This window comes from Nothobranchius furzeri, chromosome 13 (assembly GCF_043380555.1).
Source record: "Nothobranchius furzeri strain GRZ-AD chromosome 13, NfurGRZ-RIMD1, whole genome shotgun sequence".
Lineage (NCBI taxonomy): Eukaryota > Metazoa > Chordata > Actinopteri > Cyprinodontiformes > Nothobranchiidae > Nothobranchius > Nothobranchius furzeri.
In genome coordinates, this window is record NC_091753.1 from 65,436,734 (window position 1) to 65,508,822 (window position 72,089).

At 44.9% G+C, this 72,089-nt stretch overlaps 1 protein-coding gene and 1 long non-coding RNA gene across 3 annotated transcripts; both read left to right on the forward strand.

Moving 5' to 3' along the window:
• Nucleotides 1-7,281: 7,281 nt before the first annotated feature.
• On the forward strand, nt 7,282-50,324 carry LOC107396344 (gap junction delta-2 protein). Its single transcript, XM_015976013.3, has 2 exons — nt 7,282-8,336; nt 42,665-50,324. The coding sequence occupies exons 1-2, from the start codon at nt 8,266-8,268 to the stop codon at nt 43,512-43,514; spliced, it is 921 nt and encodes a 306-aa protein (XP_015831499.1). The 5' UTR covers nt 7,282-8,265; the 3' UTR covers nt 43,515-50,324.
• An 8,481-nt stretch (nt 50,325-58,805) lies between these two features.
• Nucleotides 58,806-60,332, forward strand: LOC107396342 (uncharacterized). Of its 2 annotated transcripts, XR_011515981.1 has the most exons (6): nt 58,806-59,067; nt 59,207-59,355; nt 59,601-59,690; nt 59,768-59,869; nt 59,962-60,031; nt 60,150-60,332. It is a non-coding gene; the product is annotated as an uncharacterized lncRNA (long non-coding RNA). The 2 variants fall into 2 exon arrangements; XR_011515980.1 differs by having other exon boundaries at nt 59,962-60,332.
• Nucleotides 60,333-72,089: the final 11,757 nt, after the last annotated feature.

Consider the following 72,089-nt stretch of genomic DNA (forward strand, 5'->3'; position numbering starts at 1 on the left):
CAACTGCTCCATAGCGGTGATGTATTTCTGCATGTTAACAATGAGGCAAGTCCTAGAATACGTGCGCTCCGGGGACTGGTTCACGTCAATAGACCTGAAAGACGCATACTTCCACATCCCAGTAACTCCCAAACACCGGAAGTTCCTGCGCTTTTCATTCAAGGGAGTTCAATTCCAGTTCAAGCGTCTCCCTTTCGGCTACTCGCTAGCCCCGCACACCTTCTCCAAATGTCTGGAGACCGCTTTGCAACCATTGCACACGGCGGTAATGAGGGTTTTATTTTACCTGGACGATCTGCTCCTATGCGCCCGGTCCAAGGACGAGGCGCCAGAGCAAACCAGGAAGTTAATAGAGCATCTGTCAACCCTGGGGGTTGCCATAAACTGGGAAAAGAGCTCCATCCTTCCATCCCAGTCGATTGTGTTTCTCGGGGTGGAGCTGAACGCCTGCCTAATGAGAGCACGTTTGTCTCCGGCGAGAGCGGCAGATCTCACCACGGTGATCTCCTGCGTGCAACCCCGCAAGATCGTGAGAGCCCTGTTGGTCATGAAACTTCTGGGCATGATGGCTGCAGCCCACGCTGTGGTGCCGTTAGGCTTGCTGCACATGAGACGCCTACAGCGTTGGTTCATCTGCCTCTGGGTACACGCGATACGTCAGAAGAGACGTATGTTGAGGGTTCCCCCTTCAGTTGGCAGGGACCTCGCTCACTGGGGGAATCCCTGCATCCTCTCACACGGGGTCCCCATCGGACGTCCTACGTCACACGTATCTGTGTTTACGGATGCGTCACTGTTGGGATGGGGGGGGGGGCACGTGCTTGTCCCATACGGTGGCAGATTGCTGGCCCTCCCACATGCACGAGCACATAAATGTGTTGGAGTAACAGTGAGGAATGTGATCAGACCCTTCGCCGCCCTTCTCGGGGGCTGTCATGTCGAAGTTCACACAGACAACTAGGTTGCGGCAACCTACATAAATCGCCAAGGGGGAGTTCGATCCCTCCCACTATTGCGCGTAGCCACAGATTTACTGTGTTGGGCACATGTCCACCTGCTGTCCATCAAAGCCACCTACATTCCGGGGTTCCTGAATGTGGCAGCAGACATCCTGTCGAGAGGGGGACCCCGCGACTCTGACTGGCGTCTGCATCCCACACTGATATCACAGATATGGATCAAGTTCGGGGAACCCTCTGTGTATCTTTTCGCGGCTCGCGAAAACGCTCAGTGTCGCCTGTGGTTTTACCTGAGTCCCCGGGACCACCCCCCACTCGGAGCGGACGCCTTCTCACACCAGCCCTGGCCTCAGACGCTCCTGTATGCGTTTCCACCAGTCCCACTGATTCCCCGTCTTCTGGACCGAGTTCGGTCGGAACAGCTCTCGGTAATTCTGGTGGCTCCCATATGCTTGTCTGCGTCATGGTTTACAGACCTGCAAGCGCTAGTGTCCAGCTCCCCGTGGAGGGCGGACGCCCTTCTCCAGGCGGATGGGATCCACCTGGAGAAGGAGGAACATCCTCCAGAAATAGGCCAACGGCTGTGGGTCTAGCCGCTGAGCGGTCACGCTTAGAGGCTTCTGGGCTGCCTCATGATGTGGTCGCCACGATTCAGAGTGCGCGGGCGCCTTCTACCGTCACATCTTATGCTGCTAAATGGGCAGCTTTCCAGAAATGGTGCACAGAGCGGAATGTTCAAGTGCTCTCCTGCCAGCTGGCGGATGTCCTATCATTTCTGCAGATGCTGATGGACAGGGCCCTCACATTCAGCACTATTAAAACAAATGCTGCAGCTATCTCATCCTGTCACTAGGGTTTTGGAGATAGATCTGTTTTCAATCATCCCCTCACAAAACGTTTTCTAAAAGGTGTCAGAAGGAACAGACCTGTGTCCCGCCCGCTGTTTCCCCAGTGGGACCTAACGGTGGTTCTGCACGGCTTATCTGAAGCCACATTTGAGCCCTTGGACCAGGTCTCACTCAAGTTCCTGTCACTTAAAACTGCATTGCTGCTGGCGCTGGCATCAGTCAAGAGAGTGAGCGACCTAACCACCCTCTCAGTGGCTCCCGCATGCCTCAGGATCCGGGAAGATTGCGGGTCTGCTGTTTTATGCCCCAACCCAGCCTTTGTGCCCGAAAACATTAATACTTCCTTCAAATCCAGGTCAGTTTCATTGGCTGGACTTTTTCCTCCTCCCCATAATTCTGATGAGGAGGCGGCTTCCCACCTTCTCTGCCTGGTGCGTGCGCTCGCACGATATGTGTCACGCACTTCAGGGATTCGCCGCTCACAAAGCCGGTTTTGCACTACAGCGATTCTTCCCTTGGGCAAGCTCTGTCGACCCAGCATCTTTCACACTGGCTATGTGATGCCATTTCACTCGCTTACACTTCATCAGGGCGGGATCCTCCTGAGCCGCTCAGGGCTCACTTAGCCAGAGGGATTTCCTCTTCCATGGCGCTTCACAGTGGTGTGTCGATGGAAGACATTTGTCAGGCTGCTTCATGGGCTTCACCCTGTCCCTTTACTCGTTATTTTTTTACGAGATGTGTCTTCAGGATCCATCACTCGTTCAGTGCTTGGACCTCAGCAGACTGAGTGAAAGCATTATGGCTCCACATCAGCCCTACTTGAATGAATTTCTTTCTCTTGTGGATTGTATTTTTAGTGGGGGCCCTACTCTTCTCTCTGGCTGCCTCAGCCTTTTAAGCCCTGGGCTGAGGCTGAGCGACCCTCGCTAAAAGGAGACATGTTGGGTGTGTCCATTGGTTGAGCTAACTAGTGTGGCGTAAACCCATCCAGCTGCACATTATTCCAATAGCAACTAGCTTAAGGGCTAAGACTAGACTAAATAGAACGTTGGTTACGCATTGTAACCCCAGATTCTATGAGTCTAGTCGCAGCCCTTAAGCCAATGGCCCCACTGGTTCTGTTAGAACTAAGAGCCATCTGAGGCGAACAGTGAAGTCGCTCCACTTATATACACACGGGTGCCCACCATTGCTGGGCGTACATTTAAGCTCTTCATGATTGGCTGATGCTGAGATCATCCTTCCAATAGCAGCTAGCTTAAGGGCTGCGACTAGACTCATAGAATCTGGGGTTACAATATGTAACCAACGTTCCAAAGCCAAATTATTGCGACAAGTGTCATTGCTGACTAACGAGCCACAGCTACAAATATGGTCCCTCATGAAGTTACTGCCTTGCACCAGAAGATAGTGAAGATGTGTAACTTCAGGCTGAGCAACACTCATGGGTGTGCTTATTTTGATGGTGTCTTGAGTTTTTCGTCGGAGGGCGAATATTAGAGGGATAAAACTTACAATTGTCGGTAGATCTGGTTTATATTGACTGATCTTTTGTCTGGTCATGTCCGACTCCGATTATAAAGTAGAATATTGAAACTGATGACCAAATTCACTCATCCAGCCAGAAAGATTGATGCTGCTGCAGCAACAGACAGCTGGTGCTGCGCGACAGTAAGGTGCATGTTGGGTTTGAAGTTTGTTTCACCATCTCTGGGTCATGGTGGATGCAGAAATGATGGTAAAACACCGCTAATGTGACAGACGTGGTGCCAAGGTAAAAAAAAAACAGCAGATGTGTTATGTATGGAAGTCAGTGTGGCACATAATCATAAAAATATTCTTTCCCTTGGATCAAGTGATCATTACATTCAGTGGAAGGACATCCCTGCAGCTGTACAAGCCCAAAGAATCCTGACAAATATGGCTAAAAAGCATTTTTCCTGAGTGAGGCCAATATATCAAATAATACAATGTAAAAGATATGTAATTAACATTTTTTTAATGAGCTTTACATATGTAAATAAATTGATAAATACAAAAATTCACAACTGTTAAACACTCATAAACTAGCCTGCACATCCAAGGATGTCGAGGCTTCTATTTTTAGAAAGGAGCACCTGAAAGTACTCGTCCCAGCCAGGCTGGGTTGTGGACATCTGAGCCACTGCTGCTCGTCATCAGAGAAGTGGCTCAGCTAAGATTCAGCCGATTTTTGTTTAAACAATCATTGCACACCTCCTGCAAGTCCATAAACTCAATTTCACTCCTCAAACATCAGTGTGTCTCCAATATGATATATAACTAATTTTTATCATAACCAACCATTAATAGAGGAAAATCATGCAGATTTAGCTCAGTGGATGAGACCAAGTTCTTACTTTGCAGATATTTATTTAGTCTGGCTTGCCAGGCTAGACCTGGGGAACATCACCAGTGACATCCTATTCAGGCGTGGACACATACTTCAGTAGGCATTTATAAAAGATCTTTTTATTTCTGTTTCTCTCTCTCTCACACACACACACACACACAGATACACATCTCTTCAGAGACAGATTGCAGCTGGGCTGTCTGTGTTTACTTCCTCTCCTCACGTGTGAGATGTGGTTCCGCCAGATTGTCTTGACACGAGCTAGGCCGGCTTATGTGTGTGTGCAGTCGCTCATTACAGAATAGATTACCACCGCTCTGGTCTGAGGAGCTGGCAGAGCAGCTCTCCGCTCTGCAGCACAGAGCTGTAAGATCTCAGGCTTGTTTCCTGGAAAGGACCAATCTTCAGATCGAACCGTGTCCTTCCTCCCTTACCTTCCTTCTCACACAGACATGGACTGGCAGAGCGAGGAACACGTGAGCACAACAAGCAGTGTGCTGCAGGATAACGGGAGATCAGAACCCCAGAATTATCCATCGGGGGTGAAACATTAAGTTGTTTCTAAATGGTCGAAATAACCAAGAAATTAGCCTGTGTGTGTGTGTGTGTGTGTGTGTGTGTGTTGAAGGTAGATGCTGCAGCCACCAGATCTTACAAATCACAGCAATGGCAACAGTTGAGTCGGTCTGATATCTGTTGGACAAGTGCTTGCTGAGGGAGAAGCTAAGTGTCATCATCAAGCCCTGCCCACTCCACCCATCAGTCTTGTGCAACTGTTAGTCCAATCTGTTGGTCAAATATCTGGTGAGCTGCTGAAACCTGAGAGTAGTGCTCCCTTGAGACGAGCTCATCAAAGATGGCGGCTACAGCAAGCTGCTTCAGACCACACTAGAACAAGTACGTTTCGTCATGGGTGTGATGTAGAGGGCCCACAGAGCGGGCTGGCCGGATCTGTCTGAAGGAGCCAAGTTTTTACGTTTAAAAGAAAAACAACATTATGTAGAAGTGTTCTGTATCGCACTGATTTTGGGGTAGGACGGAGTGCTAGGGCTGTAATCTTCTTGCATTCCTTAGCCAATCAGAGCAGGCCTCCTGGTGTGTGTCGTGGTCCAACACATTCTCACACCCTAAGCGTCGGAAACAAGTGCTTGGTACGCCACCCTCCACGTCAGACCCCAGACGCCAAAAGTGCCCTTTTTCGTTACTTATGTGCGAAAAGGGGGTTTTCCCTTTTGTAACTGCAGATCCCAATGCAGCGTAAAACTGACGTGATGAGATATCCGCTGATGCGGCACCGAACCAGCTCATTTAACCGCACCTAAACCTTAACGTTTCACTATTTCTAACCTTCCCCTCTCCCTCATCCTAACCTTAACCCTCTTGCTACCTAAAACGTTACTCTCACTGTGATCAAGCGTTTGTTTCCCATATATTCTGACTCTGACAGTCAGAGTCTGACTGTGAATTTTCATATTTGCCGCCCAAGGGGAACGTTAGAACATACCATCTGGCAGGGGGAGGTTACAAATACCCTCTACTTTTAACCTCCACCGTGGTAGTTGAAACCTCCCCCTCGCGTTGGCTCGGTCCAAACTCGACCAATGACGAGGCGGCTCCCGCCGTTCACTTCATAGAGCCGGCGTTTAGAGCGATCGACACATCACCAACGTGTTCGCTAGCAAGATGGTTAAGATTAGGATAGGGGTGAGGGGAAGGTTAAATAAGAGGATAAGGTTTGGGTGAGGTACAATGAGCTTGTTTGGTGCCCTGGCTGCGGACATCCCATCGCGTCAGTGTAACGCTGCATTGGGATCTGCAGTCAAATGAGGGAAAAAACCCCTTTTCGCACATAAGTAACGAAAAATGGCACTTTTGGTGTCAGGGGTTTGAGGTGGAGGGTGGCTGACCAAGTGTTTGTTTTTGACGCGATGGGAGTGAGAATGTGTTGCGTGGTGAGATTCTGTGCTGTAACTCATCCTGGTTAGATGCCTTTACTCTGCTTAAAGAGGTAGTAGAACATAGGTAACACTTTACAATAAGGTCCCTTTATTAACGCTACTTAGTGCATTATTAAACATTAATAAACTAAGTATTAACAACTGCTTATTAAGTAATGCACCCCTCCCTGGCTCTTTGTCTAACCTCAGGGATATTCAATAGTTAACATCTGGATTGTTCATGAAGGAAGCCTTTGTTTATTAATGCTTAACAATGCACTAAGTAACATTAATAAAGGGACCCTTATTGTAAAGTGTTACTAAACATAAAGCCACATTTGCGTTGTTTGTGAATGAAGGCAGCTTGGGTGGTGTAATGTCTCAACGAGCCAGAGCTGTTTCTGTGGGACACGGTTGGGTCAAGCCACACCTGCTTACGTCTGCTTGTTCCAACCCACGTGTCAGCAATGTGTAAACACTGGTCACAGCTAATGCTAACTAGTACTACTGGTAACGCTATCCTGAGCTACTGCAGTGTTGGAGGAGAGGAGAAACCCTTATGCTCCAGGATGTGATTGCCAGATATACCCCCCCCCCCCCCCCCCCAATAATAATAATAATAACATTTGTCAGGCAGACACTAGCTCTCTCACTCATGCACCCCCACCCACCATCACAACCCACCCGGAATGGTAAATAGCCTGTATTTGATATAGTGCCTTCTACAGTCATACAACCCCCCAAGGCGCTATACAACACAGTCATTCCTGGTGGCTATGAGCTGCATTGTAGCCACACTAGTACTCATACTTCCTGCTTCAACCCCCCCTCCCCAACATTAGTGACATTTAGCACCTGAACAACTGGCCGAGTCACTAGCGGAGACGTTTTGAGATCATGTCAATATGATTTCTAGTCAGGCGACTTTCCAGCATGATTATTGGACGGTGGCTGAACCGAGCCATGGCGGGTTCTGAGGAAACGGCTTTAAATTTTAATAACAGCCACTAATCCAGTCTTCACTTCAAACACACGCACACGCACGCACGCACACACACACACACACACACACACAGATTTCATCATGTTCCAACACTCACACACTCCCCTGTGTAAGCTCAGTATCTTTGCTTAGCCTTGATGTTGCTCTGCCTCTTTCAGTTCTGTGTGAATGAAATTGTGTGTGTGTGTGTGTGTGTGTGTGTGTGTGTATGTGACTGTGTGAGGGGGATAAACATGGTGATGAAGAGTGAGTGTAAGAAGGAGCGAGAGGGGGAGGAGCAGAGGGATGATTCCTCACTAATCCTCTAGACACACGCTCGGTCTGGCTGCCTTCTCTGAGAGGGACGCAGAGAGAGAGGGTAGACGAGGCAGGTGGAGGCAAACGGAGAGAAGCAATGAGGGAAACAAAGATGAAGGAAAAGAGAAGAAAGGAACAACGCCTGCCGTAAAGCACACAGACTCACACAGCGTGAGGTAGGAGACTGAGGAGGAGCGCCATGCATCGGTCCAGATCCTCCTGAACTACAGCAGGAGAGTTGGGAGGAGCAACAGAGGGTCAGGGGGATCTGTGGAAACATCAGAAAGAGGAAACGGGAGAAAGGGAATCCTGAAGAAAGAGAAATGAAGAGGAAGGAGGAGAGAAGGTCGAGCAGAGAATCAGCCCAGGTTCCTCTGGCTCACATCAGCGCGTCTGAACCTGAGTTACTATGAGATGCTGTCAAAGAACGAGCGTGAAAGGGCGGATTGTTAGTGCTCAGGTGATGGACGTGTGTTTGCACAAACTAGCTGCTTCCTAAAACTCCCCAGCTTTAGACGAAAGCTTGGTCTCATTCAGACCGGCTGTGTGTGAGAACATATGGCAGTCCAGCTGTTTAGGAGGTAAAGGAGACTCCAGAGGTGGGAAACCCAAAGGAGAGGAGGAGGACGGGCTGAGAATACCGGATCTCTGGACCGTAAGCGTGCAGAGATCACGAGCCAGCCATCTGAAAGTTGCAGAACGAAGTTGAGACACAACCTCAGAGAAGATGGGATCACTGTGAAGTGTCACTGAGCATCTCCACCTGAAGACACTACCTCACTTCAACACAAGTGGGCCTGAACACCTCAGCCTTCCAGAGGAGCCCAGAGGGATTCTAGCTCCAGCCATGGGAGAATGGACCATCCTGGAGCGCCTCCTGGAGGCTGCCGTGCAGCAGCACTCCACTATGATAGGAAGGTGAGTGACTGGCCCAGATTCTCATCAGGATGTGTTTCTGCTGGGTGTTTGTAACTGAACGTCAGTAACATGCATGCTGAAGATAAATCCTCTGCTGCCAGTCAGTGACTCCTGATGGGGGGGGGGGGCTTTAGCCGCTCTAATCCTCCTGAATGACATGATGGGATGGTTGCGCAGCCATGAGGGATGTCATTAGTCCTCACAAAGGCTCTGGCCACCAGGAGCATCTTTAAGACATCTACTGCGTCCACAGTATGGCTGTCTGGTTTTTTTATTTATTATTTTTTTATTATCTTTATTTCATTCCAAAAAAAAAACACAACAGATACTAAACAATATTCATGAAAACACAATATATATTTGAATGAAAGGGAGCAGATAGAAGAAAAATCTTATTATTTCTGCCCCCTTTTTAAACTTAAATATCAATTTATATTTGTGCAGTCCCTCACCAGTTCTTTCAGTCCTGTAACTGTTCACATTTGTTAATTATTACGTCCACATCAATTGTCCGTTGTCATATCCACTCAACACACGTGATTTAATGTGTGGACTGAACACTTTTAGAGTCCTTGACTCTTTCCATTCTCTGTCCAGGCAATTCCACAACTTCACACCATTCACAGATATGCTCATTTCCTTCATTCTTGTTCTAAATCTAGGTTTTTTGAAGATTTCAAATCCCTTCGACGAATAACTGCTATCTCTCTTTTCAAATATATGCTGAATATTCTTTGGCAATGTACCTTTATTTGCTTTATACATTATATGCAATATTCTCCAGTTGACCAAATCATGAAATTTAATTACTTTATATTTTATAAATAATGGGTTAGATGGAGCTGTACTATGAGTGTTGTCTATAATTCTCATTGCTCTTTTCTGCAAAACAAACAAAGGTTGTGTATACGTTCTATATGCAGTTCCCCAGATTTCTACACAGTAATTTAAGTATGGCAGAATCAGTGCATTGTATAGTAATAACAATCCTTCACTATTAAGTTGAAACTTTACACTATATAATACTGCAATGGCTTTGGCCACTTTACCTTTTATATAGCCTATATGTGATTTCCAGCTTAGAGCTTCATCAATCATTACTCCCAAAAATTTGATTTCTTTTACCCTTTGAAATTCCATGTTATCTATTTCTAATATTACGTCTATATTTTCTTTTTCATTAAATAGAATGAAATGAGTTTTTTTAAGATTAAGTGTTAATTTATTTATATCAAACCAGTTTTCAACTTTTATCAGTTCAGTATTTATCACATGAGTTACTTCACGGCTGCCAACCCTAACCACCAAACATAAACGCAATGATGACTGATGCTTCATGAGTCCCGTGCCTCCTTATGGGAAGTTCTCTGTGTAGAATTAAACAGAGGACGAGTCTGGCATCGCCCTTCATCCAGAACGGTCTCACAGTCGAGTTTGTGTGACTGGGTGAAGATGAAGCATCCGGTCTGTGAACGGCTTTAGAGATGTTTTAAATCACAACGCCGTTGCAGACAGTTTCTCCAGGCAGTGCTGAGGTTCAGCAGCTTGTAGCTTAAACCTGGGTCAGATGATCAGACCACAGCCACAGCTGTGTCCTTCAGTCTTGTGATAAATGCACTGGCCAGCTTTTGCTTGCACTTATTCATGGCACACTTCAAATGTGCCGTTGCTCATCAGCCTGGCTAGTCATCTTGGCTGCAGGGTCTCTATGAGAGTGAGAAAGAGAAGAGACAGAAAGAGGGCTGCCAAGGATAAAACCACCAAAGAAGAATGACGTCTGCAGAGATAGAACAGAAGCAGAATGGAGCCACGAGAGAAGGTTCAGGTAAAAGGTCAGCAGGAGATCAGCACGGACCGTGGCGATGTGGAAGCAGGAAGGAGCGTGCACGCCTCTGTCTGCAGGGCTGCGTTGGTGGAGGATGTAAGGTCTGGGTGCAAACAGCTGATTCTGCTGCTGGGTTATCGGGCCAGAACCAGAACATGTTGGGTTAGAAACTAACCAGTTTGCATTTGTCTAAAATGTTCTGGATCATTTATAAAGCTGTAAACACGCAGAGACACCTGGATCTGCCCAATCAGGTCTGAAGGAAGGTCTCATTCAGACATGGGGGGGGGGGCACTTCCTCTGTAGCAGGGGTGGGGAGTCCTGGTCCCTGGAAGATTGCTGCATGTTTTCATGGTTTCCCTGCTTCAACTCCCCTGATTTTATCAGGCTTCCGCAGGGCTTGATGAGCTCCAGGTGATTTAACCACTGAATCAGGTGTGTTGGAGCAGGGAAACAACTTAAACATGCAGGATAGCATCCGTCCAGGACCGGGGTCCCCACCCCTGCTCTTTAGGCCTCCTCATACCTGGACATCATGTCTGACATCACCCAGCAGCTACGTATGTGGGACTTTTCTCTTCTGGTTCAGATGCAGCTGATTCTGTAACCGCTTCCTCGTAAACCTGCTGGTTGTCTTTGGTCCTCTGGTGAAGAGTTCAAGTACTGCATAGGCAAGAGTCAAATACCATTTTTGGCTTCATTATTTTGCTGTTAGATCATCATGTAATGAGCATTTATATCTCTTTAGACAATGATCCCATCATTAGTTGAGGTTCCTGTTCAGCTTCTCCAGACCCTAACCCCAAACTAGGTAACACATCTAATCTGAGCATTCATGGCTGACAGAACCCATAAAAACGCCCGAGGTCTCTGTCTCTGAGGCGGATACCAGCGTGTGCTCTCACACGCCCCACATGGTAACAGCCGGCGTGTCCGAGTCATCTCACACGTGTGACTCACAAACACATCGGGGTGATTGTGACTCCTTTGTGTGAGATTACAGCGGCCTGTAGAGATTCCCTTCTTCAGGCATATCCCATTCAGGTGTGTGTTTGTGTGTGTGTGTGTGTGTGCGTGCGCGTGTGTTTGCATGCACGAGTGTGTGTGCGTACGTGTGTATGTGTGCGTGCGTGCGCGTGTGTGTGACATGTGTGTTTGCATGCGTATGTGTGCGCGCATGTGTGACATATGTTTGCATGCGCGAGTGTGTGTGTGCGTGCGTGCGTGTGTTTGCATGAGCTTGTGTGTGTGTGAGCGTGTGTTTGCATGTGCGAGTGTGTGTATGTATGTGTGTGTGTGTGTGCGTGCGTGATGTGTGACATATGTGTTTGCATGCGTGAGTGCGTGTGTGCATGCACGTGCGTGACGTGTGTTTGCATGAGCGTGTGTGTGTGTGTTTGCATGTGCAAGTGTGTATGTATGTGTGTGTGTGTGCACGTGCGTGTGACATATGTGTTTGCATGCATGAGTGTGCGTGTGTGTGTGTGCGTGCGGGCATGTGTGTGTGACATGTGTGTTTGCATGAGTGAGTGTGTGTGTGTGCATGTGTGACGTGTGTTTGCATGAGCGTGCGTGTGTGTACGTACGTGTGTATGTGTGCATGCGTGTGTGTGACTTTCTAATGGGCCATGGCACTGCTGAGCCCGTTGGCATACACACACTCACACCTTTGGCTGATGATGAAGACCTCTTCACCTGAGAGGCCACATTCTGATTTGTGAGCTGCTTTGGGTCAGACTGGGTCAGACTGGGTCAGACTGGGTCAGACTGGGTCAGATGAACATGCAGGTCCTCCCACTCCTTCCTACTGATCTCCAGTAATGGAGCAGAGAGCTAATGAGCCAGGCTTTTATCACAGATGGACTCATGGCTCACTCTTGTGAATGTTAGACTTCTGCTGGTGAAGGTTCACAGCCGTCCAGGTCATGGTGATCCAAAGGGTTCAGATGAAGGCATCTGGCCTTCTTTGGTTTCTTGAAGAAGTTTTTCTTCTCATCCGATGAGTTTTGTCAGTTCTAGCTGGAAAATGGGAGAGCCAAGCTTCTAAGCTGTAGCTGCCTGCTGTTACCTAACGAGCAGAAACTACTGTGGGTACCCCGCCTCCATCCCCTGATGAGTGGTTAGCCTCTATAGATTAGATGCTGGAAGGTGTTGGTCTTGTGATTAAAGCTCCAAGCCTCTCATTGACTTCTTTAGTTGGTAAAATCCACCCGTTCTCACTCTGTCTTCCATGTTTAAACACACATGCTCAAACACGCCTGGGTCATCTCAGGCGTGTTTGAGCAACCAGAAGTCCATCTAAAAGAAGTTTCCCAGTTTCACCAGTAAGTCAATGGGTCCTCACCAACCCCATTCAAGATGGCCACTGCAAACCGCTCTTGACCGTTTAAAAGACCTGCAGGAGTCACCGATGCGGCCCGTCTGATGGGTTCTGTTCCAGGCTCCAACCGGCACCCTGTTTGGCGCGTGTAGTCTTGCGACAGCTCTAGTTCCTGACGTGCTTTTAAAACAGTTCACAGAATCCCCTAAATAGAACAAATGGAGCGGCTTCTTGTTCACCTATTTTTGTATCTGTGCGTCTGTCAGCAGATCTGCAGGATGATCAAAGCTGGGAACACTTCCTAGAAAGCTCTTGGTCACGATTCTGTCTTACAGAAACACACGTCTGAGTTTTCTGGTGCCTGTATTTGGTCGCAGGTTTTCATCACAGAACCTTTTAGCTTGTCGCGCCTTCACCCCCCCCCACCCCCCCACCCCCATACGTGACATGCTGAATCAGTTTAAACAGCTTTATCTATTGGAGAAGAAGAAAAGCGTCACGTCTTTGCTGGCGGCAGATTCCCAGGTGAGATTGTTAAAGACGCATTTTTACTGACGACCAAACGACCTCCAACCCCTCCACCCCCCACCCCCACCCCACCCCCCATATGTAACAGCTGGCCGTAGGGAGACGAAGAATCACCAGGGAGGGCCGGATGCCTGCTAACAACTCTCCATTCACAGACGGCATCTGGAAAAATCAGTGCAGTATCAAAGACGAGTAGCTCCCTGAACACGCTCCAGTGTTCGTCAGGCTGGGACTGGTGTGCTACAAAGATCCAGGAAACGAGGAAAAGAGTCCCAGGAGCAGGAAGGAGGTGCTGCGTAGCCTTTCATGACTGGAGTCATGCAGCCATCCTCCTCAGGGACCGCTGCAGCTTAAGCTCACGCTTCCTGACTGAGGACACAAGCAGCCATAGTTGTGTCTGTCCTGTGGTTCATGAACCGGATGTAAATGTGGGGTGGAAGGGGTTAAGGATGTCTGGACTTGAGCAGGCAAAGGGGTCAGAGTTCAGACAAGTTAGCTTTTCTGGAGTCTATAGTCTATAAATGGCTTCCTGAAGAGCCTCAGGATGGAGAAGCAGAGATTACCTCCACTAGCACTGATGAGCTAACTGCTAGTTTGACCAGGGTTCACTGTTGCCATCGTGAAACAGCTCCATTTTCCTAAAGTTCACAGCATGAAGGACCTTTTCACTCTTACTCTTGAATGATTTCGAAAGAGGAGCTGGTGAATGTTATAAACTGTGGTTACAGGACGAGTTCCTAAATTCATCACGTGTAACTTTTCAGTCACTTTAGAACACATCCAAACCCAAACTTTACTCTCCAAACTGTGTTTAGAGTTTGTTACATTTTCAGGTGGTTCCCTATACCCAAAAGATGTGTCCACCTGGATTTAACGAAGCAGACAGGTACATGATGGCACCAAACATCAGCCTGTCTGCTGTTTCACCAGATTTATTTCAGGAAATCAATTCTTCTGAGCAGTTTTGTGTTAGGAAAGGTTCCCATAGCATGGTGATGTCACTTCCCGGTGTCTTTACAGGAATGTTAGTGTTTGCTTGATTTAATGTTTGCTTCAGTAGAACATTTATAACTTGCTAGGAGAAGGTGGTTGATAATCTTTTTGCTTGTGTTTGTTAGCAAAAGAGCTCATGAACCACTGGACTAACTTTAGTAAAATCCTTATTAAATGTATTTCTGCAACAGATTTATTTTTGGAGTTTGCCTCATTTAAGATGGCTGCTACAGCTGGTTGAGACTTAAACACACTTTAAGAGATTTACTCAGTTTTACAGATATTAGGCCTAGTACTAATCACAAATGGAACACTATCTCTGAGCGAAGTACTAATCAGAAATGGAACGCTGTCTCTGAGCGAAGTACTAATCAGAAATGGAACGCTATCTCTGAGCGAAGTACTAATCAGAAATGGAACGCTATCTCTGAGCGAAGTACTAATCAGAACTAGAACGTTGAATCTGAGCGAAGTACTAATCAGAAATGGAACGCTATCTCTGTGCGAAGTACTAATCAGAACTAGAACGCTGAATCTGAGCGAAGTACTAATCAGCAATAAAACGTTGAATCTGAGCGAAGTACTAATCAGAAATGGAACGCTATCTCTGAGCGAAGTACTAATAAGAACTAGAATGTTGAATCTGAGCGAAGTACTAATCAGAAATGGAACACTATCTCTGAGTGAAGTACTAATCAGAAATGGAACGCTGAATCTGAGCGAAGTACTAATCAGAAATGGAACGCTATCTCTGAGCGAAGTACTAATAAGAAATGGAACACTATCTCTGAGCGAAGTACTAATCAGAAATGGAACGCTATCTCTGAGCGAAGTACTAATCAGAACTAGAACGTTGAATCTGAGCGAAGTACTAATCAGAAATGGAACGCTATCTCTGTGCGAAGTACTAATCAGAAATGGAACGTTGAATCTGAGCGAAGTACTAATCAGCAATAAAACATTGAATCTGAGCGAAGTACTAATCAGAAATGGAACACTATCTCTGAGCGAAGTACTAATCAGAAATGGAACACTATCTCTGAGCGAAGTACTAATTAGAAATGGAACGTTGAGTCTGAGCGAAGTACTAATCAGAAATGGAACACTATCTCTGGGCGAAGTACTAACCAGAAATGGAACGCTGAATCTGAGCGAAGTACTAATCAGAAATGGAACGTTGAATCTGAGCGAAGTACTAATCAGAAATGGAACGCTATCTCTGAGCGAAGTACTAACCAGAAATGGAACGCTGTCTCTGAGCGAAGTACTAATCAGAAATGGAACGCTGAATCTGAGTGAAGTACTAATCAGAAATGGAACACTATCTCTGAGCGAAGTACTAACCAGAAATGGAACGCTGTCTCTGAGCGAAGTACTAATCAGAAATGGAACGCTGAATCTGAGTGAAGTACTAATCAGAAATGGAACACTATCTCTGAGCGAAGTACTAATCAGAAATGGAACGTTGAATCTGAGAGAAGTACTAATCAGCAATAAAACGTTGAATCTGAGCGAAGTACTAATCAGAAATGGAACACTATCTCTGAGCGAAGTACTAATCAGAAATGGAACGCTATCTCTGAGCGAAGTACTAATCAGAACTAGAACATTGAATCTGAGCGAAGTACTAATCAGAAATGGAACACCATCTCTGAGCGAAGTACTAATCAGAAATGGAACGCTATCTCTGAGCGAAGTACTAATCAGAACTAGAACGTTGAATCTGAGCGAAGTACTAATCAGAAATGGAACGCTATCTCTGAGCGAAGTACTAATCAGAAATGGAACACTATCTCTGAGCGAAGTACTAATCAGAAATGGAACGCTGTCTCTGAGCGAAGTACTAATCAGAAATGGAACGCTGAATCTGAGCGAAGTACTAATCAGAAATGGAACGCTGAATCTGATCGAAGTACTAACCAGAAATGGAACGCTGTCTCTGAGCGATCACTGTCTCTGAGTGAAGTACTAATCAGAAATGAAACACCATCTCTGAGCGAAGTACTAACCAGAAATGGAACGTTGAATCTGAGCGAAGTACTAATCAGAAATGGAATGTTGAATCTGAGCGAAGTACTAATCAGAAATGGGACGCCGAATCTGAGCAAAGTACTAATCAGAAATGGAACGCAGAATCTGAGCAACGTACTAATCAGAAATGGAACGCTATCTCTGGTCAGTGAATTGCTGGAGCCAGCCTGAACGCACAGAGCATTGCATCTGGTTGTTTTATCGTTTTTCCTTTTGTGGCGCTGCTACGGTTGATAAGATCAGCGTTCGGAGTTCCAGAGGTGATTTTATGAGGAGAGACGTTCAGGCAGCCTACCTTGGTAAATTAGTGCAGGTGAAATCAAAGTAAGACACCTAAATCTTACCTCCTCGCATTATTAGAGTAACACATTTTAAAGTATTGGTGGTATGATGTCATTTCCTGTCCTCCTTACATATTTTAATGCCCTCTATACAGATTTGTTCACTTTATTAATACAGAGAGACACAATTTTTTAAACAGTCAGTGTTCAAAACTAAAATTCAAAAAGGATTTTAGTCAAAAGAATATTTCTTGTCAAAAGTAATACTGGTCAGAAATGGAACACTGTCTCAGAGCGAGATCAGACCAGAGTACCGATCCATAAAACATGTCAGGAACCATCAGTGAGATCTTGAGAAAGTATTTTTCAGATGTACATCTGCAGCCTGATGGCCACCACAGTGGAGCCAACTCAGAAATGACCTGAACCTGTTTCATGTGGCTGATGCTGAGCTGTTAGCTGAGAATAGTTCAAACCCACAGACTCTGAGCACAAACCAAACACGCATCACGTTATTTAAACCTAAACATCTCCATCATTCCCTAACACAAACACGACCTTAGCTAAGAAAGTATGTCACCGTCCGTTTCCTTCAGTTTAGCTTCTGCTTCATCTAACTGCTCTGTACATCTAACTTCTTTAGGCTGGCAGTTACGTCCATAATTGTAATATCTGAACATGAGAATCTGTTCAAAACGTCCCGCGGGGCTGAGCTAGAGCTAACTCCGAACACACAAATATAAGCGCTGCAACAAAACACAGTCAGGCTACAGTTTAACGATGAGAACTCAAGCTGGGCTGAGTGTTAAAAGTAAACTATTAATAATAAATTACTTTAAATATAAAGTCAAAAACAAGCTTTTGATCTGTCTTTGGCAGAAAGGCAAAGTTCCATCTTTTGAAGTTTTCCTGATTTATTTGTGTGCGCTGATGGGGAAGAGTTTTATTTAGACGATCTGCTTTTATTACGGATGACTCAGAGCCGTTTTGTCCAGGCGTCATAAAGCTCTCCTTTAGTTTGACTGATCACCGTGTGAGTCTGCTGATGAAAACGCTTCTCTCCACCACGCTCCTTTGTGTCTTATCTCACTGGCTGCAAACTTCCTCCTCCTCCATCTTTCACCGTGAAGATAGAGGAGCAGGCTACTCGCTGCTGATTCCCCCCCCCCCCCCCCCCCCCCCCGCCCCAGCACTTAGCTGAGGTGTAATGAAGGAGGGAGGAGTGTGAGGCTAATGTTTTCTGTGGTTCTCTGCTCCTCAGAGTAGGATTGACTCAACATAAATAGCAAATCAACACACACACACACACACACACACACTCGTGACCAGATGGTCGTCCAAATTTGCAACTGTGCGTAAGCATGGTTACTATATTTACACACATCTCAGGGGCAGGAACACACACACATGCTCACACATATGTATATATGTTTCCAAAACTGTCAAAGCGACCAGAAACGAGTGTGACAATGCATTTACACTTCACCACACACACAGTCGCACGTTCTTCAATTAGGCAGCAACGCCAAGTAGCCGGGAACACACTTGCTCCCAGCAATATGCTGCAATCACACCACTCTCACTGCCAATTAGTAAAAAAAAAACCTTCTTGGTAGACAGCACTGGCTACCACATGAAGCTATGTGAGGGACTACCGGGGTATGGTCTTCTTTTCAGGATCCTACCAGTTTATTACAGGGGTTCACAATGAGATCATTAATGATTTAACCAGCTAGTTTGAAATCTAGTTAGTCTGAGCTAGTACATAATAATGAGGTCAAAAGGGAGAGTGGCCAAATCAGAAGATATGTGTGTGGTTTTGTTAGGGGTCATCAGGAGTGCCTCAGACTTAGAATCATTCAGCTTAAGGAAATTATTGGCAAGCCAAGCGCTCACTTCAGCCAAACATTGGTCCAGAAGAGAGAGGGAGCCTGGTTTGTACAAAGCCAGGTAGATCTGGCAATCATCTGCATAAATATGATAGCCCAGGCCATATTTCCTCAGGATGAAACCCAGGGGGAGGATGCAAATTGAAAACAGGAGAGGCCCAAGCACAGATCCCTGCGGGACTCCCCTTGGAAGTGGGAGGAATGCAGAGGAACAATTACCCAACTGAACCTTGAAAACTCTGTTTGACAGGTATGAGCAGAACCACTGAAGTGAGGTACCCCTAAGCCCTACCCATGACTCAAGACTATCCAACAAAATATCGTGGTCAACGGTATAAAATGCTGCAGAAAGATCTAATAGTAGGAGCAAAACAGGCGACCCAGAGTCAGAAGCCACCAGGATGTCATTGGTCACGCGAAGAAGGGCTGATTCGGTACTGTGAAGTGGCCTAAACCCGGACTGGAACACATCAACCAGAGAAAGGCTATTCATGTGTGCTGTAATCTGTGAATAAACAATCTTTTCAAGGACCTTAGACAAAAACGGTAATTTGGAGATTGGCCGAAAGTTTGCAAGGTAAACTGTAAAAGTTTAAGCTGAGAGGAATATTTGGAATAGATGTCGGTGAGAAGCACTAATGAGAAACAACACGTTTGTGAACAAGATACAGAGAATTTGATAGTAAACAGGTAAAAAAATTACACACTGGGGCTTTAAAGTAACTTTTCAGAGTTTTCTCCTTTCAGAAAGCATGTATGATTTTTCAGAAATCCATAAAAGTGATTGTCTCATCATGCACTGTGATGTAATGTAAGCAATACATCTTTTTATGTTTGCTAAGCACGCCCCTGCCCCGCAGAGCTCTGTGCAATAGAAAACTGAGCGCCGACCAGAACTAACCAAGACCACCACTTACATGCTTCAAACTTAAAGAGCAAGTCACCCCCAAATCAACATTTTTTCTGATAAACTATATAAATGTGTGTCTAATCGTGCTGCAGACACGTGTAGTCAATAGTTTTGCACTTAAGTACATTTTAGTTAAAATTTTAATTTTCTGCCTAAAACTGTCAGTGTTGTGCCGTTGTCAGGTAAAAATTCTGCACTGCATTTGAATTTAGATCTGCCATCGCTATTGGCTAAGAGGTACCCTAGAACGTTAGCTGGTACCATATGATGTCACAATGTCGTTGTGAGCCTGTGTGTGTGTATTTGTTAGTGGCTCCGCCCTCTCGGTCTGCCAGGCAACAACATTTGATGCATTTTTCAAACAGGAAGTGGGATTGGAGTAAGAATCTGGTAGGGGGTGACTTGTTCTTTAACCCTCCCACTGTCTTTATGGGTGAACCCGCGAGGAAAGTTGACCATTGGGCAGGATTGATGGTTTATCCCTTGAGGTCCACGTGGCAGGGGTGAGGTGGTGCTCACTCCTCATCCCTGCCACATGGACCCAAGGGATAAACCATCAATCCTGCCCAATGGTCAACTTTCCTCACAGGGTCACACCCAGTAGGAATGTGGGAGGTTTAAGGAATACCTCGGCTGATGCAGAGTTGATGAACTTTTCACGGACAAGAAAGTCTTTCTAGCTGACATGGTCCCTCTAACCCTCGTCCTCTAGAATTCCGATCCAACATGTTTTAGTTGTTTCACTGCTCCAACACACCTGATTCAGTGTTTTGATCAGGTGCGACATTGGCAGTGGCAGAAGAGTTAAGTGCCCACCCTGTAAGTGAACGGTTGCAGGTTTGTGTCCCACTCAATCGGTCACAGCCGTTGTGTCCTTGAGCAAGACATTTCACCCTCCTTACCCTGTTAGACTTAGTGCAACCGGTGGTGTGTGCGACAGCCTCTCCTCTGTCAGTGCACCTCGGGCAGCTGTGGCTACAATATAGCTTCTCACCACCAGGGTGGGAAGGAATGTGTGTGTGGTAACACTCCTGAAAGGCGCTACATTACAGTTTTTCGCAATTGCTAAAACACTCAAATCCGTTGACTGAAGAAAGTTCTCAGTTGCTTGAACTCATTAAGCTAACTGTTGAGCCTGTTGTCAAAACCTTAAACCATTTCACACGGTTTAGCAGAACTCTGAACACATTCTCATTCTTAAACACATTCTGCACTCTAATGTACATGTCGTCCATAACGGTAAACACAAGTGGCACATTTACCCGTAACAAGAGCACAAATGTCATTGATTGAACACAATCAGTCAAAACAGATTTCACTTGTTTCAAATGATGTGAAAACCAATAAAAGCAAGTTCAGAGAGCAAACAGGTTGTTGAAGGTGGGAATGAGAAAGTGTGACAATGGATAGAAGAATTAATGTGAGAGGACGAGGACGGGGGCGTGTGCGAGGTGGGGGACGAGGAGGAGGGCAAGAAAGACAAAGAGGAGGATGAAGAGGAAGAGCAAGACAAAGAGTGGAAATATCCAATGAAATCTGAGCAACAATCATAGACCATGTTGTTGTCCGTGGGCTGACAACGAGGGAAGCAGGACGCAGAGAGCAACCCAATTTGAGCCTCAGGAGGGAAAATATTGCAAGTGATGTTGATGAAGAGCTGTGGCCTGACCCAGCCCACAGACAAGACGAGGCCCATTAATAACATGTTTAGTCCTTTGATGTTTTTCATCGTATGTTTTTATTTCATGGTCATTGTACACTGTAGCACACGGACTGCAGGCTGCATATGGTGCAATAAACAAATTGTATGGCCCTGAACTTTGTGCTTTCTATTTATTGGTGTATTGTTTACTGACTGCTTGATGGTGTATGTAATTGTGAGTAATCTGTTTATGATTTGAGAGAAGTGTTTGATTTTGAGCACAGCTAAAACCGTTTTGAGGTGAAAGTTTGATTTTGCAAGAGGAATGAGAGGTTGTGTAAATCGTGCTTGGAGCTGAGGTTTTGTGTTTAATGTTTTGAGAAAAGGGAGCGAGGTTTCAGGAATTGTGCTTTAGCAACTGAGAAAATCTGTAATACGGGCCTTGCACAATTTTCTTTGGGGGAGTGTGTCCGGGATGCTCCCTGTGTGTGATTAGTATGTCATGGAAGCTCCCTGCATGTGCCAGAGACGCTGATTGTGATTGGAGCTTGGCACTGGAACACCATGGTGGGCGGGGGGAGCTGGCAAGGGGCTGCCAGCCCAAGCTCAGGATTGTCCAAAACCTCCAGATTAAATCCGGATTATGGCCATCATTTCTCTCTCTGTGTGTGTCTGTTTTTGTATTCCCCTCCAATGACCCCTCATCTTTCCTTCCTTCTGCTGCTCACCTCTTCATCACAATCCTACAATCTCCTGAAACCTCCAGTTTCTCCCGCAGGCGGGTCTGTTCCCAAGGCAATTTCTGTAGCATCTTTTATTCACACACGAAAAACACAACAACGCAAAATAGTTTTAAGAAAGTCTATTTTTGACTTCATATATCCCACTTCACTCTTCCGTGGGTTCCTAATATGTTGCCAGGGTACTAACCACTGCTGCAGTCGTCATGGAGATCCTAGCACATCACACATGGAGAAGCGAACAGGAAGAAAATCAAAGCTACGGTTGCTTTTCTGCATTTCTCCCCTGACCTCACCAAGACATTTGTGTTCACACAGATCCTGCTCACTGTAAACCATAGAGATGGTTGTGGGTCCAAATCCCAGGGGACTGGCCTATCTGACACAGCTACTACTGAACATTTAGCTGGACTTCATATAATCCATTAGAATTTACTTAATCCTAAAACATTCATGGATTCGTTCAATCCTTACCACTCATTCCTCAGTAGGGTCTCAGGGAGAAAGTAACTGATGCCAGCAGTCACCTGGTAAGGGACGGGGACACCTTGGACAGGTCGCTAGTCCATCATAGGGTCACAGAGACAAACTACCAGTCACATGCACACTAACACCTAGGGATAATTCAATTCAAGTTTATTTATAAAGCGCCAAATCATGACGAGTTGTCTCAAGGACCTTCACACAGTAAACATTCCAATACAGGTCAGTTCATTAAGCCAATCAGTAAAAAGTTTCCTATATAAGGAACCCAGCAGGTTGCATCGAGTCACTGACTAGTGTCAGAATCTTTATAGCAATCCTCATACTAAGCAAGCATGCAGCGACAGTGGAGAGGAAAACTCCCTTTTAACAGGAAGAAGCCTCCAGAGAATCCTGGCTCAGTATAAGCAGCCGTCCTCCACGACTCACTGGGGATGGAGAAGACACACGCACGCACACACACACACACCACATATCAAACAGTATTCTATGGCTACATTGTGTTAGTTTAGAGTCTCCAGTTAACCTGATGTAGCGTTATGAATCATATAATGGTCTGCCCTTAACAGCTGCCCCTTCACACAGAGACACCGCCAAGGTCGGACGCTTGGTTCAGTATGTTTACATTCCAGAAGAAGAGAAGAAGAACGCTTTTCATTAATTAATCAAAGTACTTTATTTGTGATAAGCTAATCAAAGCATATGTTGATCATTAATAATCAGGTGAATGATCTGTGAAATAAAGATGTCATGAGTTATGTGTTTAATGAATAAACAGGACTGCACCAGACAGACTGATCTATATTACCATGGAAACGCATGACACATTGTTTTCAACCAATCAGAACTTTCGTCTGTCGTAGAGAGAATCTGGGATGTTTACTTAATGTGTCCAATCTGGTTTACTAAGATTGGTAAACAATTAGGGGATATAAAACAAGGCAACGCCATTTTATACGCTGTTCCACGTTAACCTCAGTTCCGTTCATGTGGAGGTCCTAAGGATTTCCATCGTCATCATTAAGGAAGTTACAGGCTGGCCAGCTGTACTTTCTACTTTAAGCTGAGAACTGTCAAGCTGGAGATTTCCGTCGTTTGAACCAACTAGACGACGTTCCTTCAAAATAAGAGTGAACTTGTTGACGCCTGCCGATGCTACCTGAGTCGACCCTTCAGACAGGCTTTGTGTGCTGTGACCGCTGTTTCAACCAGCTCCAGTACATCTGAAGGTCCGAGGACCTGGCAATTCCTGATCTACACGGGAGGCTCCCCCTGGGTACGTAAATACGGCAAAAATGGCGGCTCATGTCATCAGCTTCTGAAGCCTCGTGGTAGCCTAGTCATAACAACCAGATTCGCTACGTCAGCCTAGAGATTCTGAACAACCACACACACACACACACACCAACACGAAACATCCAAATCCATATGCATTCATCATTGAGATAGTCCTGGTAGATTGTAAGAATTTATAATTATAGAAATTAAAGATTCTTAAACGATCCCAACTCTCTCTTTTCTTGTCTCTCAGTCAATACAGAGTGTTTAAGTAAACTCCCTGATGATAAAAACAGCCACTTCTGATTAATTACTTAGATCTAATTACAGTGTATAAATATACAACTTCAGATCATTACATTGCATGCATGTTTTAGTCCAGGAGTCACCAACTCCGGTCCTGGAGGGCTAGAATCCTGCACATGTTAGCTGTTTCTTTGCTCCTCCCACACACCTGATGCCTGTGCAGAGTTAAGGAGATGATTAAATTACTCCATTCTGGTGTGGTAGAGCAGGAAACAGAAAACTAGCAGGATTGTAGCCTTCGAGGACCAGAGTTGGTGACACCTGTTTTAGTCTGTGTGAGAAAACTGGAGAAAAAAAAAACATGCTTGCATGGGGAGAACACATCAACTCCATGCGCAAAGGATGCAGCTGGGATTGGAAGCTGCGACCTTCTCATTGTGTGGCACCAGTGCTTCCATCTGCACCACTATGCAGCCCTCATACATAAAAAATGTTTAGTATTTAATGCATTTGCATCTTCAGTCCCTGGCTGGGCTTTTCAGAGACAACCAGAGTCTGGGTTCTGGTCAGAGCTGCAGAGGCTTGAGAACTCTGAGAACTTCACATCATTAATCTGGGACCTCTTTATAGATCTCTGTGCTGCTGAGCAGAAGCTAAACTTTTCACAGTTTCTTGCAAACAATAAGTTAAATGATGTTGCTGCATGCAGATAGTGTTAGCTAAATGATGGCTAGTTAATCCTTGTCAACATATCATGTTAAGCTAGTTAACTGTTGTTTCTGTTACATCTCTCGCTAGTTCATGCTGGGATTAATCTCAACTATCGTCCATTTCTGTGCAAAACTTCTGCTCTCTGTGGCTTTCTGCATGTTTGAAAGAAATATTTATGCAACTACAGACGGAGAAGTGAGAGTGGACTGCAGCAGGAACGATGAGGTTCAGGGGGAAGGAGCGATTTGAACTCGCTGAGAAGTAGGGTTCAATTGTTCAGAAAAACAAGGCAGGCATCAGAAAGAAAGAGAAGAATGGAAGGATTTTTATTATATAGCATCTGAAAATAAAAAACAAGAGGAAAATTTAAGATTAAAAATGAATAAAATAGTTATAATAATATTTACATGGGAGCCTGAAGAATATATATATATATGTATATATGAGGAGCTTGACCAAGTAGAGCCCTGAAATTTATAGTCAAGATTCTAACATGGATAAAGTTAACGGGTAACCAATGCAGAGACATTAGAATAGGAGTGATGTGAGCTCTTCTGTTTGCTCCACTTAGGAGCCTCGCTGGAGAGTTCTGGACCTAATAGCAAAGGGGATATACAGGTCCTTCTAAAACATTAGCATATTGTGATAAAGTTCTTTATTGTCTGTAATGTACTGATAAACATTAGACTTTCATATATATTAGATTCATTACACACAACTGAAGTAGTTCAAGCCTTTTATTGTTTCTAATACTGATGATTGTGGCGTACAGCTCATGAAAACCCAAAAAACTATCTAAAAAAATTAGCATATTTCATCCGACCAATAAAAGAAAAGTGTTTTTAATGCAAAAAAAGTCAACCTTCAAATAATTATGTTCAGTTATGCACTCAATACTTGGTCGGGAATCCTTTTGCAGAAATGACTGCTTCAATGCAGCATGGCATGGAGGCAACCAGCCTGTGGCACTGCTGAGGTGTTATGGAGGCCCAGGATGCTTCGATAGCGGCCTTAAGCTCATCCAGAGTGTTGGGTCTGGCGTCTCTCATCTTTCTCTTCACAATATCCCACAGGTTCTCTACGGGGTTCAGGTCAGGAGAGTTGGCAGGCCAGTTGAGCACAGTAATACCATGGTCAGTAAACCATTTACCAGTGGTGTTGGCACTGTGAGCAGGTGCCAGGTCGTGCTGAAAAATGAAGTGCTCCAAAATCTCCTGATAGCTAGCTGCATTGACCCTGCCCTTGATAAAACACAGTGGACCAACACCAGCAGCTGACATGGCACCCCAGACCATCACTGACTGTGGGTACTTGACACTGGACTTCAGGCATTTTGGCATTTCCCTCTTCCCAGTCTTCCTCCATACTCTGACACTTTGATTTCCGAATGGCATGCAAAATTTGCTTTCATCTAAAAAGTACTTTGGGCCACTGAGCAACAGTCCAGTGCTGCTTCTCTGTAGCCCAGGTCAGGTGCTTTTGCTGCTGTTTCTGGTTCAAAAGTTGCTTGACCTGGGGAATGCGGCACCTGTAGCCCATTTCCTGCACACGCCTGTCCACGGTGGCTCTGGATGTTTCTACTCCAGACTCAGTCCACTGCTTCCGCAGGTCCCCCAAGGTCTGGAATTGGCCCTTCTCCACAATCCTCCTCAGGGTCCGGTCACCTCGTCTCGTTGTGCAGCGTTTTCTGCCACACTTTTTCCTTCCCACAGACTTCCCACTGAGGTGCCTTGATACAGCACTCTGGGAACAGCCTATTCGTTCAGAAATGTCTTTCTGTGTCTTACCCTCTTGCTTGAGGGTGTCAATGATGGCCTTCTGGACAGCAGTCAGGTCTGCAGTCTTACCCATGATTGCGGTTTTGAGTAATGAACCAGGCTGGGAGTTTTTAAAAGCCTCAGGAATCTTTTGCAGGTGTTTAGAGTTAATTAGTTGATTCAGATGATTAGGTTAATAGCTCGTTTAGAGAACCTTTTCATGATATGCAAATTTTTAGAGATAGGAATTTTGGGTTTTCATGAGCTGTATGCCAAAATCATCAATATTTGGCTTGAACTACTTCAGTTGTGTGTAATGAAACTTATATATATATGAAAGTCTAATGTTTATCAGTACATTACAGAAAATAATGAACTTTATCACAGTGGCTAATTTCTTGAGAAGGACCTGTAGAAGAAGACACAACATTGGTCTATGTGCATCACAATAAAAAATGTACAGAAATGTACTAAAGTGTAGAGAGATATGTACACAGATGTGTGTGAATGATTCTGGTGAAATATACACTGTACAACCAAGGTGCAAATAAATAACAGCAAATCAACAACTAAAGTGAGTTAAACAGATGATGCATCACAGCCGAGCTTCTTATTTCCTGATATTTGGAAATCTGTCCTCGGATTGGATAACAGCAAAATGACTTCACCACTGATTGCAATGTGGATGTTGTATCCCACAAATAACACAAGCCTGAGGGAGTTCTGCCATGTTTTACAGTTGCTAATGTTAGTGGTTAGCTCCTACTGGTCTGTTTCCATGTTCTCTGCTGTTTCCTGGGTGTTAAAACAACAACAGACAGACGAGTGAGAAAGATCCACAGCATCAAATGCAGCTGATAGGTCCAACAGTACCAAAAATAACCGCAAGTCTCTGGAATCAGTTGCCAATAGTATGTAATTGAAAACCCGGAGCATTGCCAATTCTGTACTGTAGACTGGCTTAAAACCGGAATGGGATTTTTACAGAATGTCATTTACCATCAGAAACTCAGTCAACAGAGAGTAAGTTACCTTCTCCAGTAATTTAGACATAAAAGGAAGTCTAGAGATATGTCGATAACTGCCGAGACCAGGCTTCTTCAGTAAAGGCTGAACAACAGTTCCAAATTTGTAAATGTCATCAAAATCCTTTCTAAATGATTTATTCATCATTATCTAAGACCTTTCGGATCATTTGTCTATAACAAAGCATTATTATGAAGTGTTACTGTTATCTTTACTCTTGAGCTTTATGAAAAGCACTTCATAAATAAAGTTTGATTTTATATAAAATTCAGCAATGATACCACCTCTTCTTTTGATGATGATAAATAAATTGGTGACATATTTACTGATTTAACCAAAGGTTTTCAGTTAGTTGGTCAATATCTTCTTTTAGACAAACTGTACGCCATTGGCTCATCTGATACTTATACCATAGACAGCAATGTTTCTTTGTGGAAGTTGTTAAGATTTTAAAACTGTTGATAGATAAGTACCCCAGGGTTAATCTCTTGGACCACTGTAGTTTTCACCTCCCACAGGTCTGTTCTAATTGTCAAATTCAGGTATACGTTGATGATACCGTTTTTTCTTTCTCTGATATTTCTTATATTCAGCATTCACTGCAGTATGGTTTTACATAGTTCAAGACTGTTTACATTTAACAAGCCTCTAAACCAAAAGAGGTATTAATAAATGTTGTTCAATACAGAGCAAATCTCACTACCAATTGGCTGCTCAGTTACATTTACAGATGAAACCCCAGTGCTAAAATTTGATCAGATCAAATATTTTGGTGTTTTGTTTAATTCTCATTGGTCTTTTATGTAAATCACATATTGACTCAGTTTTCAAGAAAGTATCATATCGACTTAGATCACATTATTCCTTTGCTAATTGTTTTACTCTTCAGTTTAGAAAACAATTCATTACTCAGTTAATGCTTCCAATGCTGGACTTTGCCAAATGAGCTGCAAACATGCAGGATTTAATCCAGATTAAAGCCAGACAGGAGAACAAAATGTCCCGAATGGCAAAATCTTTGCATTTGTAGCATTCTGACACCCTGTAACACCTGAAAGAGAGATAGTGTGTGTGTGTGTGTGTGTGTGTGTGTGTGTGTGTGTGTGTGTGTGTGTGTGTGTGTGTGTGTGTGTGTGTGTGTGTGTGTGTGTATGTGTGTGTAAATCTGTGTGCAGATAATCTGTCACTATTCTGTCTAGTTTTTCAAAAATGAAAGACAAAAGCTGGTATGATAGATTTGTCTCTTAAGGGCCCTTGATGGACAAACGACTGAATGGTAATAATTAATGACCTGTATTGGATGTAGCACATCCTAGAGACCCCCAAGGCTCCTTACTGCAAAAGTCAATCATAAAATGATCACTAAAGATCATTTTCCCAAAGCAGAAACCTACTCAGGTGTTCATCATGGTCATTTGTAAACAAAAATGTTAAAAGGGCCGCTGAAAACATAAAGTTGCTGTTTATCTGTGTATTTATGAGTGAATCAATGATGAAAATGAATCAAAACAAATGAGAAGGTCAAGGTCAGCTCTATTTATTAAGCACATTTTCATATCATCCATTCACTCAGCAGGAAACAGTAGCCATGTTTCCTGCTGAGTAAATGCGCAACATGTGTGGTGATGTCATTCACCCTGACTGGAATTGATAAGGGGATTGTTTCCAAATTGGCAAATGGTACTGGACTAGGAACTGGTTTTCGATTCCCAGCCTAGTCACACATGGTTCAACAACGTCCTGCCTGAGACAGACACCTCTGTGGTTTTGCAGGTGCAGCGCTGAAGTTTTTGCAAACACTGTCTAAACATGCAAAGACTTACACACAAATTGTTTTTAGAGCCATTTTGTTGGCAGAATCTAATTAATTTTAGCTCTAAGCCACAGACCACCGGGAAAACCAAAGGTCCCAATGTGTTTGTGTGGCGTTGCCACAGTGGGATGTCATTGGCAGGCACAGAGCCCCCGTCCTCATTTTTGGGGAGATGGAAATGTAGTCACCCTAATCTCGCTGCCAAAGATGACAAAAAGATCAGGGTTAGGATTTGAAGATCTTTAGCTTAACCTCTCCACATGAATCAGAACTATCTGATAGTTAATCATTTATTAAAGAATATTAATAACAAATGACCTTTAACATGAATTTCCAAACTGTTTATGAATAAAGTTTGTGGTCTGCTGAACTGCTTGCTTGTTTTTCTCATTTTTATTCTGGTGTGTGAGAAGAAGCTGTCACATAGATCCAGAAGTCTCCGTTCCTCAGACAGAAGACCAGCATGTTGGGTGACCTGAGTCTGAGGTCTGTTTTTAACGACTGCAGATGCAGAGGTGTAAATGAAAATGATTTTAATTCATGTAATGGTGGAGGGAGAGGCAGCTGCAGGGCCGTGATGGGACGAGCAGCACCAGATTATAAAGGTGAACAGGATTGTCAGGTTAGAGATAACACGGAGCTCACAGAGGCTCCCAGGTAGACGTGGAGCTGGAGCCCATCCTTAATGACGTATGTTATGCTTTTGCAAACTGAAATACTCTTTAAAAACTTCCATACGCCACTCTTTGATTGTTAAATAGTCGTTTCCTTGAGTTCTTGGTGCCGTTGAGCTAATTCAGCATGAATCTCTCTGTCACACTTTAACTGGTGCAACAAATCTGCTGCTCTTCGGTTTACTTAGCTTCCCCTCAGCACACTTCTCTTCTCGTTTTCTGCCCATCGCCTGTTGCCATGGTGACTAGCAGAGAGAAGCTGAGTGGAGGGGTTTGAAGTGAGGAAGAGGATGGGGGTATGGCTGTTCTTCCTCCACCCATCTCTTAACTCTCCATCTCGTTTTTCTCATCTCCACAGCCACATCTCCCCCTCTCAGCCCCTTTCTATCACCTTTCAGTCTCATCGGCTTTAGTCAGAGGAAATCGACCCACTGTAACAGAAACTGGGCTTTGTCTGCATCAGACTGGTCACGACACGCTGAGCATCATCACTTCCACTCCTGCTTTTATTCAGCTCGTCCTTATTGCCAATTAAACATTGTCCAATGTTTCATGACAAAAGAAAAAGATGGTATCAGGGAACCATTCTGGGAATTGCATTTGCATTTTAGGAATGTTAAGCACCGTGTTTGGTCTTGTTTGGGTCTTCTTCGGGCTTGAGCGTTTATTTATAATATTTACATGCTTATCATCTTTCTACGTTGGCGTCATTCGTAATGGGAGCTTTGAACATGTCGATGTGAAACAGGAAGGGAGGAGAAGGATGGTGTGTCAGAGTTGGCATAATGTTTAGGCACAAACACCAGAGCCAGTGTTTCCACACGGGCGGGCCGGCAGAGGAAAAGGGACAGTGGGTGTAAGGCTGTCCAAAGATGAGTGTTTGTTCTGTCTAAAGCATATTTTACATTAGATTTGTGCTATATTGTATAAATATACATCAGACACAAAGCCAGACCCCCCAACACATAACCCGGTTCCTGCTGTGTCTCTCTCTCCACTTTCATTTGGTGAAGAAAAGACTGAAACCATTAATTATTTTCATTTTGCTGCAAATAACCCCAAAACTGTTCCAGACAGTTTTCAAACTCCTCCCAGGGTGGATCCAATCCACTAAAAAAGGATTTTTCTCTAACTTTACTAAACAATAATAAAAATATTTAGTGACATCATCCTTCAGTTATGTAGCATTCAATTCAAGGACAGTTCAGTTATGCTCCAAACCTGGAACCACGTTAAAAACAACCATGTTTGAGAAAACAGTACAAATGAAAGATTGGTCTAACCAGGAGGAGGAAAAAGCATCCGTGTCGTCCATGACCCAGATGGAACATGGTGGCGGAGAAGGAAGAGGAAGGGGGATTTCATGGTCCTAGAGCAGGGGTGTCAAACTCATTTTAGCTCAGGGGCCACATTGAGGGAAATCTAGTCCCAAATGGGCCGGACCGGTAAATAAAAAAAAACCTTCAGATTGTTTTCTTTGTTTTAATACAATCAATATAAAACAAGGCTGGAGCCTGAGGACAGTGTAGTACAAGTACAACACCTGAAGTGTACTTGAAAATTTGAAAAATATTAAAAAAATCAACAAATAAAAAAAACATTCCTTAGTGATTCAAAGAGCTTACAGATCACATGGCTAGATCAGTTTCATGCAGCACTTAAAGTATATTTGACTCATTTTACTTTACATCTTTTAGCTTTCACCAGCACATCACTATCAGGAGTCACATCCTGAGTGGCGGCCAACTTCAGGATGTGATTCAAGTTCTTGTGTGAGCCTTGAGCGCAGCTTTGTTTTATTTATACTCATTACAGAGGAAACTTGCTCACAAAGATACGTTTATTTTCACTCTACATTGTAAAGTATGAAAATAAAGTTTACACAACCATCTCGCGGGCCGGATTTAACCCGCTTGCGGGCCGGATGCGGGCCGCGGGCCGCATGTTTGACACCCCTGTAGAGGAAATGGCAGGGAAAGAGGAAAGACAGGTGGGTGCTGCTAGGGGCGGTACAATAACCAACAGCTGATGGCACCAAGAAAAATAAAACACACCACCTAATGCAGGATCCTGCCCTCAACCACAGGTTACTCCAGAACTGGGTTTGCGTGTGGAGGTTATTACACAAACAATTTCCTATGATGAGATTTTCTTCCATTGCTGGGCTGCCTACCCCCCCCCCCCCCACCCCCACCCCCCCGCAGCTTCCCTTCTTAATTTGAGGACACGATGTCTGATGCGTCTCTCTTTATAATCATGTTATACCTCTTGGGACATGATGTCTTCTGCTGATAATCAACAAGATGATTTCTTGTTTTTTATGTTTGTGTTGCATGAGGGTGTGTGTGGACCGTGACCATGCAGTACTTGTATGTGAGTGCACGTAGCACATAATGCACTCTCACGTTGGTATTGTGAATTCTAAGCTCACTAAGCTTTTTAACAGAGTCACGAAGGCAACAACATGTTTTAAAACATATTCTTCTCTCCTTCAGCGCTCCACGCATGCTCCACTCCACATGACTCCAGGTGGTAGACTGGTTGCATTTTTTTTTCAGAGGGTCACCGTTGGTGATCCTCCTCTTTGATGTGGGTTGTCGGCCATTGGTCCCTGCAGGATTAACTCTACCCTTCAGCATTACATCTGTGCCACACCAGTCTGGCAAAGCCAGCGTGCTACTGGTAGATTACCCTCCACACAGCCTACTGCCATCCAACGATTATCTGTCATGCCTACGGAGCAGCCGTGTACAGTTTTCTCTCCAACCTCTGCCCTTGTATGGAACCAGATATGTGCCTCAATCAAACTCCTTAAGGTGGATGAATTAAATAGTCAATCTAAAGGAGCAAGCAAATGTTGAAATGGTTGTGGAAGTTATTGGTCTTTCCTTTGTTCTCGGTTTACTCTGTTTTTGGACAGACAGACAGACAGACAGACAGACAGACAGACAGACAGACAGACAGACAGACAGACAGACAGACAGACAGACAGACAGACAGACAGACAGACAGACAGACAGACGGACAGATGGACAGACAGACGGACAGACAAAATCCTCTTAAATGACCCTGAGAAAAAAAGTAGTGTACCTTAAGTCCTTTTTATTAAGTATTCTTGAATATAGGTATAGCAAGTATACTATGAACCATGTACGAGAGTACTAAAAGGTCCACTATTTTAATAGTTCTTTGTACTAAATAGGAAAAAATGTTTTAAGTTTATTGAAGTAAAAGGTCATGTGTAAAAGGTCGTTTTAAGTTGACAAAAGTGCACATTCTGCATGGTGGTGCAGTGGTTAGCACTGTTGCCTCGCAGCACGAAGGTTGCAGGTTCGAAACTCGGCTGCGGCCTTTCTGCGTGGAGTTGCATGTTCTCCCCATGCATGCGTGGGTTTCCTCCGGGTACTCCGGTTTCCCCCACAGATCACAACGTGCCCTATAGGTTAACAAGTGTACGTCGCTTAGGATAAAAGCGTCTGCTAAATAAATAAACGTAAACATTCACACAAGTACACTCACCTATACTACTATATACCACTTGGGTCAAGATATTATTACTATTATTACTCAAATGTTAGTGTCCATTTATACATTTTTTGGCTGCTTATCCGGGGTCAGGCCACATGGACAGCAGCCTGAGCAGAGGCCCAGACTTCCCTTTCCCCAGCCACTTGGGCCAGCTCCTCCAGGAAGAATACTAAGACATTCCCTGGCCAGCCAAGAAACACAGTCCCTCCAGCGTGTCCTGGGTCTTCCCTTGGGTCTCCTCCCAGTTGGACGAACCCGGAAACCTCACCAGGGAGGCGTCCTAACTAGATGCTTGATCCACCTCAACTGGCTCCTCTCGATGTGCAGGAGAAGTGGATGTACTCCAAGCCCCTCCTGGATGTCTGAGCGTCTCACCCTATGTCTAAGGGAGAGCCCAGCCACCCTGTGGAGAAAACTCATTTCAGCCACTTGTGTCCACGATCTTGTTCTTTCGGTCACTACCCAACACCTAACCATCACCTGCTACTGGAGAGGCTGAGAGACTGGGTAGGACTATCAGGAACTGCTCCGGAGCGTTTCTTCTCTGTGGCCGTCTCCAAGTTTAGGCCCTCTACCACCTCCATCACCCATGGTGTCCCACAAGGTTCTGTGCTGGGGCCTCTACTCTTCCTCCTCTATCTGCTTCCTCTGCAGCACATCCTGAGCTCCTTCAAATGATGCTCCTGCCATCTTTATGCAGATGACATCCAACTGTACATCTCCTTTAAGCCCCATAAGATGTCTAAGTTGCAGCTGTTCCACACCTGCTTGGACTCTATTAGGTCTTTTCCACCGCCCAAACTGGCATGGAATGGGACGGAGTGGGTCTCTAATTTTTCTGTTCCAATTGTAAAACCGGTCCAGACAACTGACCCGGACCGCGCCAGTCACGGGACTTTTTGGACTCCCTTCGGTTGTAGTTCCAGACATTCCTGGAGCGGTACGGTTAGGGTGGAGCAACAACACAGTCCACTGATTGGTTGACAGAAATACGTCACTACTTGCAACAAGGAAATCAAATATTGTTTGTGTTTTTGTTAGCTGTACATAAAAGTGAAAAAATTGCAGCAAGTAGCAGCAAGTGTTGGTCACCTTCAGAGTTCCATACATTTCTCACCTTCATCATGAGAGTCCACAGGGGGAGCTAGACGGATCGGTAGTTTTTTTTCTCAGTGGACGGCAGCCTAAGGGTCAGAGCGGACGTCGGCTCAGTGTTGGGCCGAGATGAAGAAATTAAAGCCCGATGTAGCTAATAGTTAAGGACAGAAACAGCCGGAGTGGATTTTTTTTCGGATGGGATGAATACACGGAGTTGCTACGACACGCTGGATGCTATTTATAGCCGAAGCAGCGAGGCAGGCTTCTAGGCTTAGCGGCTGCACTCTGGAGTCACATGTGGAGGCTGTGGTAAGCATTTTGTTTTTGTCTTTAGCTCTGTAGACCAGTTACTGCAGCACAGACATACTGAATAGTTTCACAACTTTTAAAATTGCGCGTGATGGTTCGTTTAACCCCGCCTGCCGATGTGATGGCCCAAACTGAGATCGAAACGCTTGTCTGAAAATTCCAGACCCATACCAGGACATACCGGTCCAAAAATAACCAGACTGGGTCGTTCCAGACCTGGCGATGGAAAAGAGGCTTATTAAAGCCTGGATGGTGGGAGCTTTCTACAGCTGAATGAAGATAAGACTGAGATCCTCATCCGTGCCCCAGACAAGCTGGTTCCCAAAGTCAGAGACTCTCTTGGCCAGCTTGCTTCTCACACCAAACCCTCCATCAGGAATCTTGGCGTGACCTTTGACCCAGCTCTCACCCTGGATTCTCATGTCAGTTCTCTTGTTCGCTCTTCCTTCTTCCATCTCAGGAACATTGCTAAGCTGAGTCCCATTCTGTCCCGCTCTGAACTTGAGACAGTTCTCCACACCTTCCTCTCCTTACGCTTAGACTACTGTAACTCTCTTTTCACGTGTCTGAGCAGAACCTCCCTGAACCGTCTACAGGTGGTTCAGAACGCCTGTGCTCGGCTTCTGACCAAGTCCTCCAAACACCCACATCACTCCGCTTCTCCTCCAGCTTCACTGGCTGCCAGTCAACTCCAGGGTCCATTTCAAGATCCTGGTTCTGGGGTCTCATTTATCAAATATTGCGTAGAATCCTTACTAAAACCGTACTTAAGCTCAGCAAAAAAAAAAAAAAAGTACTTACGCCAAGCAGGTTTGTGATCAATCAAACATGGAGTACGCACAGCTGCACGCAATCTCCGCTTCATAAATCGGAGACCAACGAGAATGTTTCTCAGCTGCATTTTAGTCACATCCCGCCCTCACCACGCCCACTTACTGCCATAAATAGTCAATGCAAAGTGCTTTGAGGATCTCATGCATATACATGAGCCGGCTGTTGCAGCGCTCCGCCAATGACATGGCAACCGTAGATCAAGGCAGATCAAGGAAGCGCAATTTCACAAGCGGAAGTTCAGGTACCTGTGGGTGAGGTTGAGAAATGAAAGGAAGTGCTTTTTATAAAACAAATAAGAGAAAATCCACGGAGTGGCACAGCCTTGCTGTCAGACAGCACATCACCTGTCTTGCGCTCCAGTGACTTCACTTCAGTGGTGCGGCCGGCGCACAGCGCGCACTCTGCTGTTTTTGTGATAGCTTAGATAGTTAGTTTTTGAGCTGCTTAGTTCAAACGTAACTCATGAGGTGAAAATATGGGAAACCAGGCAGCAGTTTTTAGGAGAGGCAGGAAGATCAGAGACAGACAGGACAGAAAAATACAAAAGTCCGATAAAAACGAGAAAACAAAACAAAGCTTGAAAAAGAAAAGGTAGGTAGATTTATCCCACTATACCTTTTTATCCCTAATTCCTTAGGACCTCATCCCTGACCTGGAGAAGGCATACCCTTTTCCGACTCAAGACCATGGTATTGGATTTATAGGAGCTTCACACTCGGCTGAGAACTACTGTCTGATGAAGCCAACAGGACCACATCATCTGCAAAAAAAAGAGACTCAATCCTCAGGCCACCAAAAGGGATCCACTCAACACCTTGGCTGTGCCTGGAAATCCTGTCCATAAAAATTATAAACAGAATTGGTAACAAAGGACAGCCTTGGCAGAGGCCAACTGTCACTCAATTTTAGACTGAACTAAGTATAGTCATCATACACTTCTTTTTGTTAAAGGAAGGGCAATATCAGGAAAAATGGTGAGGTAGGAGACAATCTCATAACTCTCAGTTCTACTTCCATTTCACTTTTGACTTCAGGAATATTTTCATCGTGAATCTTTGATGTTCTAGTCAACAATGTACAGTTTTGAGTCTGTATTTCCTGTTCAGTTGTAAAAATGCAGCATACCATGTTTCTATGCATTGGTTTAGAATCAGTTTTTAAATGGGAGCAAAAATAGTATTTCTAAACCAACAAGTATGACAAAAATGAATAAGATAAGAGGTACATAAGCCAACAGAATCAGTTTTTTGAGGTTTACATTTATTTATCAAACAGTATACAATCCTATTCATTTACATGGAGGGGGTGGGGCTTGGCATGTTTACTGCAGCTAGCTGCTAGGGGCCATTTTGATGTTAATTTTAACTTCTATGTTCATATTAATACTCATGTTGATGGTTTAATACAGAACATTCTTGACTTTCAGGTGAGCTCAGTCAACAGCATTTAAAATGGAATCAGACCAACAAATGGATGCATCCACTGACCATATCATATGTGCACACAGTTCATGGGAAATGTAACGAGGTGAGGTTTTTGTGGGTTCCACATGAAATACTGATATCTAATTGTCATCATTTTATTATAGAGAAGACCATTTATATTAATGGAGTTGATTAGCAAAAGTGGTTCTTGCACAGAACGCATTAAGTTCTCATTTCTGTGACACTGAGCTACTAGGTAAAAACCAATCAGTGGAATAATAGAAACTGAGTCTCGTGTGCCGTCTGCAGCTTTGCTCTAGACCTGGCCCCATTGTGGAACAGCCAGCAGGCTCACAGGAGCGTATAAACCCTGCTGTCTAAGTGCTTTCTCGGCCCGAGATCTGAAAAATGAATGAGGGATGAATAAAGTAAGAAAAGAACAAAGGGAAGGATGTCTGCAGGAGACAAAACAGCGAAAGGGAAGGAAGATAAAACGGTAGTCTATCTACTTAGTAAGTCTAACATCACAGAAGCACACAGAAAATGTGCAGGAATGCAATGTCAGAGCATGTAACACACACACACACACACACACACACACACACACACACACACACACACACACACACACACACAAACACACACACACACACACACACACACACACACACACACACACACACACACACACACACACACACACACACACACACACACACACACACACACTGTACTGAAGTGAACTGTTTTTGCAGCAGTAAACTCTTCATCTCCTCACACAAAAATAGGAAGTAATCGGCCGACAAGTGTCACCTGACTCATCTGTTGCTACAAGCATAAGTGCAGAGTTTGTATTTGACTACTTATCTGCTCACACTTTAACCCTGTAGTGACTGTAGTGACCCTAGACCATAGTTGCCTTGCCAACCGATTCAATGATGTAGAGAAAAACATCATCACCTGATTATATTTGTGAACTCTCTTTCTGAGAATCACATAAGAGACTGAAGTTATGAGGACTTCCAACCCGTTGGACCTGAGCACTCATAACTGTTCTTCTTCTGGAGTGTTTACTCTGGCTGATGAATGAGATTTGTGGGCCTCCTCTGTTCCTTATCAGGAGTAACAGTGACTTACCAGTGACACAACGTCCCTCTTTCTGACAAATCCAGGCTTTTTTTTCTTCTGCCTCCCTCTTTACCTTGTCTTAAAAGCCCCTTCCTGAAGACTATTTGGCTCTCATTGTAAGAATAATTCTATATTTCTTACATCAGGATTGGATTACTGTAATTCATGATTCTCAGGAAGTCCACAAAATGTAGTTAAAAGTCTTCAGCTTGTCCAAAATGCTGCAGCTAGAGTTCTGATGAGAATTAAAAAGAGAGATCATATCTCTCCTGTCTTAGCTTCCCTACATTGGCTACCTGTTAAATTCAGAATAGATTTTAAGATCCTTCTTCTCACATATAAAGCTCTTAATAATCAAGCTCCATCATACATCAGTGATCTGATTGTTCCATACGTTCCTAACCGAGCACTTCACTCTCAGACTGCAGGTCTACTAGTGGTTCCCAGAATATCTAAAAATAGGATGGGAGGCAGATCTTTTAGTTATCAGGCTCCTCTCCTGTGGAACCAGCTCCCAGCTTTAGTCCGTGAGGCAGATACCTTGTCTACTTTTAAGAATAGGCTTAAAACATTTTTATTTGATAGGGCCTATGGTTAAAATCTGATGTTAGCCCAGATCTGGACAAGTGGGGGAGTAGAGGGAGGTGGAGTGTACAGTCGGTAAAGACGGCTCTCCCTTGTCCTGACTCCAACATGCCTCCATCTAAAAAGGCTAGGTTATCCAGAGTTATCTCTGTAGTTATGCTGCTATAGGCTTAGACTGCTGGAGGATACACTGACCACTTTTCACACTCTACTACTTTCTTCTACAATCTGCTCTTTAACTGTATTATTTTCTGCAATTTCAGCTGTTAACTTTATTTTCTCTCTAAGTGTTTTTCTCCCCAGAAGAAGCTACAACGATGTTCTGCTGAGCTGTGGTGGCCTCATGGAGGGGGCCATCGTCTAGCCAACTGCTGCTAACCACTTAAACATTCTCCCTCTCCTGATAATAATATTTTACTCTCTTTGACATTGAATGTGCTACTACTAGTTTACCCGTTTAATTATAGATTCACTAGGATAAATACAATTAAGTTTATCTCTCATCAAATAGAATATTTACTAAGAAATCACAATGTAACGTGTGTGTGTGTGTGTGTGTGTGTGTGTGTGTGTGTGTGTGTGTGTGTGTGTGTGTGTGTGTGTGTGTGTGTGTGTGTGTGTGTGTGTGTGTGTGCGCTCTGTCTTCTCGATCCCCAGTGAGTCGTGGAGGATGGCTGCTTATACTGAGCCAGGATTCTCTGGAGGTTTCTTCCTGTTAAAAGGGAGTTTTTCTCTCTACTGTCGCTGCATGCTTGCTCAGTATGAGGATTGCTGTAAAGACTCTGACTCTAGTCAGTGATTTGATGCAATTTGCTGGGTTCCTTATATAAGAAGAAGAAGACGATCTTTTATATAGATCCTCTCAAGATAAAAATCATGAGACGCTTCACAAAAAATAACTTTAAAGTATAAAAAGATTTCAGAAATGACTAAAAATATGTTTAAAAGTTGAAAAGAAAAATAATGTAAGAAAATGGAGAGAGAAAATGAACAGGAAAGAGGGAAATGAGTGGTTCCTGAGAAAGGCAGAATAAGAGCAGAACAAGGAGAGGGTGATGAAGGTCACACCAAAGCCTGAACAGGTGAGTCTTCAGCTGCTTTTTAAAGGAGACCACTGAGTCCACTGATCTCAGGCTCAGGGGGAGAGATGTCCAGAGTCTGGGGGCCACAGTATGTCACCTTTGACAGTGTGGTGCTGCACAACCAGTAGGCTTTGGTCACTGGACTTCAGGGACCTGCTGGGGGTGTAGGCACTAAGAAGATCACCAATATATGATGGTGCTTGTCCATGTAAAGCCCTATAGACCAGAACCAGGATCTTGAAATGAACCCTGAAGTTTACTGGTAGCCAGTGAAGCTGGAGGAGAAGCGGGGTGATGTGGGTGTGTTTGGAGGACACACACACCTAGGGAACGTTTTTCTGATTGGCTTAATGAACTGACCTGGATTGGAATGTTTACTATGTGAAGTGCCTTGAGACAACTCTTGTCATGATTTGGCGCTTTATAAATAAACTTGAATTGAATTAAATTTACTGTCTTATTCTACTTGTTCATGTGTTTGCATAGCAACACCTAACTGCAGTATCAACTCTTCTTTAGTATGTAGCTTTTGTTTTTGCTTGTATTCTACATTTATTGTTCTATAGTTCAATAATATTATTAATAATTCAGAGATGGGGAATTGCGGTATCATCTCCTTGCTGGTATTATTCAGTTCAGCAACTAAACCAGGTGATTTCAATCAGCACAGTGAATCAACCTTGTTCAGTTCCTGAGAACAAAATCACAGCATGGAGTTGACTTGTTGATGCCACCATTCTCATGTCTGTCACAATTCAATGTGAAATCAATATAGAAACGAGAGCATTTGGAGTCAGAGATTCATGCCTTCATTCCATCCCGGTCGGACTATGCTAACTCACTACTTGTCGGCGTGCCTGCCTCGGCCTTAAACAGGCTGCAGTTGATCCAAAATTAAGCAGCAGGGTTTTTGACCAACACAAGTCGGCGAACTCATGTGACACCAATTCTGATGAGTCTGCACTGGCTCCCTGTCCTGTTTAGGGTTTGGTTTTTGTTTTGAAAGCACTAAATGGCATGGCACCAACATACCTGGCTGACCAATGCGCTCACTGAGGTGGGTAGACCCCATGATGCAATGCACCCCCCCCCCCCCCCGCCCCCGCCCCCCAGTGATCTATAAAATGAGGCGGGAGTGTGGTCCTGTACATGTGGCACCTGTTCTGTGGAATGCTGTACCTTTTACGATCCGTCAGTCGACATCTTGCGGCCTTCAAGTCATGACTGAAAACACATTCTTATGACTTGGCTTTTACGTCTTGACTTGTTTCTTGTTAAATGATTACTTTTAGTTGTTTTTATTAATATTTTTCATTATGTTGAATTCATTTTAGAATAGCCATTTTGGCAGTTTTACATGTTTTACCCCTAGCTGTGTTTTATGATATGATGTATGTTTTAGTACTGCTTTCTGTACGGTTTGTAAGGCGCTTTGGTCGGCTCTCATGCTGTATTGAAATGCGCTTGATAAACAAAGTGCTATGGTATGATAATTCCATAAAACACACAACAGAATTCCTGATTATGCTAAATATTAGATAGCATTCAGCTAAACAAGCCCTAACCCTAACAGAGCTAAACAACAGCCAAACACTTCATGCATCAGTTGAGGATTTAATTAAATTCATGCAGTTTAATCAAAGGATTGGTTCAGGCCTTTGAGTTGATTTCAACTATGACTGATACCTCATTTTATAACTGGAACATGTTTGTTTATTTTTTGTTGATCCAAACCAGCGATAATTTGATTTAAAAGGAGCTAGCATGTCTAGAATGAGCCCAGAGGACATCAGAGGTTTGATGATGTTACAGGAGAGTTTAAGGCCACCAGACACAACAAAGCAGGTACTGAAGAGTTGGGGGAAAATACCAAACCAAGTTGTTGGAAGAGGCTGTCAAACCGAACTGCACCCATCCAAGTCACGCTGAGTAGTGCTAATGGTCACTGCTAATGGTGTTAGCCGTTTGCTCTGACATAATCATAGCTATGAGCTCTTTCTCTTTCTGTTCACACAGTTTCTCTCCAATTTCTCAACTCTCTCTGGGTGATTTATAGCCTGGCAAGCCAGACTAAATAAATGTATTATTTAGTCTGGCCACGCTCCATTGACGGCTCTCGGTTGTGGGGCGGGTTCTACCGTTGTCTTTCAAATGATCTCCGCATGCTATTGGACAATGAATGTGACATACTCTTGTTTCACTCTGTTGCATCATCCCACCCACCAGGCATATAGAGTGCCCTGATTGGCCCACAAAGCGGATAAAGCTCTGTGATTTGTTCACTAAGCAGATAGAGCACTATGATTGGCCTACCATTATGGACCAATCACAGCTCTTTATGTGTTTGAAACCTCTCTACAGAGCTGTGATTGGCTAGCCAGAGTCCTGGTAGGAGCTGCTGAGGTTCCAATGGAGCATGCCTAGACCATTCTTTGCAAAGCAAGAATTTGGTCTAGTTCACTAGGCTAGGTGATTTACGTATGTAAGACATTGTTTGCGAAACATTTTTTATGAATGGATTCTCTTCCTAACAGCCAAGATGGCTCCCTACAGAACTGCTGTGGCAGTTTCTCAATATATGTACTCGTCTGAACTTGTGTTCGTGTGTCCTTGTAAAACGTCATCAATGCTGGCCCTAGTACTGTTCCAAATCCCTCAAAATGCTATTTAGCTAATCTCCTGTCAAAATGACGTCGGCTCGTTAAAAAACAACAGGCAGCTACAGTTTATAAGCTGGACTCTCATATTCCTGTTAGAACTGACAAAGCTCTTTAGAAAAGAAGCAAAACGTCTTCAAGAAGTCCAGTTGCCCTCATTTGAACCCTTTGGATTGCATGTCAGGTTGTTTAATGTTCACCGTAGCAGCGCTAGTTTCCATGACACAGCGGAGTATGGCTCTCTTCCAAATGCCATCCTCGTACTCCCGTACTCGGTAGAACGGACTTTCTGCTGTACTAGCCATGAATATACCTGACAAGTACACAAGAGCGTACTAGCGTCCTTGGGTATTGAAAAACGGGGTGTCTGAAAATTCAGAGACTGCTGTTAAATAATTATCCTGCTGTGTTTTTTCATTCACTTACTTGACAAACTTTTATTTTGTTACAGTTTATGTGAAATGTGTAACAGTTCTTCGTCTATATCACGATTTGTGGATCCACTAACACACAACTCCATGTGTTTCTCCCTTTAGGATCTTGTTGACGGTCGTGGTGATCTTCCGAATCCTTATTGTGGCCATCGTTGGAGAGACGGTGTACGAGGACGAGCAAACCATGTTCATATGTAACACTCTACAGCCAGGCTGCAACCAGGCCTGCTACGACAAAGCCTTCCCAATCTCTCACATTCGCTACTGGGTGTTCCAGATTATACTGGTGTGCACGCCCAGTCTCTGCTTTATCACCTACTCTGTCCATCAGTCGGCCAAGCAGAGGGACCGGCGTTACTCTTTCCTTTATCCCATTATGGAGAAGGACTATGGAGGACGGGATGGGGCTAGAAAGATTCGGAACATAAACGGAATTCTAGTTCAGCACGGTGGGGATGGGGTGAGTGGGAAGGAAGAGCCCGACTGCTTGGAAGTGAAGGAGATCCCCAATGCTCCTCGGGGCCTTACCCACGGGAAGAGTTCCAAGGTTCGACGGCAAGAAGGGATTTCCCGCTTTTACATCATTCAGGTGGTGTTTCGAAATGCTCTGGAGATCGGATTTTTGGCGGGCCAGTACTTCCTTTACGGCTTCAGCGTGCCTGGGATTTTTGAGTGTGACCGCTACCCCTGTCTCAAGGAGGTGGAGTGCTACGTGTCTCGGCCCACAGAAAAAACAGTTTTCTTGGTGTTCATGTTTGCAGTTAGTGGTATCTGCGTGGTGCTCAACCTGGCTGAGCTCAACCACCTGGGCTGGCGCAAGATCAAGGCCGCCATCAGGGGTGTCCAGGCCCGCAGGAAGTCCATCTGCGAGATCAGGAAAAAGGACATGGCACATCTGTCCCAGCCGCCCAACTTGGGACGCACTCAGTCCAGTGAATCAGCCTACGTTTGATAAAGACTACAAGGAAAAAGGAGGAGTTGGATGAATCTCCAAGAAAGAGAATGAATATTTATGATTTATATTTTGTAAGGGAATGGGTCAGGTAAGTTGACCTTTCCTCTGTGATGACAGGATTCAACAGAATGTAAAAAACAAACAGTCTGCAGCTTTGAAACTGAAGAGGAGACAAAGAGAGAACATAACACAGAGATCTGATGAGGTGATGTCCTGCCATTTTATATGTCTTGTTTTTTTTGGGGTAATTAAAAAAAACTAATTACCTCCTCTCTCTGAGATGAGAACCATCATGAGACAAGATTGGGAAGAACTGGAGAGGAAGAGACAATAAAGAAAAACGTTTTTTGTTCTCCAGGAAAAAGAACAGAGACGTTTGATGCATCCAATGGTGCTTTTCTTCTGGACTTTGTCAACTCGTGTGTGTGTGTGTGTGTTTGTGTGTGTGTGTGTGTGTGTGTGTGTGTGTGTGTGTTTGAGAGCGAGGGGGGGGGGGGGGTGGCAGGGAGAATGAACAGCAACATCAGTACAAGAGTAACGGAACAACTGTCTGGATGAAGACATGTTTGGGTGCAAGAGGACACACAAGGACAGCGTCCAACTCCAGGAGGACAAATGAGACGAGAGGCCAAGTAGAGGAGAGAGGAAATGCTTTCTGTTCCCACTTGACTTCATCTGTGATTAACAATCAAAAAGAGCTGCCTCTGAACATCGTGTCTTGCCTTCACTGGAACATCGACCTGAGCCAACCCGGGAGAGAAGACGGACGATGTTTAAGATTTTGTCTCCAGACGATCTCAACACAAACACAGCTAGGAGCACCCATAAACACCCCCCCCCCCCCCCCCCCCCCAGCTCCACAGCGGGCAGCTGGGTCGATGGAGGAGCGACACAAATGACTTCTTCTGCTCTTGTGCAGCATAGACTTTTGAGAACAGTTTGTTTAATCTTCTCCTCGAACACAAACCAACCCCCACTGCGCCTTCAGGGCTGAGACTCAAACCGACATTTCAAACATCACTTTTTGTTTTTGGAGAAGCCATGGCGCCATCCAGGCCAGTGGAACGGTAACTTAGAGCACATGGTAATAAAACGGTTTATTCATCTAGAATTTATCCAAATCGATTTATTTATCGTTGCAAGCAGCCTGAGGAAGAATTCGTGTTTTTTTATGTAGAAACTGTCTTATTCTTTGTGTTTGTTTGTTTAGTGTGAAACTTTTCTCACCAGTTGGACTGATTACTGAAGTGTGTGTGTTGGGGGGGGGGGCTTTGTAGTTGAGATCTGAGAGGATGTGCAGCTGATACTGTTTTTATTTAAATTCACAATTATTTAACCTGAAGGGAACTGGCTGCAGTTTGAAATCAATGCAGCTGTTGCACAACATCTGTAGCGTGTTTCCTGTGCAGAGCCTTGATTTCTGTCCATATCAGCTGCACACCGTCAGGCACTTTGGGTCTGTGAGCCCTGGGGCATGTTTACACAGCGCTGTGTTTCTTGAATGATGAGCGGTTCCTCTCTAGGGACAGTGGTGTCCGTGAATCTCAGTGGATTCATTCTGCATTTTGTTCTTGACTTCAGCATGCATGCGTTATAAGAGGAAAAAATAAGAGAATGACTTGAAAAAGAGGAAAATATGGAGATTGCTAAAGAGTGTGGTGCACTGTGATTACTGCCGATGAGAAGAAGAGTGGCAGACTGCAGGAAGACCTATTGGGACAAAAATTGTGCTTTCAGACTCTCACTGAGATGCACTAATGCATGATTTAGGACAAAGGTGTTGTGAGCCTGAAAACTAGATATGGCAATAGTTCAGAAGGTCAACAATCAGAACAATGGATTGTCAAACATGCAAAACCTTTGGGAATCCTGCAAGAGGAGATGCTTTGTATATCAGAAAGTGTTTACAGGAATGACACTCAGGAGACAAAACCCACAAGAATCAAACTAGTAAAGCTACTTTTGGTTTTTACTTTAATGACAGCTGGTTCAAAAATCATTTGATAGAATTGACTGATTTTATTCTTGATTAAACATAAAAAATTTTCTGAAATGACCTTTCACATCGGTCTTTGTGAAGGTTCTAAACGTGGGCCGGTCTAATGTGTTCTAGTCTGCATTAGAACCAAAAATTGAGCTGAAGTGGTAAAAAAACAGGGCAACATATGAAAAGGTATAAAATCACATAACAGCGAATAAGCGTCACTATTATTAATCAGCAGTAAATAAAAGGATTTTTGATGCACAAACATTTTTAATGTTCTTGATTTGGTCTCTGACCTGTGATATAACATGCACTATAGACTCACTGAAGTCACAAATGTCTATCTTAGCTGCAACACCGGCTCACAGCTGCAGACTTGGTTCTCGCCCGCTGTCATAATCGCCTGGATTCCTGCAGGTGATAATCTCCAGCTTTCCTCTGAGAATGTTTATGAAGCTCAGTGGGATGGGTGCGTCCCTCTGCATAGACTACGAAGGGCAACGTCCCTGACAAGACATGCCATAATGTCTAATAATAAAGCAAGAGTTACCCATTACTTTCTGTGCTTCAAGGGGAAGCTTAAATGTTGACCTTGGGCTTAAAAGCCAAGCCAGTGTCCTGTGCTGTTTCTGGCTCCTGCTGGAGTCCCTTCCTACACAGCTCTAATCTGCACAGAGTACAGCTCACCACTGGTTTCAGTACCATTTTCACTGCCCATTATGGGCTCGACACACGGGAGGCGACAAACGACCGCGATCAACGAAATTCGTCGCTGTCGCTTTTATTACCTGACACACGGGAGGCGACCCGCGGCAGCGGCCAGCGGCAAAGCCGTCTACGCGTTCTGTTCCATGGAGAAATCGAAACTTCTGTTGTTTTGATTGGCTGTGTCAGGTTGGAGGGAATTAAGGTTATCGAAGCGGTTCAGAGTTAATAAAGCGGTAGATATGATGTTTCACAAGGTGCTGCTAGAGTTATGTGAAATCTTACTTCTGATTTTACTATAAAACATAATAATAATCAACTGCTCCTCCATGTTTGCTCGGAGGTGTACGGAACATCCTGTCCGCTCATTGGTCAGTGAACGAAACCTCCGTCGATTGGTCCTCGTCCGAGCGACAGCGATGAAAAGTTGAAAATGTCTAAACTTTCTGGGATCGCGTCGCTGGGTCGCCTGTGCACGACACGTGCACGAGTGCAAAATTTCACACGCACGTTTTTCACGTTTCGCTGAGTAGGAGGGAGACCCGCGATTATCGCTTTGTCGCGCATGTCTCATTGAAAATGAATGGAGGAGAGGCGATGTCGCCTCCCGTGTGTCGAGCCCATTAGACACAGGCGTTGGAGACAGAGGGCCGGTGTCAGTACAGGATCTGCTCGGGTGCAAGATCGGCTCGGGGTCCTTCGACTGCCGATGACGTCAAAGTACGGCAAACCCACTCGGACAAAATACACTACACATCTATACTGTTGGAAAGAATTTAGCAGTTTCGTTATTAAAATAATGTTTCTAAAGATGTAAGTTTGTGTTTATAATGGTATTTTTAGAATAAAACACTATATTTTATTCATAATGTTGAACTCCTCTTTGAGCACATCCCTTGAAGGATCATAGGTATTAGCAACACCTGTGAAATAGTATTTGCAGGAAAGAAGTGTGTCCCGTTTATTGAAGTATTTTGTGTTTAGAGTTTTTGACGTCTTGTCCATGCGTAGTTCAGGTACGCTCATAGCTGCTAGCCAAAACTCCGGAGTTAAAAGTTTTCTGGCTTTACTAAAATACCTGTCTGTACTTATTTGATTGATGGTAGTTTTACTTTCTATTAGACTCCAAATGTAATCATTTGGCACGTTTCTAATTCATAATTTGTAATAATGTGATATTAGCATTAGCATTCCTATGGGTTTTTCCATGTATATTAGCATTGCGCTAACCACTCGCTGCCAAATTGCAGCCTTTGCGATTAGAAAATCTCCTTTTGTCACATCGCAATTTAATTGCACATGCAGTTAATCGTTCAGGCCTAATATACATGCAGCTCTGTGCTAAAAGTGTATTTTCAAAGAGGTAATGATGGATTTCTTTGTAAAAGTTGTCCATCTTTCCAACAGAAAGATTTGCCTGGACCAACGTAACGTGATAACAACGTAACGTGATATTACAACGTAACGTGATAACAACGTAACGTGATATTACAACGTAACGTGATAACAACGTAACGTGATAACAACGTAACGTGATAACAACGTAACGTGATTACGTAATTCCGTGAGGTTCATGTTCATCCAACCAACTACTTTGACGTCATCGGCAGTCGACGGACCCCGAGCCGATCTTGCACCCAAGCAGATCTTGTACCGACACCGTAACTGTGTCTCTGCTTCAGTTTATCAGCGTATGTTATGGGCCATTCCCATCTGTACCGGGTCGGCCCGGGCCGGGTAGCGTAGGTTGTTTACATATCTGGGTGGCCTGGTATTTTTCCGGGCCAACCTAGGCTCATTCTCAGCCCTCTTCTCGAGGGGGTCTGCTTCAGGCCGACCAGGGCCAACACACCCACTGCTGACAGCAAATTCACACCTTCCATTAGAGCAAGCCTCTGATTGGTGGGTAGAATCAGCCCACATGGGCTTAAGGCAAGGATGTGTGGATTCAACCGGGCCAGGCTGGGGCCGACTGGGGCTACCCGGCCCGGGCCGACCCAGTACAGATGGGAATGGCCCACTAGTGACCCAAGCCTTTCTGTGGTGACACAGTCCCTTGAGTCCTGCACTTTCACTGTAAGAGATGAAGGCGGGCTGGTTCTTCCGACAGTCCACCACTCTCCAGAATCTGCTTCTCTTTCTGTTAGTGTGAATTGAATTATGCAACCTTTATTCTCATTTGCTTCTCTTTTGACTTGTGGGTTTGTTTGTTGTCTGTTGCTCTTTTCGTGCAGTGACATATATAAAAAAGATTTTTTTTTATGTAAAAGAACAATTTTTTAACGTGTTAAATCAAGGGTACAGTGTTGAATGATAAAACTAGCAGAACACATGTTTCCTCCCTTGCCAAAGTTATATGCAAAGTTGAGTTCATTTCAAAGATTTTTAACTGCATGTGTAACGGCTGCTATAAGCATGTTTCTATGTTTTCTTCAACAGAACCTTTAAAGAAAGACTTTTATATAGTCCAAACTCTGGAGTGACGCTGTTGTGTCTTGATGCCAAGTGTGTATTTTACAAATGTATTTCTGTACAGAACAGGCACACACACCAAACCAGAGACGTGTAAACTTCCACTGTCCTGCTTTTGCACACAATTATAGACCTTTAAAATGTGCCGAAACAGATATTTTATTAATAACCTTTAAATGATCTAATGTAAAGTACAGGGTACAGAGTAATACAGGTAAAAGTCTTTTAGATGTCAGATGCTAGAACATTCCTGCACAATGTGTGTTTGACAACGTCTGAGTACGAGTTAATCCTCAGCTAGACGGAGCACATTTTACATTCGGCTCACTCAGGAATGAGAACGCAGCTGATGAAACAAGCCAGTCTCTTTTATAGAGAAAGTACGGCTGAGGAAGCCGCCTGAGCGTTTGCTCGCTTGTGCTTTTTATGAGGCTGAACTCTTCTATCAAAAGCATTCATTCGGAAACATTCTCGTAGATCCAGCAAACTACTGCCCACGTTTAAGCCACAGCCCATGTAGCAACGCAAGCCTGCTCACAAATCAAGCTTTTCCTCTTGACTGTTACAAACCAGTGAGCCTGGCTGCGACCTTCTCAGCAGGAGATGCAGCCTTCGCCAAACTCCAGCAGCAAACTCAGATTCCTCAGGAACGCACCATGCAAAGAGCGGTCTCATCCTGCTGCTCCAACTATTACTCTTTAATCTGCTGCCAGAAGGACCTAGACTAATTTATTAATCACATCATGTAGCCAGTCCTAAGCGGCCGGCTGGTGACCCTCACCTCACCCATCGCCTCACATTCAAGGGCTGCTTTACCATCAGAAAATAAAAAGCCATAATTTTTGAAAAGAAACAAATCAAACCTGACTCTGCACGCCACTTTGAAATAGCTCAACGTGCACGCAAGTGCCAAAATTAATCACTTTCATACGTAGTCAGTCAGGCATTTTGCATTTGAATTAGAAATCAGACATCTTGTTTCAAGTCTTAATGGGAGAAACGTCAGCTATTAAGCTGCTTTTTACCAGATGTTGTGCGCCACATTTCATTTTACTGTGAAGTGAACTGCTCCCACCCTCTCCAGCCCCGTCTTCTACTGGTGCTCGTGGGCTGAATCTTCACCATTTCAGCATTCAGGAAATCCCACTAATCTGCCATGATATCAGTTATGATGATGTGATCTCATTAGGAGCCGATTCTGTCAGAGTGCAGCTAAAGCTTCCAGCCCGTGTGTTTCTGCAGATTTGGTACAATACCAAAAGTCTCATGGCGTTTTAGACACCAAATAAGAATTTAAACATGCCTCGTATCGCTGGACCTGAAGGGTGGTGCGTTCAGGGAGGAGGGGAGCAAGAAGGAATGTGGCCAGTATTTGCTGTTCTGATGAACATTAAATGATCATGAAAGATGGGAAGTTCTCCAGCAGAGATGTGACCTTTTTCAGTGATGTGTTCAGGTTAAAACCATGGACAGGAATTATGCACTCCATACTCAAACATGCCGACGCTTTGTGACCTTCATTTAAAAAACAAAATCCTTCATGACTGCAGGTTAGATGGCAGAAGAAACGGATCTTTGCTGAAGGTTCCCTGTATATTTCTGACTGGTGTACTGTATGTAAAGACAGAATAAAACCTTGAATGTTACATGAAGCCTGAACTGGCCTTCTTCCTGCTCATTTGTGACCTACAAGTGTGTGTGTGTGTGTGTGTGTGTGTGTGTGTGTGTGTGTGTTACTGCCTTTGTGTGCTTTCTGCTCACTAAGTAATGTGTGCAGAAAACGTGAGTGGGTGGTCATGTGACCTTGCGAGAATGGTGGGATTTAATAAGTAGAAAAAAAAGACTGGTGGTGTGAAGAAAACTGCACAGAGGTGGCTTTGGCTCGTATTGATAGAGGTCTAAAAATAGCAAATGGAAAACAGTCCTTACAGAGCACAGCTGGCGGCGTGATGACATTTCTGAACTCAGCAGGTGACTCTGAAAGGTTTCAATGGGATTAAATCCTTTTCACTGTGTCACTGATGAAAGGAATGAACCACATTTTTCAGAGAGAGAGAGAGAGAGAGAGTGTGTGTGTGAGTGTGTGTGTGTGTGTGTGTGTGTGTGTGTGTGTGTGTGTTAAATTGTCTAAATTATCCTACATGCTACTGCTCACAATTTTAGTTTGTGCAGGTATGTCCCTAATTTCTGAAACCTGTGTTGCTTGTATGTTCAGTGCTCATCCATCCTCCTCAGCAAGGTCACATGGTGGCTCTGCTCAACTGGGATTGAAGGCTTGTTGCCATGGCGATAAGCCAGCCGGTAATATCTCTAAGCACAGCCAGGATTAATCTGCCGACAGATGGCTGGGAGCTCAGCGTCACTTCCTGAAACACACACACATACAGAGGATTCATATTCTCCATCATTATCACCATTGTTCCCTCGTTCTTTCACATTGCTGCTATTGCTGCAGTCATCCATGCACCTCATGATCTTCCTCCCACTCAGACCCAGATCAGACCTGATCTTCAGCATCTACGGGGTCATCCGGCGCTGACACTGATCCTGTAGAACTGTCACTATTACCTTCATCACAGAGTTTAAATCAGCATACCCACTTCTCCTGTTATCATGACAACATTAGAGACAGAAGTCTACAAGTCCCAGTGTGAGCAGAATACAGACATTTAAGGTGAAAGTTGAAAGTTGGTGCTCCACAAAAATAAACAATCAACGATGAACAAGAGTCTGCTTATAGACCTGCAGAAAGAGAAAAACAACACACAACAATACAACTAGAGAAAGCTATCACTGCGTCAACCTGATGAGGAAATATAAAGTCAACATTGTTTTACTGAACAATCACAATTATAAATCACAGTGCATTAAGTGCCAACCACAGCCTTAAGACGTGTTGAACGTGCCCAAGTCCATACTTATGAGAGCACCATGTGAGCACCTGTGTGTGTACACGCGCTTGTATATGTAAGGTTTCTCTATAGGAGCGTCCAATAGAGTGTGAGAGGCCACAGATCTGCCCCCAAAAATATGTAGGAGATGGAGGGAGCTCCATTTCCCAGAGGTCCAGGAGCTGCCCTAGAGTGCAGGGACCCCAGGGAGACTTCAACCAAAGAAGCCCCAGCCCCCCTCTCAAGAGGAGAAGAGGATTGCCCTGGGGGCCACAACCAGCAGCCGGCAGGCCCCCCACACACTCACTACCCTCCCTCATGCTCACACATACACATACAACAATGAACGCAAGACACCCACTCATGCTCCCCATACACACCCTATTCACTCTGGTCCCGGTACTGCTGCAAACAGGGTACAACCATCACCAGTTACCAGAGTTTGCCTCTTTCTGCTGCGGTGATGATGAGCAGCCACCCCCGCCCAACGCTGAGCAAAGCAACCAACCACCCCAGATCATGACGGCCAGCTCCCCCTCCTAACCTCCAGCCCCGGGAAGCCAAGCGACAACAGAGGTGTGCTAAGACCCCTAGTCTCCCTCTGCCTGCTCCAATACAGTGTTGATGAGGTGTATTCCATGGCTGTGGTGAGCGGGCAATGCAGGCATAATCTGGCCTATGCCAGCTGATGCCATCACACAGCCCTACTTCCCCCCACAGCCCTCTGTGTCTAAGTGCAGTTTAAAATTGGAAGTGGACACCGACACTCGGGGTGGGGCTGAAAGATCCTCCTGCCAAATGCCATTGAATGTGCTCACTCCCAAGGCCCTAAGTTTGTGTTTGCGTGGAATGTCGTTGGTGGAAGTGTTTATTGCGCGAATAAAATTGGGGGGCAGGCTGCCACAGGAATGTGAAAATGGGATCCATACCCACACCCCCTGACTTGCCCACCCCCCAAGGTCCTATGTGCATGATTGTATGATGATGTGAGGGAGCAGGAGGAGAAAAATATGCGGGGATTGGGAGGAATGGCTGGTTGGGCTTAGCCCTCCAGGGAGCCAGCTCCCCGACTGGCCCCAATAGGCACCTCCGTTCCCAAAATGCCACCCAGGGCATGAAGACCCCAGCCCATCTTGCCGGGGCCCAAAGCAGCAGCATCACAGAGCCTCACGGAATTCAAGAGCACCAACTCAGCCTCTCCCCAGCAGGATATCTACTCCCATCCCTACATTTGCACAACTTCCAGAATATGTAAGACGAGACATTCAGGTAAGGTTGGGTCCTCCCCCTCCTGGACATCCCCCCCCCCCCCTTCCCCCGTGATGGGACAGAATTGTTATTATTTCAGAGGAGCAAAGGTCCACCTGAAGCCCCAGAGCCTGGGCCAGGCACTGCCACATGTTCCCGCCTTCTTCCCGGCAGCATACAAGTCAGGACCCAGTCCCCAACGCCCCGCCCAGATCCCCATGTGGGGCCGGTCGCTCCCACACCCCGAGCCCCCAGGCCCCCACCCAGACCTACTCAAAGGCGATGCAGCCAACAGGCAGCAACCCATGGTCACCGTCAAGACCCCCCAAGGGGCCCCACTTACAACCGCCAGTAGTCCACCCCCCAAGGCAACCCAAGAACCTCCAGAGCTGGGCAACAGCCCCCCAGACCCCAGTGAACTCACCTCCAGGGAACATTTGAATACTCCAAACTCAGACCCTCCATCCCATCACCCACATCATCCTGCAGGACAATATCAACGAACCCCTAAAATCGCTATGTGAAGGAACTGATCAAAGGAGCCCAGAGAGATTGATTTGAAGTGGAAGCAGAGGCTATATCAAGTGTAATATGATCTAACAAAATATTTCTATACTGGTTAATGCAATATCTCTATTTTTCCAATTTATGAGGATAGTTTTCTTAGCGATGCATATGGCAGTCAGAACCTCGTGAACCAAAGGCGTTTCAATTGGGACATCGTCCAGGTTTCCCAGCAAACAAAAAGAGGGTGAAATTTGGATATGGCATTTCAGACACTTTTACAGGTCTTCACATACTCTACCACAAAATTCCTGGACAGGTGGACAGGTCCACAGTGAGTGGATGTAATTGTTAGCAATGTTATTTATGCAGTCTGTACAGGTGTCAGACGACACAAACCCCATCCTGATCATCCAATGACCTGTATAGTGTACTCTGTGCAGAATTTTGTACTGAATTAAAATGGGATATCTGATCATTTTTTGTTTTTAAACAAGTCTGGGGCCAGAAGTTCTGGTCAAAGCTGACTGATCAACCTCCCATTTTTCAATAAGGAGTGCTATTGTATTGTCCATTTTGGACAGTGTCTTATAAACGTTAGGCAGTAGTTTTGGGTGTTTCAGATTACAGAAGTCTAATACCCTTGGTGATGTTTGTAATTCTACTTCATTAAGCTTAAATTTTTGTTTAGCTATAGATTTAACTTGGTTATATTCTAAAAAGCTATTGTTATCCATCCCAAATTGGGAGACTATTCTGTTAAAGAGCATGTCACATCGAAATCAACCTTTTTTTTAGCTGATAACCAGTATAAATGAGTGTCTAACAGTTTTGTAGACATGTGTAGTTATTATTTTTGCATTTTGATGCATTTTCTTTGAAAACTCCAAATTCTGTCTAAAAACGTCAGTCTTCAGCTGAAAAGTATAGAACACATTTATTTTGAGTTGGTTTTAGCCAATGGCTAATGAGAACGATGCTACGTATCCAAGAACAGTACTATGTAGCAGCTCTGTGGCTGTAGGTTATAAAAGCACCGCGGTCTCAACCAGCCTTGTAGCAGTCGAGGATCAGATTAGCTGCAAGTGAGTTGTGCTGTAGTTAGCATTGTGTCAGAGTCCCAGCAAAACTTCTAGTACTATAGTTATTTAGTTCTAGTAGCTTGGCTGTTAATATTTTAGTTAAGTGTTCTTTACATGTTAGTATTTCACCAACTTGATGCAGTTTGAACCAGGTTATGCTGGTCTGAAGAGCATTTCACAAACTAGTTCACGGCGTTCCAGTAATTAGCCGGATCCTGCCGACTGCTGCTTCCTCAAAATGGAGATTTTGGGCCCAATTTGAAGTGAGTAAGCTAAATAATTACTTTTAACAGCTTCTAAATCAAATCAAAGATACTTTATTAATCCCAGAGGGAAATTAGAGTTTCAGTACACACAATTCAGAGATCAGACATACATGGGCAAGACACATGACAAGAATTGGTGACTGTGGTCATTCGCAACCCTGAGTCGCCCTACCTTAATAGAGATAAGAGGGTTGCATGAGGATTGGTTTAGGTGGAGGGGAAAAAAAGGCACTTCAGTTACCCTCCCACCAGGAGGGCAGCTTTGCTCTGCAAAAAAACAAACACCTCAAACATATATGCAACAGACTTCAGACAACACAGCATAAGTGTCCACTAGGTGGGGTAGTGGGTTGGGACTATCCCCAATTCAGTTCCTGCAGCCATGATAGAAGCAGCGCATGTCACCTCAGTGTGGACAGGGGGAGGAGCATTGAGGGTTGGAGGGTTGCAGTGACCCTGGAACGATTCAGTGGCCTTCCCGCAGTCCCGCCCAGGCTGGGATAGGAGACCGAGTTGAGTTGCCATAGCGACGGAACATTCCACATATTTTCTGAGGGGGGAGTTTTCGTTGGAGCCTTGCAGGCTCAAGGGCGCCAGATTCCGATTAGAAATTGTTTTGGGGCCAGACCGAGATCATTTTCTCTCTGTCTTACAGTTCCTTGGTCCTCAATCTCTCAAAATCCCAAGAATGGACATTAATCTATCCCAATCCATGTGATTCGTCCACTCTATCCTTGATGGCATCCATCTTTAGTGCCAATGAATGAATCTCGGCCAAAGTCTCAAGCTTACGATTCATCTCGACTAGGGATGCACCGATACCGATACCAGTATCGGGTATCGGCCTCGATACCAAATTTTCCAAAGTACTCATACTCGTTAAAAGTCCCTCGATGCCAGGGACCGATACCACGGTCTGAGAAATGTCTATGTTTGAGCAGCGAGTAAGGGATTAATCACAGGTGCCGAGTGCCCGCCCCCAGGGTCCCAGCTGCAGCTCAGAGCAGGGAGAAAAGGCGAGATGAGACACGGGATGAAACATCATGTCAGCAGTGTGGAACTATTTCAAAGTGGATGAAGATGACAAAACAAAGGCGGACTGCAAATTATGCTCGGCGAAATTGTCCAGAGGAGGCGCAAAAGGTTTAACACAAGTAATTTAATCAAGCACCTAAAATCCAAACACGACAACGAGTACAAAGAGTTTACCGATGCTTCTAAACCAGCACAACCCACACTGCAGCAAACTCTTGCAAGACGAGAGAAAATGTCCAAAGACAATCCACGTGCTGTGAAAATAACACAAGCTATTATGGAGTACATTGCACTGAGTGACCAGCCACTCTCGGAGGTAGAAAATGTGGGATTCATGTTCTGGAGCCCAGATATGATGCCCCAAGCCGCCGCTACATGACTGACACAGAGCTGCCCAAATTACACGACTCTGTGAAAAAACATATCCACAGCCGACTGCAAGTCTCTTCTGAGTTTAGTTTCACCACGGATATTTGGACCAGCAGTGTTAGCCCCGTGTCGCTAATTAGCCTAACTTCCCAGTGGATAGACGAGAGTTTCACACCGCAACGAGCCATATTACATGCGAAACAACTCCGCGGCTCGCACACCAGCCAGGCTATAGCGCATGTGTTTGAGGAAATGCTCCAGACACGGGGTATACCTAAAACATCAGTACACGTTGTGCTTCGTGACAATGCCAAAAACATGATTAAAGCCATGAATGACGCAGGGCTCCTAAGTCTGCCGTGTGTCGCGCACACGCTCCAGCGGGCTGTTCACGAGGGCTTATTAGCACACAGGAGCATAGCTGATGCTATAGCAGTGGGGCGAAAAATAGTTGGGCATTTTAAGCATTCCGCCTTAGTCTACTCCCGCCTCGAGGACATTCAGGGACAGCTGAACCAGCCAATAAAGAGACTGCAGCAGGACATACAGACGCGCTGGAACAGCACATATTACATGCTTCAGTCCCTCATTGAGCAAAAGCGAGTGCTGGGGGTGTATGTGTCTGAGCATGAACTCCCTGACTGTCTCACCGCTCACCAATGGGCTCTTATTGAGAAGACTGTTGCCATACTCGCCCCCTTTGAGGAACTAACTACAAAAGTGAGCAGCTACGACGCACTAGCCTCTGATGTCATCCCAGCTGTGACTGTGCTTGTGAGACTTCTAAACAGAGAAACTGACGAGGACCACGGTGTGAAGACAATGAAAGCAACCTTACCGACAGCTGTCAAGAAGCGCTTCAGTGGCGTGGAGACCAACCCACTGTACTTCATCTCCACCATACTTGACCCAAGGTAAAGTCTATATTTTCCCATATTACTCCCAGAAAGCCACATAGCTGGCATTTGTGACAGTGGTTTAGGGGAAACTAAAATCTCTCCTTTTTTTCCACATATTAATAAATTCTTTAATTTTGTTCAGGTATAAAGATCGCTTCTTCTCCACCAACACTGCCTCAGAGGCCAAGCTGCACCTGAAGCAGGAGCTGCAGATGATGTCCAGAGCTGAGTCAGAGGGTAGTCGGGCAGAAGCTGCAGAACCTCCTGCTAAACTGTTCCTCCAGGCCCAGGCCAGCACTAGCAGCAGTCTGGACACTGTCTTTGAAGAAATCGCCATGGAGCAGGCCCAAGCAGCACAGCCGCTGGCAGCAGGAGCAGCCATTGAGCTCGACAAATACCTTGGAGAGGCTCCAAGCCCTCGTGAAGACAGTCCTCTGAAGTACTGGGGTGTCAACAAAATCAGGTTCCCCACTTTGGCTAAAATGGCCCGTAAATACCTCTCAGCTCCATGTAGCAGTGTGGAAAGTGAAAGGCTCTTTAGCTCTGTGTCACACATTTTAGATGAAAACAGAAACAGGCTTACTGCTGATAATGCAGAAAAGCTACTTTTCTTTAAAAAAAACCTGCCTCTCACTTTTTCTAAATAGGCTCCATTAAGTGAGCCATCTTGGAGTTTATTTTAATACCTACCTCAGTTGCACTGACTGCCAGAGTCCAATGTTGGTGGTTGTTGTTAGTTTATTCGGATATTGTGCACTAAACAGCAAAGATGTTTATTAACGCCTCTTGTGTTGTCCAAAGCGGCAGAGTTTACAACAAACTGAAAAAAAGTACTTGAGTTGCAATGTTTACCTTTTTTTATAATTATTTATTCCTTAATATGTTGCATGAAAGATGCTGCAGTTTTCATTTTTAAATAAATGTTCTTAATTCCAAACTAGTGCCTTGTTTTTTTTGTTAAATTATGAGACTAAAGCTGTTACCTGTAAATTTAAATCATGATTTTATTAAGTACTTGGTATCGGTATCGGTGAGTACTGAAATGCAAGTACTCGTACTCCTACTTGTTTTCCAAAAAAGTGGTATCGGTGCATCCCTAATCTCGACAATTATGTGAGTCTGTGAATTCACAACGCGGTGCAATCCATCTCTGAGCTCCGGGGTGAGGCCAATATTCCTCGACAGCTCATTAATTTTCCGGTAAGCCAGGTAGCCTCCAAGGCCAATGAGCAGGAAACCCGACACCAACACCACGAACATCCACACGTCTTCAGAGTCCTCCACAGACAGCTGAGATAAACAAATCAAGTTCCACTGTTTTCCAGGAGTCCATGATGTGTCCAACTGGGTCTGTCCCGCAGGGGCATCCGGGAGCCCCTTCTCCCGCTCTCATCGTTGAAAAACTTTTATCAATCGCATTGAGTGACCAACTGATGAGATCCATTTTAGTGATTTCAGTTCCCAGTTTCCAGAAAAATGCAGAAGCAGCCGAGCACCCAGCACACAGAGATAGACAAAGGCCTTGAGGATGAGATATGGAGGAGAGGAGGAAAAAAGCATCTGCACCCTCCGAGAGCCGGAAGAAGACCGTTCCCTACCTGTAATTTTGCAGCTATATTTGCTATATTTATAAATGCAAAGAAGGAGAGCCGTGGATGTGTTGCACGTAATTTAGACAATCAGTCCACACTGCCGCAGGCTCAAAGCGAGTGTTGTGTGTGTTATAATGTCACAGACTGGTTCGGGTTGAGTTTTTGTACCAGTTAGTAATATCAGCGCTGATGCAGAGCAGGAGGGACACTGACGAGCAGTTCCTCCTTCTGCTACAAAGCTGACCCGGTTCTGAGTCCAGTTCTCATTAGAACATGTCTGATTCTGGACACTGAGTTAGATCTGAGAGCAGTCAGATCACTCACCAGCCATGTTATAAAGCACATATATTAGACAGTTTGTTTTGTACATGATCCAAGTTTCTAAACTCCCACAACAACGTGATGTTATTATTATTTTCAGGCTAAATCTGCCCAGTAAATCTGCTGTCAGACTGATGTAGTCCCCCACCGGCCTGCAGCGGTCCAGGCTAGAAGTCTTGCAGGTGAGTTCTTTTTCAACCATCTGTCTTTCTTTACCTTCTAGTTTTAACATGTAATTATTTTTAGCTTATTGTTACGCGTTTGTTGCTGCTCTTAAAAACAACTATAAACGTATTTGCTGTTTCTTTATATTTCACATAGCCTCCCAGCAGCTGCGTATCTGACACTGGGACCATGATGAGAATTCCACCCAGAGCAGCTTCTACACTCCTGAACAGACCCAGGTGTGGTGGAGAGCTACTGAGCAGCTTCCATCTGAATGACAGGACAAGCTCTATGAACTGATCCAGGTAAAAACAATCTAAATAATAATATTGTACTCCGTTTTCTGTTTTTTTCCTTACGTCTCAGCCTGGCTGGTCACCACTGGAGAGGAGTATCTTCCCAGACTCACACTAACATCCCATTTTACCTCAGGGCCTCCTGATCTAACAGAAAAACCTGTTGCTCCATCCTTGCTCTGCTTTCCACGTTTCTCTTCATCTCTGAAAGCTACCTCCCACAACACTGATGTTATATATAATTTTTTTTTCAGGCTAAATGAACCCAAGTAATATGCTGTCAGACTGATTGTTGCAGCTACAAATGGTCCAGACTAACATGAAGCCTTGCAGGTGTAGTAAAGGTGAGTTGTTTTTAATCATCATGTAATCTTCATTACAACCTTTGAGTTTTAACAGCAACTATGTTTTTGTTTCATAGCTTATTGCTACACGTGTGCTGCTGCTGCAAGCTTGGAGCTAGATTACATCATGACATCATGAAGGAGACTACTGATTCTGGTCCTGTGACACTTGGTGACGTGTGAGCTGATTCACTGGATAAACAACATCTAAATTAAATATTTTGGTTTTTGCTATTAAAAGTAAATTAACTAATAACCCGCATTATTGCAGGACACTCAGCAAAATATAGACTCTACACCATGAGGCAGGCACACATTAATACTCTATAAGAGCACATAAGGTGAGCAACACCACATATTATTGTTATTATTGTACACTGTCCTGGATTTGTTTTCTTTCTGCATCTCATCATTAGCCTGGCTGATCACCTGATAACTCCTGTCATCTGGTTATGACAGCATGAGGATGTCCTCACACACCTGTAAACTATCAGCTCATCTGGCAGAATAGAGAGAGAAGAGACAACACCACATCTCCTGTTCCTGGAAAGCCTTCAGCCATCCTTCGATGACTGAGAACCTCCATCAGCTCTGTCTCCTGTCTGCCTACAATTATTATAATAAATATTGTGTTTGACAAGTTTTTTGTGCTGCCAAATATCTCATTTTGATTCCAGTTTTTATATTTTAATGGATATTTATAAATTACATTAATTGAAATATCACATTGTTGCATGTTTAACTAGCTCTATTGTGATGAATTAAACTAGCGCCTCACTGTTAAAAGCTCGTTTTAATTTCAAGCATGTTTAAGTATTTATGGACATGAACAAAAACAGGAAATATATAAAATGAAATTTATTTAATTAATGTAACAAATAACTGTTTAGATGAGGAAGGAATCTTTCAAAGGCACATTCTTCTGGAAGCTCCTGATCCTGACGACACCACCAGAGGAGATCAGCTGCTGACAGATTATCACCTACAACCTAGAGAACAGCCGGTGTCAGTAAATAATGAAATCAGGGCAATTTTAGGTGGATGTTTGTGACTGTGTAACATAAATGAACACATTACAAAATAACTTTCTCTGCAGCAGACAGTAACTTTAGCATTCAACGTCAGACGGAAGACACATCAGACTGATTAAATTTCTCTTTCAGGACCTTTAGCTTTGATGTGACCTGCTTTTTGTCCCGCTTGACGCCCCGCTCAGCCAGTGTTTTCACCACTCTGTCGAACAGCTGGCTGTCTCTCACCGTCCCCGTAAAAAGGCGACTAATCCTTTCGTCCGCTCGCACGGCCAACAGCTCCATGGTCTCAGCATCCGTTATCTGTGTTTATATTCCCTCCGGCCAGCACTCGGTGAGCAGCATACATCACTAACGCGACCACCCTCTTTTGCGGGGTGGGGGCATCCCACAGTCGCTCCAAAGGGATTAGCGGCACATTAGCTGACACACATTTAGCCATCAGAGGCGAGGGGCTCATGCGGCATTATTACTACGAGGCTAAGCGCATCACAATCGAGTTTTATCACCTTTCCCCTTTGCTCCTTGCCGCATTTACGAGACCCACAAATTTGGATTAATCGCTCCGTAATGACGCAATGGTCCGTCTTATAAAAGTGGCTTTAGATTAGCTGTTCAGCACCTCAGCTATTTGCTGCTGATTAAAACCAGGTGTGTTGAAGCAGGTGAATCTCTAAAACATGCTTGATAATAGCTCTCTAAGACCATGGGGCCGAACCCTGTAGCTAATCTGATGCTATGACTAACGGCTACTTGCCATTCAGAGCTGGTTCTGTTGGGTCGGCTCCGGTGGTTTCAGGCAACTCAGAAGCTCAAAACAATAAGGCTCTGGTCCGCTTGTCTCCTCCAGACAGACTTGGTCCCTTTCTTTTTGAGTGTCTGGGTAAGGAGGGGGAGAAACGTCCTCCACTTCTAATAATCGCTCAGAGTGAAAAAGCTAGCTTTGTCTCGTTACCCATCCGTCTGCGTCACTGCCGCAGCTCAACCCTCTCGGTTTGCCAGGCAACACCTACTAATGTTGCAGTTTTCAAAATTGATACGTGGTTGGAGAAGGACTCTGAGGCAGGGTTGACGACCCCTTTAAATGGGATGAAGTCCAAACCTTCATATATGTGTTCCAGGTATAGGATTCCTTTACTTTTCCAGTCTGGAAGGTTCTTCATTTTGTTATTTGGCTGGCACTCGGAGTACAGACGCTTCTCTCTTCGCTCCCTTATCTTTTTTCCCCAAGGTAAATGGCCTGTACTTGATATAGCGCCTTCTAGAGTCCTGGAACCCACCAAGGCGCTTTACAACCCAATAAGTCATTCACTCATTCACACACATTTACACACTGGTGAGGATGAGCTACAATGTAGCCAGAGCTGCCCTGGGGCGCACTGACAGAGGCGAGGCTGCCGAGCACTGGCGCCACCGGTCCCTCCGACCAACACCAGCAGGCAACGTGGGTTAAGTGTCTTGCCCAAGGACACAACGACAGCGACAGACTGAGTTGGGCTCGAACCTGCAACCTTCCGATTATGGGGTGAGCACTTAACTCCTGTGCCACCGTCGCCCCAAGGCTCTTTGTCCTGTCTGCCCACAGAGCGCTTCTCTGCATTTCTTCTGAAAAACCCTATTTTTAACCATGGATTTGATAAACTGGTCATTCAACGCGATTGATAAGATTTTTTCAACAATGAGAACGGAGCAGGGGGCTCCCACATGCCCACAGGGGACACACCCGGTGGGGTATATGCTGGATTCCTGGAGGGAATGGAAGATCATATGCCTCTGCCAGCTGTCCAATCGAAGATGTGTGGCTATTCGGCCTGATGATCACTGGATTTCTCCTGATTGGAGTGGGAAGATATCTGGTTTTCTGGAAATTTGGGAAGATGGGAGCGATTGGAGGGCGACCCGCACCCACGGAAAGCACCATCCGTGTGGAGACCTCACAGACTGGGATGTTACCCGAGGTGAATCGTAAGCTGGACAATGTTCTAGCTGCGATAACGGTATTAGTGCTCAAAATGGATGTCAATTCGGAGAGAGTCATCGGACGGTATGGACAAGTTTAAAACTCAAAATTGGCTTCACTGAAGAACTGGAATGATCAGTTTAAAGACTGAAGGCAGAGAGGAAAATTATCTCAGCCTGACCCAAACAAATACTTCTTATCTGAATCTGACGTCCTGGTAGCCTTGAGCGACTAGCAACAAACCCCCACGAAGGAATGAAGGATGTGCTCTGCGCTTCTCCCAAGATCTCCCTCCCACCTGTGACTACAGTGGCTGAGCGCCGTAGATGGCTGCTCTCGCTGGGGGAAACAGGATCCCAGCCCCGTCTCATGTTGTGTTGTCTGAAGTCTGTTGCATATCTGTTGAGGTGTTTTTTGCAGAGCAAAGCTGCCCTGCTGGTGGGAGGGTAACTCTGAAGTGCCTTTTTTCCCTCCACCTGAACCAATTCCTCATGTAACCCTCTGATCTCTATTAAGGTAGCGTGAGTCAGGGTTGCGAATGACCACAGTCACCAATTCTTGTCATGTGTCTTGCCCATGTATGTCTGATCTCTGAATTGTGTGTACTGAAACTCTAATTTCCCTCTGGGATTATTAAAGTATTGATTGATTGATTGATTGATTGATTAATTGATTGATTGAAAATATCAGGATTATTCCGGATAGGTGTGCGTCTTATTGGTATTAGCAAAGACTCCGTCATTTTTAGATACTCCCACCATGCTGACACAATTTTTTCAGCAAACGCTTCCATCAAGCCAAATAGTGAATCAATACAAATACATCAGAACATGTAAATTTACAAGTAGAGTCATAATATATAAAGTGAAATGATTTGGAGAATAAGCATTAATGTAATCGTTTGTAGAAAAGCCTTTGTTGGTAATTATAGCTTCTAGATGGAGAGACCAGTCGTCTGCATGTCTCAGGAGCGATTCTGGGCCTCTTTTATGAGCTTTGATCTTTAGTTCTCTCCATAGATGTTCTATAGGATTAGAGTCAGTGTCTTGCTGAAAGGTCAACCCTCTTTTCGTTTTCAGCTTTCTGATAGATGGCAGCAGATCTTTATCCAGAATGTCTCTGTACATTTCTCCATTCATTCTTCCTTCAATAATAAAGAAGTCATCCATTACCCCTTGCTGAAAAGCAGCACCACACCATGATGCTTCCATTCCCAAACTTAACAGTTAGTATGGTGTTCTAGAGGTGATGGGCAGTGCAGTTTCTTCTCCAAACATGGTCTGTAGAATAACTGCCAAAAAGTTGAATTTTACTTTCATCTGACTATACTATAGTCTCCCAGCAACACAAAGGCATACAAATTGAGCAGACTCAAACTCTGGACTAGGCTGATGAACAGCTTCTTTCCTGAGCCAGTGAAGCTCCTGAATTCCGACCCATTAGATGTTTGTTAAAGACTTCATCGTATTTATTTATTTATTTTAAACTGTAACCAGTACGTTGCCTGATTGAATCCAGGCTCCATCCATGTCAGTTATTGAGTCCTTCGGCAAGACACTTAACCGCCTTTGCCTGCTGGTGGTGGTCGGAGGGAACGGTGGTCCCTGTGTACAGCAGCCTGATGACCAGGGCAGCTGTGGCTACAATGTAGCTCATCAACATCCATGTGTGAATGACTGTAGTGTAAAGTGCTGACTCAGTAAGGCACTATGCAAATAATTTGGTTTGAAATGTAAATGTATCCTATAGCTAGCTCACCATCATGTAAATCTTGTTTCGCAGAGAAAGAGGGAAACCACTCTGGGCTTGAGCAGCCACACGAGCTGATCAGCTTAGCGTCCAGATCTAGAAGTCAAGAACAGCGATCAAACAAGAATCAAAAGCAAACATCTCCCTCAAGGAAGACATGGACAAAAGTTATTTTTCCAACGCAGTTTCCTGTGCAGACAGTCCACCACGAAGGTGGCTGTTGGTCTGGTACTATCGACACCCTGTTGGGACCTGTTGTCACTGAGGATTCTTTCTCACACCTGAGATCCACAAGGTTGTGGAGTTGGACAGACCCCCACTAACTGTATCTAACACTTTATGTACCGTATCTTCCAGAGTATAATGGGCTCAACACATGGGAGGCGACATCGCCTCTCCTCCATTCATTTTCAATGAGACATGCGCAACAACGCGATAATCGCGGGTTGTTTAAGAAGATTTATTTCTAAACAATTTTAAAGAATTTTAAACAAGACTAACTCTAACTCTAACTGATAAATGGATCTTGGTGTGAATGATACGTGAGATGAATGGTGTATGTGTGAGTGATGTTGTCATCAGAACTCTCGTATCCGGAGAAGCAAGTCTGAATGATGTTGTGATGTTTTGCTTTAGCTATGATCAGAGTATGATCGGAGTTTCATTAACACATTAGACGCCATATTTGTCGCTCTACACATACCCTTCAGATGAGACCTCCGTACAGATCCAGACTGCCAGGTCCTCTAACCCCCCTTTCGGTACTGGAGCCGATGAAACAGCGTCAGCAGTGCGACAGACTAGTCTTTGGATTGTCTCCAGGTAAAAAGTGACAGATGGTTCACAGAGTCAGGTGGACAACCCTTGGGTCAGTGAGTTCAGCTTTTATTCTGAAAGGAACCGTTACTTAGTTGGTAAAATGCAGCAGATTTTTATCCAGCTTGTTGGTTCTTTGCTTAAAAAGGAAGTCCGGGTGGCCGGTCCCATACTTCTCTTAGAACGCGGTGAACTGCAGTGAACTGATCTAAGATGGCGTGGGACTGGTTTTATTAATCTGGATGTTTTGATTTCTGGTCAAATCAAAGTTGGCAGATTTATAAACACCACAGAGACTATGCCACGCTTCAGAAAGGAAGGTTCTGATTGGATGAGTCAAAGCAATGTGTCTTGCGTTTACATTACGTGTATCTGGATGTCTAGTGCAGCTAGACTAAAGTCATATTACTTATTAAAGAATATTAATCATAACATTGTCATTTCACAGACTGGTCAACATTATATTATTGACTAACATTTTGTTTGATTAGCTTATTAAAAATAAAGTTCTTTGATTTATTAAAAGGAAAGAGTCCATTATCTTCATTCTTCTCTTGAGCTGGAAAGAAGCAGTGTAGAAGCAAATGCATGACCTTGAGGCAGTCTCATGCAGATTAATACTGTCAGAGACATCTGTGGAGAGAGGGTAAATAACCTTCGGTGGAATAGCTCCTTCATCACGTTACACATACCGGTACATTAAACAACTTAGTATCTACCTGTCCAAAATGCCGCGTTATCAGCTCTTCATCAGTTTGAGTGCTCATAGACCCCAAAGCTTCCTCCATCTCTTAAACACATCCAAAGTTGAGTTACTAATTAATAAATCCATCCATCCATCCATTTTCTTCCACTTATCCAGAGTCGGGTCACGGGGGCAGCAGCCTACCCTGAGAGGCCCAGACTTCCCTCACCCCAACCACTTGGGCCGGATCCTCCGGGGGAATCCTAAGGCACCCCTGGCCAGCCGTGAGACATAGTCCTTCCAGCATTCCCTGGGTCTCCCTTTAGGTCTCTTCCTAATTGGATGTGCCTGGAAAACCTCACCAGGGAGGCATCCAGGAGACATCCTGACCAGATGCCCGAGCCACCTCAATCCTCTTGATGTGGAGAAGCAGCAGGTCTACTCCGAGCCCCTCCCGGATGAACGAGCTTCTCACCCTATCTCTAAGGGAGAGCCCAGCCACTCTTCGGAGAAAACTCATTTTGGCCGCTTGTATCCGCGATCTCGTTATTTCGGTCACTACCCAAAGCTCATGACCATAGGTGAGGGTGGGAACGTAGATCGACCGGTAAATCGAGAGCTTCGCCTTCTGACTCAGCTCTCTCTTCACTTGATCTTGAAAACACCTTCTGTGTCAATTCTACTAGACTGTCGTAATTGTTTCATGGCGAGTTTTGCAGAAGAACCTTTAAACCTTTACCCTGGGTATAAATGCTGACAGTGTTTGTCCTGAGGACGTTTATATTTCAGATCACCATTGCATTTTCTTTAACTTGTTAGTTTCTGCGTCCCCACCTCCTGCTCGTCGTATGGTTAGTTCTCGTTTTCTTAATGAGAGCACAGCTAACAATTTTTCTGCTGCTTTTGATCCACCCTGTTGTTCTGATAACGACCCAGATTCCTTAACTTCTCAGTTTAACGAGCACTGCCTCTCCATTCTGGACAACATCTGTCCTGACAGAACCAGATCAGTTCCTGCAGTGAACCCTACTCCCTGGTTTAATGACAGCCTTCGCAGCCTGAAGCGCCAATGCAGAAAAATTGAGCATTTGTGGAAGAAAACCCATCTCCACGTCCATCTGCGGCACCTAAAGGACCTTCTGACATCCTTTAACTCTGCAGTCAGAGACGCTAGGGTTTCCTGTTTCTCCAACCTGGTGTCCCAGAGCAAAGGGAACCCCAAGGTGCTGTTTAACACCATCAGCAGCATCGTCTCTCCTGCCTCTCCTACAGCCTCCATCCACTCTGTTGCAGACTGTGAGAACTTTCTGTCTTTCTTTGTGGACAAAGTCAATAAGGTTAGATCTAGCATCTCTCCTTCAGCCTTATCGCTGCCTCTCCCGACTCCAACCAGGCCCATCATCCTAGATAGCTTTGCTCCTGTTTCTTTGCCTGAGTTAACCAAACTAGTTAACTCTATGAAGACCTCTGCATGCCCCCTCCACATCTTACCCTCATCTTTGTTTAAAAGTGCTTTTCAGTCCATCGGTCCCAGCGTGCTCTCTATAATTAATGCTTCTCTGGTTTCTGGTCAGGTCCCTGCTTACTTTAAGAACTCTGTAATCCACCCGCTTCTTAAAAAAACGAGTCTCGACCCCTCTCTCTATAGCAGCTTCAGACCCATCTCTAAACTTCCGTTCATCTCCAAGATCTTGGAAAAGGTTGTGGCTAAACAACTCTCAGCTGCTCTTGATGAACATAACATCTATGATAGCTTCCAGTCAGGTTTTCGTAGAGCTCATTCTACTGAAACAGCTCTTCTTAGGGTCTCTAATGACCTTCTGACTCACAGTGATGCAGGGGACTGTTCTGTTGTGGTCCTGCTGGACCTGACTGCAGCCTTTGACACTGTTGGCCATCACCTGCTACTGGAGAGGCCGAGAGACTGGGTAGGCCTATCAGGAACTGCTCTTGAGTGGTTCTCCTCTTATCTTTCTGAGCGCTCCTTTTCTGTGGCCGTCTCCAAGTTTAGGCCCTCCACCACCTCTCTTACCCATGGTGTCCCACAAGGTTCTGTGCTGGGGCCTCTGCTCTTCCTCCTCTATCTGCTTCCTCTTCAGCACATCCTGAGCTCCTTCAAAGGAATCTCCTACTATATTTACGCAGATGACATCCAACTGTACATCTGCTTTAAGCCCCATGAGATGTCTAAGCTGCAGCTGTTACACACCTGCTTAGACTCTATCAAAACCTGGATGGTGGGAGCTTTATACAGCTGAATGAAGATAAGACTGAGATCCTCATCTGTGCCCCAGACAAGCTGGTTCCCAAAGTCAGAGACACTCTTGGTCATCTTGCTTCTCACACCAAACCCTCCGTCAGGAATCTTGGTGTGACCTTTGACCCAGCTCTCATCCTGGATTCTCATGTCAGTTCTCTTGTTCGCTCTTCCTTCTTCCATCTCAGGAACATTGCTAAGCTGAGTCCCATTCTGTCTCGCTCTGAACTTGAGACAGTTCTCCACACCTTCATCTCCTCACACTTAGACTACTGTAACTCTCTTTTCACGTGTCTGAGCAGAACCTCCCTGAACCGTCTACAGGTGGTTCAGAATGCCTGTGCTCAGCTTCTGACCAAGTCCTCCAAACACACCCACGTCACCCCGCTTCTCCTCCAGCTTCACTGGCTGCCAGTCAACTTCAGGGTTCATTTCAAGATCCTGGTTCAGGGGTCTCATTTATCAAACATTGCGTAGAATCCTTACTAAAACCGTACTTAAGCTCAGCAAAAATAAAAGTACTTATGCCAAGCAGGTTTGTGATCTATCAAACATGGAGTACGCACAGCTGCACGCAATCTCCACTTCATAAATCGGAGACCAACGAGAATGTTTCTCAGCTGCTTTTTAGTCACATCCCACCCTCACCACGCCCACTTACTGCCATAAATAGTCAATGCAAAGTGCCTTGTGGATCTCATGCATATACATAAGCCGGCTGTTGCAGCGCTCCGCCAATGACATGGCAACCGTAGAGCAAGGCAGATCAAGGAAGCACAATTTCACAAGCAGGTTTCAGGGTTCATTTCAAGATCCTCGTTCTGGTCTGTAGGGCCTTACATGGACAAGCACCATCTTACATTGGTGATCTTCTCAGTCCCTACACCCCAGCAGGTCCCTGAGGTCCAGTGATCAAAGCCCACTGGTTGTGCAGCACCAGGCTAAAGACCAAAGGTGACAGATCATTTGCTGCTGTGGCTCCCAGACTCTGGACCTCTCTCTTCCCCTGAGCCTGAGATCAGTGGACTCAGTGGTCTCCTTTAAAAAGCAGCTGAAGACTCACCTGTTCAGGCTGGTTTTGGTGTGACCTTCATCACCACTCTCTCCTTGTTCTGCTCTCCTCACCTATTCCACCTTCCTCAGGATCCACTGATTCCCCTCTTTCCTGTTCACTCTCTCTTTACATTTTTTTAATCACAAATTTCTATTATTTGCTATTTTTAAATATATTTTTAATCATTTTCTAATTTTTTAAAAATATTTTACATTTTTTGTTTTTGTGAAGCACCTCATGATTTTTATCTTGAGAGGCGCTATAGAAATTATATTTTCTTCTTCTTCTTTTAAACTGTTGAGTGATCTATAACTTCTGTAATGGAAAATAGTAGAGTAATGTTGGCTAAATAAATAGCTTTAAAAGCTATTTATTTCTATTCTCATTACTTGTGACCAATAGCTGTAATACTCTATTAATTATAGAATATTGCCCTGCTTGGTCTTAGGATGATTAATTAGATGGTTCTAGGATTCTTTTAATTATTAAGGGATAGTTCACACTTCATTTATGATTCAAGAACCAGTCAGTGTTTGCAAACAAACAAGAATTTATTTTACAAACAATTAAGACTTGACAATTGGTTTAAACTATTTTGCTGTGAGTGGATGGAACTAAAAGATGGGTGTCTGAAAACTCTATGTGAAAATGAGATGATGAGTCAGAATCTCCGCATCTTCAGAGAGGTGCGCTCTGGATAAAAGAATTTGGTTTGCAGACAAGCTATAAGCTGTTATTTATCAAACCACATGCAGACGCTATCTGTGTGTCTACATTACCGTAGAGGCACCCCCTTGGTGGATCCGAAAGTCAGAGTGGTCGGATGACCCCTGGCACCGGAGGGCTGTAGAGTACAGAGGTGCCATCCTTTCAGTCCTAGAGATGTGTTTCGGGTCACGACAGATGGATGGAAACCAAGCGTCTTAAAATTAACTCTGAAAGAGTTTGAGTCAGCTTTGTTCTGCAGGAAAACTATCTTGTTGTTCAGCTTTGCAGGTGCAAAAAGCTTTAAGGTTTTGACAGCGTGTCAAAATCTTTCTGAGCTAGAGATCTGCTAAGAGATGACCAGTCTCCAGCTTTCTCTCCCGACTGACGAGAAAGCAGAGTGGCTGGTTTATATACCCGCTGTTATCTATTACCAAATTTAACAAGAATCTCAGAAACACACGCTCTGAGACACAGAGTCTCTGAGTCTAGGGGTAAGGTTACTTATGTGTCATGCGTTCTTAATTTTACTTCTTGTCTGGTGTGGACCTCATCTAGTAAACATACTAAACCATCATTGTGTCACGCTGCCTCCTTCTCAACCCTCGTCATCCTCCCCCGGAGGAACCCACAATCACTCAGCCCAGTCGAACTCCACTACCCAGCATTCCCAGCGCCAGCCTTCCAGCTCACGTCACCCGCCACGTCTACATAAGTGCAGCTCAACACCAAACCGCTCAGTCATCGTTCCTAACCAGACTATGTTCCGAGTTCCTACCAGATCCCATCGGATTACTCATGCCTGTTCTGACCAGACCAGCCCAAGCCACTCACCCTGCCGACTCACAGTAAGTCAGCTTGTTTCCTTTTGGAGCCACCGTGCTCACTAGCTTTGTACGGTTTGACTCCTAGAGCAAACGCGTGTCAATCTGCCCGGCGTCAGTCACTCCGCGCTTGGGTCAAAATACATGTAACAATCCGAACTCTCGCTTCGGTCCAGCTCAGCTCGAGTCAAGCCTTACAGGATGACTGAGTCCAATTTTGACCCAGCGGAGTTCGAGGCCCTGCGATCGCAGGTGGACCAGATGGGAACTACTCTGGGACGCCTAGCTGATAAAGTGGAGTCCATCGCCACAGTGGTTCTCCAGCTTTCCGCTGTGCAGCAGCAGCAGCGGACCTCCAGAGAACGGGAGGAACCGATCCTCAGCCTCTCGGAGAAGTGGGATGGAACACACGGCTCCCCTGAAGGCATGTTAGCCACACTTGCCATGACCTTCGAGTGTCAGCCCCACCGCTATGCCACAGCCCGCTCCCGCGTGGCGCTGCTCACCTCCCTCCTCACCGGCCGAGCTCAGGAGTGGGCCGCAGCCCTGTATAATAAGAAGTCGGAGACCTGCAATGATTATGATGTTTTTGTGGCCAAACTAAGGAAGGCTTTTGTTCCCCCCCAGCGGAGAGTTATCAGCGGAGGCCCAACTCCTTCAGCTCCGACAGGGAAATCAGACTGTGGCCCAATACACGTCTCGGTTCCGAACCACGGCTGCCAAACTGAGATGGGGGGAGGATGCGCTGAAGGCAGTCTACCTGTAGGGGCTCTCCCCGCGTATCAGAGACGGAATGATTGGGAGGGAGACCCCGGAGACCCTAGACGAGGTGGCCGACCTCGCTCTTCAAATGGACCTGCGTCTCTTTACCCGTCGATCCGCCGAACGGCCAGTGACAACAGCCTCAGCGCCAGCTTGTCCTCGCCCAGCCAGTGTGTCCCCTGACAAACCCATGCAGCTGGGACACCTGAACCCAGAGGAGAGAGAGAGATGCTACAGGGAGGGGTTGTGCACCTACTGTGGTGCTCCTGGCCATCGACGTGTCACCTGTCCCCTCCGGCCGGGAAACGCTGACCCCAAGTAGGCAGTAGCAGAGGGGTCCTACTTGGAGTAACGGGCGCCCCCTCAACCCGCACCCTGCTCACAGTCACCTTTCATCTTTCCCAGGGACCTGTCGAGCTGAAGGCGCTCCTGGATTCTGGGGCAGCAGACTGCTTCATGGACAAAGATATCGCCTCTCGACTTCGGGTTCCCCTGTCATCCCTCCGCCAGACCATTCCCGTTACCTCCGTGGATGGAACCCCTATCAGACCCTATC

Coding starts and splice junctions, on each gene's coding strand:
- LOC107396344 (XM_015976013.3), top strand. CDS start 8,266: ATGGGAGAATGGACCATCCTGGAGCGCCTCCTGGAGGCTGCCGTGCAG. Junction 8,337..42,664: donor CACTCCACTATGATAGGAAG/GTGAGTGACTGG, acceptor TTCTCCCTTTAG/GATCTTGTTGACGGTCGTGG.